This window comes from Podarcis raffonei, chromosome 2, assembly GCF_027172205.1.
Source record: "Podarcis raffonei isolate rPodRaf1 chromosome 2, rPodRaf1.pri, whole genome shotgun sequence".
Classification (NCBI taxonomy): domain Eukaryota; kingdom Metazoa; phylum Chordata; class Lepidosauria; order Squamata; family Lacertidae; genus Podarcis; species Podarcis raffonei.
The window spans coordinates 6,893,544-6,951,754 of NC_070603.1; the positions used below are offsets into that span (position 1 = coordinate 6,893,544).

The following is a 58,211-nucleotide window of genomic DNA, read 5'->3' on the forward strand; positions in this document are numbered from 1 at the left end:
TTCAGCGAATCTTCCCTTATTTTATTATAAATTTATGTTAATCATCCTTATTCTCTCTGTCTTAACCATTACTAATAGTAACCATTTATTTTGAGCCCAACATCATTCTAACTGTCTTTAATTTTATAGTATTTCTTTAAATAATCCTTAAACTTCTTCCATTCCTCTTCCGCCGCTTCTCTTCCCTGGTCTCGGATTCTGCTCGTCATTTCTGCCAAACCCATGTAGTCCATCACCTTCATCTGCCATTCTTCCAGTGTGGGTAGATCCTGTGTCTTCCAGTACTTTGCAATAAGTATTCTAGCTGCTGTTGTAGCGTACATAAAAAAAATTGTATCTGTCTTTAACACCCCCTGGCCGACAATACCCAAGAGAAAGGCCTCTGGTTTCTTGGGGAAAGTATATTTAAATACCTTTTTCAGTTCATTATAAATCATTTCCCAGAATGCCTTAATCTTCGGGCACGTCCACCAGAGGTGGAAAAAAGTACCTTCCTTTTCTTTACATTTCCAACATTTATTATCAGGCAAATGGTAGATCTTTGCAAGCTTGACTGGGGTTATGTACCACCTATAAATCATTTTCATTATATTTTCTCTTAAGGCGTTACACGCCGTAAACTTCAACCCGGTGGTCCACAACTTTTCCCAATCAGCGAACATAATGTTATGACCAATGTCCTGAGCCCATTTAATCATACTTGATTTTACCATTTCATCTTGTGTATTCCATTTCAGCAGCAGATCATACATTTTTGACAAATTCTTAGTACTGGATTCTAACAGTTCAGTCTCTAATTTTGATTTTTCCACCTGGAAGCCTATTTTACTGTCTAATTTAAACACTTCATTTATTTGATGATAATGTAACCAATCTCTCACCTTCCCTGAATTTGATTTTTTTTTTTTTAAATCCACTTTTTTTCTACCTGTTCAAAACTCGATTGCAAAAAGAGATTTCTTTAGGAGGAGAGTAATCATTGACCCGTGGGATGCAGGTGGCACTGTGGGTTAAACCACAGAGCCTAGGACTTGCCGGTCAGAAGGTCGGCGGTTCAAATCCCCACAACGGGGTGAGCTCCCATTGCTCCGTCCCTGCTCCTGCCCACCTAGCAGTTCGAAAGCACATCAAAGTGCAAGTAGATAAATAGGTACTGCTTCGGTGGGAAGGTAAATGGCATTTCCGTGCGCTGCTCTGGTTCACCAGAAGGGGCTTAGTCATGCTGGCCACGCTGTATGCCGGCTCCCTCGGCCAATAAAGCGAGATGAGCGCCACAACCCCAGAGTCGGCCACGACTGGACCTAATGGTCAGGGGTCCCTTTACCTTTACCTTTAACCATCGACCCTAGCCTCTGAGAAGTAGAACAGAAAAGGCAATGATTGCACTACCAGGAGGTAGTTTTACACTACTTACATTAGTCCTTTGCATGTACCTGTACCATACTTTGCTACACTATATGTGCCCACTTCCAGAACTGTTCCCCCCCCCCTTCTGGAAATTGTGGAAATATAAATATAAGTTTGTTCTGGATCATCTGAGAACAAAACTACAAAAAACAATTTTGTGTGCCCTGTGAGAATAATATTCACTCTTTTAGATTCAGACAAGAGTATCAGTGTCATATACACTGAAAAATTATATCTTGCTTTCCATGGAAAATTATTGCACTGGGACATTATTTGATGTTTATGAAATTATTATTATTATTATTATTATTACTATTATTATTATTAGGGGGAGAGCAAGTATTACCAAATCTTGTTTCCAGAATGATACAGTTTTATGTGTTCAGAATCCAATCACTATGATATATATGGACTTTGTGCAGACTGCTGTGTATATCATTTGGTACATTTTTGTACAGGTTACATCACAACCCCAGAATAAATGTTGATGAGATTTTGGGATCACAACGGCACCTTCATTCACTCTCCCCTTTTGCTCTTAAAAATGGGGCTCTCTGCATTATACATGCTTGGGGGCAAGACCTGCATTCAAGGCCTTAGTTTGCCCTTCCGCACCACATGTTAAGAAGGATGCTGATCAGGTGTGGTCTCACCTGCGGCCCTCCAGCTGTTGCTGCAGCTGTTGTCCTGCCGTACTGATGGGCCAGGCTGACGGGAGTTGGAGATCTAATTTGTTTCCCTGCGCCAAACTCCGGTTCACTGAAGCTGTCATGTGCACCTGCACAATGGCTGCCTGAAATGTACACACCTTAGCTTAACTGTGGCTTCCATTTTCAAATCGGATGGAAGCTGGTTTGAGGGGAGAGCACCTTGAACAGGGGCATTTCTTAAGAAGCTACAGGACACCTATTGATTGTGGCTAATATGATGTCTACTCAGCTTCAAAATCCAGCCATGGGAGGGCGCTGGAGCCACTGTAAGTGGTAATGTGTACACATTATTCGGCTGCCCCAAAGGACGGGGCTGGAATTAATAGACTTACGTTACAGAAGGGTAGGTTTCAGCTGAACATTAAAAGAACCTTCTTTACTGTTTATAGTAGGTTGACATTGGAACCAATTAGCAGGGTTGGTATTCTCCTGCTTGTTGGAGGTTTTCAAGCAGAAGATGGACAGCCACCTAGATCTTGGTTTCCTGTATCAAGCAGGGGGTTGATCTAGATGGCTTACAAGGAACCCCACTGCAGCTCTACAGTTCTATGGCAGTGACAGCCAGTAAGATCCTTGCTAATGACCCATCTAGTCCAGCATCCTGGGCTCACAGTGGCCAATCAGAGGCCTGTCCTGTGGGAAGCCCAAAAGCAGAACCAGAGTGAGACAACACCCCCTTCACACACACAAACACTTGTGTTTCCCACCAACTAGCATACAGAGTCATGCCATCTCTGACAGTGGTGGGAGAACACAGCCACTGTGCAAGCATTCACACCAGTGACCGGGTTACGGTGACAATAGTGATGGGCTTTTTCACAAGAAATATAAACAAACAAACAAGCCAACAAAAGTCCAGGCATGCCAGCAAAATATTAGAATATGTATTGGCTAGCACCATCTAGTGGGAAAGGAATGGCAGACAGTTTTTGTAAGGATTAGATCTAGAATAATTTGGAAAGGAAGCATTCTTCTTTGCTGCCAAAAGGTTGGATTTGAATTTACTTTCTCTCCTGCCCCCCCCCCATCATTTTCAGTTATGGATATTTGTGGCTGGGCTTTCTGGGGGAGGGGAAAATAAAATGTAAAGTATTGGCTTGGAGAAGAAGTCTCCATTTAATTTCCTTGAAATCCATCAACAACAAAAATGTGAGAGTGATGGGCAAACACCTACAGCTTGTTTTGGAATGGGTCTGCTAAAAGCAAATAGTACTGAAGAATGCTCAATGCACATTTGAACACAAGCTATTTTTGTTTGACATCATGCCAAATCAAGTGCCAAGGAGCCCCCAGTGAGAAACTCAGGAGACAATGGGTCTTAGAGACTTTGCTCCAGCTGAAGCTGAACATAACATCAAGGTCTTCCTGCTGCAATAGCTTCCCCCTTTCCTCAAATTTGCTAAGGCAGGGGGGCAGCAGTGCAGAGATCTCGTTGCAACTGTAGGTCCATCTGTGTCCATTGACAATGGGAAATATGGGGACTACATTTCAAACAGGTAGATTGAAAGATCTGTTGATAGAATAAACCTATTTACTGCCATTTCCATTAAAAGAATAAGGACTGTTTACAACAGATAGGAAAATGCAACACATGACAACAAAAAGAACAACAGTGAACTAAAACCTACAAAAGAAAATATAAAAAACCAAAATATAATAGAAAAAAACTGACAGATTACTGGGTGCAGATGGCACCCACCTGAGAGTTCCCAAAGAACTCAGTTGCAAAATTGCTGATCTAACAAAAATGCCTTTCTCAGGTGAGCCTCCATACCTGAAGACCAGAAAGTGTCCAAGGTAGCACCCATTTTTTAAAGGATCTGGGGTATGTCCTGGAAATTGCAGGCCAATCAGCTGTACGTCTGCCTCAGAAAAACTGGTGGGAAGTATTGTTAAAATAACAATGTATAAAGAAGAACAAGCCTAGCTAAAGCAGAACCAGCATGGCTTCTGCGAAGGAAAGTTGTGCCTTGTGAACCTATAAAAGTTCTTTGAGAATGGCACCAAGTAGATAAAGAGGTGGTCTGGTTGACATAATGCGCTTCAGGGATGTCTGAGCTGAACTCTGAGCTCTGTCTTAGGAAGGAGGGGCATGAAATCTGAATTTTACCACATTGCTAGGCTCGATCCATTTCCATTTGCACGAGAGGGGAAAAGGTGCTTGAGCTTCTTGTTTCTAATAATGGGTTGCTGTGCTATTTAATATACATACTCACCAGGGAGGAAGAATAAAGACTTTGCGTCCTAGAGATGGATTGTGCTATATGGGTTTCATATCCCGCAGTGTCACTCACCTGGTGGTTAAGTTTCTGTCAATGGAATAAAGATTAAAACAATTTTCAATTCTCTCTCTTCCAGTCACTCACCCCCAATACACCTCAATCCTCTGGACCAGATTTAGGGGGGGCGCTGCAAGGTGGAGGGGCTAATAAAAAATGGCTTCTCTCCTTGTTCTGCTGATAGACATCTTACCAGCTGAGTGAGACCACTGGGTATTATCCAGTGTTCTTTAAAGGTATCCCTTGAAACTGAACTTCTAGCATGTCATTTCTTCTGCATTGTTCAAGAATCTGTAGTCTCCTACGGAAAACTGCAAAAATCACAGGTTGGGATAAAGAGTAGAAGCAAGGGTGTTTGTCTTATTTGTTCCACTTGTTTGCCTCTCACATGCATGTAATAACTACATAATTCTATACCTTGCCAGGAAACAGAACAAGTTGTGAAATTTCTTTTTCTGGTTGTTCTTAGTGACTGGAGCAGCATACCTGAAAGGTGGTTTACACCTGAGGGCATCTTCTGATGCAGGATGTTGACAGATATGTGCAGTCCCTCAACAGTGTTGATTTTATAGTATGTGCTGACTGCTTTCACACATGAGTCTGTCAGCTGTAATAATGCTCAGATTAGCATCTGTTGCATCAGTGAGAGAAGAGGTGGTTTTTGGCTTCTGGCTATTCCATAGTGGTAAGAAGCTTAGTTTTAAAAATAATAATAATAATAAGGTGGAAAGCAAAGATGAAAAGTGAACCCCATGTGTAAGAAGTAGAGCTACATTTCTAACATCAAAGAAATACATGCTTCTGGTTCTACAGGTTTTAATTCCCAACACCTTTGACAGATTCTGAGCAGAGCAGACATACTTGATGGAACTCCACTGGCTGCTCTGCTCGGCCTCCTCCTCTGAACACAAGAATATCCCTGTCAGATTAGACCAATGGACCATGTAGTCCAGCATCCTGTCCCACAGTGGCCAACCAGATGCCTACGAGAAGCCTATAAGCAAAGTATGAGTGCAACAATGCTCTTGCCCACTGCTATTTTTCTAGAAAAACAGGTGCCAAAACTCACCATGAAACCTCCCTCGTCCTCTTAGAATGGCAATGGAGCCTACCTGGGAGGTGTTGGAACTGAGTTCCAGCTGATGAAAAGGCCCTGCTCTTGCCACTAGTGATTCCCAGCAACTAATATTCAGAGGCAGACCGTCTCTGTCACTGGAGGAAGTACGCAGCCATAACGGCAAGCAGCTATTAAGAGACTTATCCTCTGTGAATTGGCCTAATTCCCTTTTAAAGGCACCCAATTCGGTGACTATTACTCCTTCTTGTCTGATATTCACATCTAGAAAGAAACAGTTTGATTAGAGCAGATATAAATAGTGACCATCTTACTGTTTTCTGAAGTGTTTCTCTGAGCACCTGGCCAAGGATGAAGTGATGCGGGGGACTAGCCACTCCCCAGATCCTGACATACAATTGGAACCATACAAATGGAACTATAGGTAAAGGTAAAGGGACCCCTGACCATTAGGTCCAGTCATGGCCGACTTTGGGGTTGTGGTGCTCATCTCGCTCTATAGGCCAAGGGAGCCGGCGTACAGCTTCCGGGTCATGTGGCCAGCATGACTAAGCCGCTTCTGGCGAATGAGAGCAGCGCATGGAAACGCTGTTTACCTTCCCGCCAGAGCGGTACCTATTTATCTACTTGCACTGGCATACTTTTGAACTGCTAGGTTAGCAGGAGCTGGGACCGAGCAACGGGAGCTCACCCCGTTGCGGGGATTCGAACCACCGACCTTCTAATCGGCAAGTCCTAGGCTCTGTGTTTAACCCAAGCGCCACCCGCGTCCCTTAATTGGAAACATAGTATGCCACAAAAAGAGGAGTCCCATCAGAGAGGACAGAGCTTGAAGGTTATTCATTTATCTTCCCCCCCCCCAAAAAAAAATAACCCCAAGTGATTTGCAAAATTGACTTAAAACCAAATTCAATGATCGAATAGAAATAAAGACACACCCATACATACAAGAGACAGATCTAATATATCCCCTTCCACTAAAAGAGGCCATATTCACTTAAAAACTTCTAAATTAAGTGCTGAAGGCCTGGGTTAAAAGAAAAGTTATGGCAGGTAAGCAGGACCAGCTCAGCTGTTAGGCAAGGTGAGATTCCTTGGCGGCACCGCTGCTGCCTCCTCCAGCAGCACAGAAACATCAACACTGGTGTTGATTTGGAGTGAGATCTCACCCAAAATCAGTACAATATTGTCACAGTTCAGTGCTGATGGCGGTGGTAGATGAGGCAGGGTGTGTGGCAGCAGCAGAGTGGGCAGGGGAGGCAGCGGCAGATATGGTGGTGGCAGGAGCAGCCGCAATGGCAGGGCAGGGCAGCACTTCCCATCTCACCTCAAGCAGCAAAACAGGATGCACCGACCCTGCAGATAAGGTGGGGGAGGCTTAATGAAATGTTGAAACTCCACTTCTTGACTTCTGACATTTGAAGCATGCCCTCTCTGCAATTTTCTTAAAAACTGTTCCAGTGATGAGCATGCCACAAAAATAAGGGTGATGGTGGCCATTCACTCACCCAAATAATTTGAGCGCTAGTAGAATTTCACCTAAAATGTTGCTTTTCACCTAAAGCAAAAGTTAGAATTACTGTATTTTTTGCTCTGTAAGACTCTATAAGAAATGTGTGTGTGTCTTATGGAGCGAATGCAGGCTGCGCAGCTATCCCAGAAGCCAGAACAGGAAGAGGGATTGCTGCTTTCACTGCGCAGCGATCCCTCTTGCTGTTCTGGCTTCTGAGATTCAGAATATTTTTTTTCTTAGAATCATAGAATCATAAAATCATAGAGTTGGAAAAGACCACAAGGGCCATCGAGTCCAACCCCCTGCCAAGCAGGAAACACCTTGTTTTCCTCCTCCAAAAACTAGGCGCTTCTTGTGGTCTGGTGCGTCTTATAGAGCAAAAAATTTGAGGATCGCTCCGCAGGTGACTCATTCAAAAATTTGGAAGAAAGCCCTCAAGTACTGGCAAATTTGCTCAGGGGAAATGGTTGCACATCTGCATCTCAAAGTGAATCAATCCAATCGACTTGAGCAAGAAAGCCAAGCCATGGCTTGCAAGGAAAGGCTGGATGTTGCATTCTGCTCTGGTCATCAGTCAGATCCTGAGTGGAAGCAGAACCCGCCCACAATGTCACCTAGCAATAATATTGGGTGCAACATCACAACAGCAACCAACATCCTCACTTCCATCCAACTCACTTCTAGCAGCAGCTTGGAGCTCTCCTGCTCACAAAGGCTTCATCATCAATGCCACGTGAAAGAGCAGCTCTGAGAGCAAGGGTGTACATACATAGTTGCCCTCTCCATGAATGGGCATAAATGGGCAAGCCCACACTTAGAGGAGTTCTATGTGTATGCGAGGTTCTAGATGAGGGTACTTATTTCTAGTTACATCCCAATTTATTAGAAGAGTCAGGGGGATATTTACTGATTACATATATTTCCCACCTTCCACCCATCATGTGGCAGGCAAGCAAGCCTCAATAAGAAGTAATGACTTACTGGCAGTTTTTTGTACGTTTATTTACAAAAAAACCAAACCCACATGCAGAGCATGGCTTCTTGCCTGCTCACATTGACAATAGTTGGTCAGTCTGAATCTTCACCCCTCCCACAGCAGGAAGGACGCCAATCTCCTGCCTTTCCCCTCTTGCCTTTCTGTTGTCCTCTGATCTTATCCAGTCTCCTTGAATGGGGCCTGAGAGGCTAGCCTCCACCCTCCCCACTTCCACTTGACACAGTCTCAGACCTCTGCTTATCTGCTGATTGCCTAGCAATGCTCTGGACGCATTCCAACTCTTCCTCTTCTTGAGAGCTAAAAGGGTCTTCCCCGGGAAGGGGAGTCAAGCTGCCCTTTCTCGACTCTGTCAGCCAGCTCTCATCTGCAGAGTCAGTTGCTTGTTCACTAACTTCAGTCTTTGAGTCTGACTCTTCCCCTGCACTCCGGGGGCCCACATTCCTGACATCATTGGAAGATGCTGCATGTGGGATACTTAGGTGGTTTCCCATCCAGGCACACACCAGACCCCCAGACCAGCTTAGCTTCAGTAAGGTGGCAGCCCCAATTGCCTTCAAATGTGATTGTAATTCATTTTTATCACATTTCTAACCCACCATTCCCCAGGGTAGTTCCCTTAGTTCTCTCCCTTATATGTTGCTTATGGCAACCCTGTGATGGTCAGTTAGGCTGAAAGACAGTGACTCAAACATCTTGGTTAATTTGTATTTGGGTGGTAGCAACTCTAACAGAATGGCATTGCTAACAGAACAGGCCATGCTACCTGTTAATATTACAACTGAGAGGCGTCTAAATGTAAATAAGCAATTGGCATCACATAATTTTTATGCTCTTATTAAATTGGGAGCCACGAGATGTAGCCCTTATAGCAAGCCACCTAGCAAGGCTGTTCCAGCAAGTTAGTATTGGAATTACCAAACCTAGAATAAATTTGCTAAACTATAATTAATTCAGAGAGTTCCTAAAATGCATAATTTCTTGTGCAGCAGCTTTGCAAACGAAGCATTTTAAATAGATCCCCCTTAGCATTTCGCTGGGGAATTTATGTTTACTTTGCTGTTTTGCAATGGTGTTTTAACTGCTGGCAGGCAAAAACCAAACCCAAAGGAAGGCCTCATATTACTTTTTTTCTGAATTAACCAAGCCCATATATTGCAAACAGATATAAAGCAGAAGCTTGAGAGTGTCATATTAGAGGGGACCCTTTCTTGCTTTTCTGCTGCACCGACATTGTCTTACACGGCTTGGGCATGAGCCGACAACTGTACATGGCAAACTCCATCCATGGAAGAAGAAGGTTCTCTTCTGCCTCTGACATATGTGGTCTAAGCAGATGTAGACTGAGTGCATCTTCTATATCCCAGCCTGGTGGAAGAAGTGGAATTGGTGGCTATAGCACCAGGAGTCTCTCAACCATAGGTGGAATCAGAAGAATTTCTTGCGTTGGAGGCTACCAGATTGGGGGCTATGGAGGTCTTGGTGTTGGACATCACATTACCTATGGTGGTCAGAGCTATTGTGGCATTCCAAGAAGCTACGTTGAGCTCAGAAATTATGCTGGCAGTGGTCAAAATGACCATTTCCATGAAGTCAGCATCAACGAACGCCTCCTAAAACCACTCTGTATAGGAGTTGACCCTGAGATCCAGAAAATACGCACTAAAGAGAAGGAACAGATGAAATCTCTCAACAACCAGTTTGCTTGCTTCATTGATCAGGTCAGAGTATGAATGACTAGTCATTCATTCAATCATTCACTCATTCACTCATGAAGTAGGAAGTGGCAAATGAGGTTTCTTTCTATGGGGCAGTAGTGGGTAGATGACCCAATGCAACATGTGGTGGGAGGATTCATTCCAAGAGCAGGTGCTTGGTATGTGTTCAGATATCACAAAGTTTGCACATGAGAGAAATGCTTTGGAAATTTTGATCTGAAGCAATTTTATGCCAGAGCTCTTTGAGGTATGGTGTGTGTATATGGGGAAGGGGACAGGGGTCTGTTATTTTGCTCACTTCAGTATTTATTAATTTTGATACAAAATGACTGCAAGATTCAGCTACGAATAGTGTAGTTGCATATTAGTTGTCAACTTTTATCATGTCAAATGTTGAATAAATGCCAAATATCCTGAATGCTAATGTACCATGTGCACCAAAGTGAACAAAGTCTAAAATAAAACTGACCATACTGCATTTTTAAAAGTAAATTGTGTTCATACTTTTTTTTTAAAAAAAATTTCTAAGTGTGGCAGCTGATACCTGTTAGAGAATCCTGAAGCAGAATTCTTGCAGTATTTTGCTGATGTTGGGTTGGTGCTATTGTTACAGTAGACTCTACCATTGTCAAATGTGGTGAAGCCATGAGTAATTTTGCTAATCGTGGAAAAGCTCTTTTCTTTTACCTCCAATTCCTCCAGATTGATTCCTTGAAATGGTCAGGACTGTCCCAGTTCACCATAATATGTAATCTGGTGGACACTTCAGGTATAGAAGTCAAAAGAAAATGTCCTTTGTGAATTATTTAGACAGTTGATGCAATTCCACACAATGATGGGCAGTTCAAAAGTGCAAGCATTAGATGATAGATAGATGATGATAGGTAGATAGATGATAGATAGATAGATATAGATGATAGATAGAGAGATAGATAGATAGATGATAGATAGATAGATGATAGATTAGATAGACAGATAGATAGATGATAGATAGATGATAGATTAGATAGATAGATAGATAGATAGATAGATAGATAGATAGATGATAGATAGATAGATAGATGATAGATGATAGATAGATAGATAGATAGATAGATAGATAGATAGATAGATGATAGATAGATAGATAGATATAGATAGATGATAGATGATAGATAGATAGATAGATAGATAGATAGATAGATGATAGATAGATGATAGATAGATAGATAGATAGATAGATAGATAGATGATAGATAGATAGATATAGATAGATGATAGATAGATGATAGATTAGATAGATAGATAGATAGATAGATAGATAGATAGATAGATAGATGATAGATAGATAGATAGATGATAGATAGATATAGATAGATGATAGATAGATGATAGATAGATGATAGATAGATAGATAGATGATAGATATAGATAGAATAATAAAGTGGCTACTAGGTAAAGGCATGATATGGGGAGTGAGTGTGGATTGGGGGGGGGATTCAGTTCAATTCACCCATAGGTAGATATTCACCCATGAAATTCACCCATGAAAAGTGAGTCTGCCTAATTTGCACTTTCCAAAATAAACAGCGAACCAAAACACAGCCACCCTTTGAAAGTTGTATTCCTTCAAATTTTGCAGTGCCATTCTCCAGCCATGTGTACAAAAAAGCACATTCTGGGTTAAGTATTGCATGTATTAGTGAAAATAGCATACAAAATGCATTGCATTGGGGAAAACCACTGCTGAAATGTGTAGCTTAGGCAAAATTGCATACAAAAATGTGCATATTAGGATACCTTTACACTAACACGCAGGTGGGTTTTCTTGAGGACTCCCCTCCAATGCAAACTGATTGCAGATATGGAGAATTGACTTAACATTGGAAAAAGGAGAAACAGAGAAGTTGAAATTGTAAGATTCACCCATCCTTTGGGCTGACAAAGTTGGACAGCTGAATATAATCTCCACACTGTTCTTATAGATTTTCAGCTGTAAGCCTTTGTACAACGTCACAACATGCAGCTATGCCACTGCAATTACTTTTCAAAGTACACATGCTGCGCACATCTATAAGAGCAATGTGGCAAATAATATGTGGGAGAGAGAGAAAAGGTAAAAAGAAAAGAGCTGTGTATAGGGGTAAATAGATGGGTGTCTATATTTAAAGACAGATGCAACACACTATTCTGACAATATTAAAGAAGGAGTGTCATCCTTTGACCCACAAGTCTTTCTGAGACTGTTGCACTAACTGCACCAATAATCATAGAACTGTAGATTTCGAAGAGACCATAAGGGTCGTCTGGTCCAACCTCAACTTGCAATGTAGGAAATAAAGCTAAAGAATCCCAACCTCTGTTGAAAAGCCTTCAGTGAAGGAGAGGCCACCATAAATAAATCTATTCATTTTCTGAGAAATCTGCAAAACTGGTGTGGGTGGGTGTATTGAAAGACAGATGGTGGGAGAATGGATGTTAGATAGACAGCTAGATCAGGCATAGGCAAACTCAGCCCTCCAGATGTTTTGGGACTACAACTCCCACCATCCTTAGCTAACAGGACCAGTGGTCAGGGATGATCGGAGTTGTAGTCCCAAAACATCTGGAGGGCCGAGTTTGCCTATGCCTGAGATAGATACAGCTTTTCTTAAGTGCTGCAGCTGAGGCTGAAATAGAATGACTTGCCAAAGGTAACCCATTCATAATCCATGACAATATAGGAACTGGAGTATTTTACCTCAACATGCTCTTGACAACACAACTATGACACTTGAATTTAGTGTCTTTCTTGTCTTTAATTAACGCTTATAAAGATATTCTTCTAAAGGTTCCTCTATTTCATACTTTTACATTTGATTTTATGTTGCTTTTAGGTTCTATGGGCAGACATTTTTTCAGTGGTGACCTTGCTGTGGAAGGGTGACTGCTGCATTTTGTCATGTACATCATTTTTATTTAGTATGCTTGCTGAAACAAAGCAATGTCTTTAGCAGGTGCCAAAATGGCAACAGTAGAGACACCTGCCTGCCATTCAACAGAGGGAGTTCCAAAAGTAAGGTGTCGCCACAGTTCTGACACCATGCAGAAGGGATCTCCTGACAGATGCCCTCTTCTGCAAGATGTCCTGCAAGAATACATTGATGTGCGATTAACTGTTACCCACAGTGCAATTTGGAAGACTAATGCAAAATAACTGTGTGTGGCTTATCCCTCTGCCCTACAATCCCTACTTCCATCCCCTTGCACTTCAGATTTTCCCTTCTTTGATTTCAGGTCCGATGTCTAGAGCAGAAGAACAAGGTGTTGGTAACCAAATGGAACGTCCTGCAAGAGCAGATGCCACCTGCTAGGACAGATCTCGATTCCCTCTTTGCAAGATGCATCTGCGGCCTTCGCAAGCAGCTGGACTTTTTGCAGAAGGAAAAGGAGCAAATGGAACCACAGCTGCAGAACATACAGCAGATCGTAGAGGAGCTTAAATGCAGGTAGGCATTGCCAATGCCCAGTCATATAATAATAATAATAATAATAATAATAATAATAATAATAATAATACCTTTATTGTCATCGTCCCTGAAGGACCAGGTGCGCAGCCTGGGAGTCATTTTGGACTCACAGCTGTCCATGGAGGCACAGGTCAAATCTGTGTCCAGGGCAGCTGTTTACCAGCTCCATCTGGTACGTAGGCTGAGACCCTATCTGCCTGCGGACTGTCTCGCCAGAGTGGTGCATGCTCTGGTTATCTCCCGCTTGGACTACTGCAATGCGCTCTACGTGGGGCTACCTTTGAAGGTGACTCGGAAACTACAACTAATCCAGAATGCAGCAGCTAGACTGGTGACTGGGGGCGGCCGCCGAGACCATATAACACCGGTCTTGAAAGACCTACATTGGCTCCCAGTACGTTTCCGAGCACAATTCAAAGTGTTGGTGCTGACCTTTAAAGCCCTAAACGGCCTCGGTCCAGTATACCTGAAGGAGCGTCTCCACCCCCATCATTCTGCCCGGACGCTGAGGTCCAGCGCCGAGGGCCTTCTGGCGGTTCCCTCATTGCGAGAAGCAAAGCTACAGGGAACCAGGCAGAGGGCCTTCTCGGTAGTGGCGCCCGCCCTGTGGAACGCCCTTCCAGCAGATGTCAAAGAGATAAACAACTACCTGACATTCAGAAGACATCTTAAGGCAGCCCTGTTCAGGGAAGTTTTTAACGTGTGATATTTTACTGTATTTTTGGTTTTTATGGAAGCCGCCCAGAGTGGCTGGGGAGGCCCAGCCAGATGGGCGGGGTATAAATAATAAATTATTATTATTATTATTATCGTATAGCCTGTGTACAATGAAATTAAATGAGCCTCCCCCCCCAAACACTCAATCTCTTATCGAACAACACACCACCTCGCAAGTCAATTTCGCTATGTTATTTTTCGTTCAACAGCCTAACAGGCCATGAATAGAAGCTATTTTTTAGCCTGTTGGTATGACTGATTATACTTCTATATCTCCTGCCTGAGGGTAGAAGATTAAAGAGGTGATGGCCGGGGTGTGAGTCATCCCTGAGAATTTTTCTCACTCTCCTAAGGCAACGATCCCTTGCGATGTCATCTAGTGGACTCAAGGGACAGACCCTGATATCATGTGCTGTGTTCACCACCCTCTGTAAAGACTTCCTGTCCGTGGCTGTCAGGCCAGCATACCACACTGTGATACAATATGAAAGGACACTTTCTATCGTGGATCGGTAAAAAAAAAAATCAGTTGTTGTTTAACATTATTCTTTCGCAAGACCCTGAGGAAATGGAGTCTCTGTTGGGCCTTTCTGACCACCTGAGTTATGTTGATTTTCCAAGTGAGGTCTTCACTAAGGTAAACTCCCAGGAATTTAAAGGAGGAGACACTCTCCACACAGCCCCCCCCCCTCGATATACAACGGGGCGGGTTCCCCTCTCTTCCTCTGGAAGTCCTTTGTCTTACTAATATTTAGGTGCAAGTTGTTCTCTAAGCACCATTTAGATACTTTTTGAACCTCCCCCCTGTACACTGTTTCATCTCCGCCTGCAATTAGGCCCATTATGGTGGTATCATCTGCAAACTCAATAATTACTGTGGATGGATCAGATGATATGCAGTCATATGTGTACAATGAGTACAGGTAGGGACTTAACATACATACCTGTGGGATGCCAGTGCTAAGCTTCAGGGAGGTAGATGTAACACACCCAATCCTCACTGTTTGCGTCCGATCCCTCAAAAAGGCTTTAATCCAGTCACAGCTTTTTAATAAGAATGTCCAGGAGGATGGTATTAAAAGCCAAGCTATAATCAATAAATAACATTATGATATAATTCCCCGGTCTCTCCAGATTACTCACTGCCAGGTGAAAGGCTGTAGCTATGGCATCATCTGTGGACCTGGTTCTCCTATGTGCTGATGAAGTTCCATTGTGCCAAAGGAGCCACTTTAGTTTAAGTGTACTTAAGCTTACTTGCAGAAGAGAAAGAACAATCTATTTGTCTTTTATATATTTTCTTATATTGGATCAGCATAGATGCAGAAATAGGGATGCTGTGTAAATTTGATCCTTGTGAACTCTGCGCTGAACTGTTTTCTCTAAATCCGTGCGATTTAAAATTGTTGTAAGTTGTTAACATGTCCGTTGTACTTAACAAGTACGATGGAAAAGTCCCATAGCAGTGACTGTGATGATAAGAAGGGGTTAAGATCAGAACTATGATATTGGGAATAAACAACAGAGAAAACGCAGGAACAAAAACAAAATATTTTCTCCGGATCAGCCAGAACATGTGAAGTCCCATTAAATTATTTAATTCAGAATATATAATTGGCTTTTTTCAGGGTGGGGGGGACATGATGTGGCATGATTTTATATGTTATTAATTGGAATGTTGTTAATGAAAAATTAATAAAAATTATTATAAAAATAAAATTGCTGTATGTTGGTCTAGCTGCTAGAAGGGGTAGGATGGAAGGATGAGAGAGAGAGAAATCTCTACATAAATAAAAAATAAAATAAAATGCATCCTACTCTTTACAGATATAAATATGTAGACAGGGTGTTCCCTTGTAAGCATAGCAATTTACAATATTTCATTATTGCAAGTGCATTAAACTAATGGGAAGTGTTCACCTAACTAACCCTGTCAGCGTAGACCCCCCAAAAAATGCCTTGGGGGGTGTAAAAAGAATCCCTAGAACAGGAGGAGGGGAGGGGGATTGTTCCACCTGACAAGCGGCAATGTGTGCACAGATGGAAAATTTTTGACACAATGTTGAATTCCACCCATTGTATTTTTTCAACATGCGCAAAGTACCAAGGGTTGGCACATGTAAGGTAAAGGTAAAGGGACCCCTGACCATTAGGTCCAGTCGTGGCCGACTCTGGAGTTGCGGCGGTCATCTCGCTTTATTGGCCGAGGGAGCCGGGGTACAGCTTCCGGGTCTTGTGGCCAGCATGACTAAGCTGCTTCTGGCAAACCAGAGCAGCGCATGGAAATGCCATTTACCTTCCCGCCGGAGCGGTACCTATTTATCTACTTGCACTTTGACGTGCTTTCGAACTGCTAGGTTAGCAGGAGCAGGGACCGAGCAATGGGAGCTCACCCCGTCGCGGGGATTCGAACCGCCGGCCTTCTGATCTGCAAATCCTAGGCTCTGTGGTTTAACCCACAGCGCCACCCCCATGTAGACAGAAGCAAATGCACAATGTGTTTAAAACTTACAATATCCGTTGTGCTGAATTTTGTATAAGAGTCCATTTTTTGAGAGAAGCTTTTTTTAAAAAAAAAACACCCCCCAAAAACCTTGACGATTAGTTAACCTCAGAATACAATAGGATGTATTGATGGGTAAACAAATGTAATGTCGAATGGAAACGGACGCAGACTGATCTGCCCACCCTCATAGAGAAGTAGCCTAATGACGTCAGCGTGGGGTTGCCTTGCAGACATTCATGCCTGTGTGTTTGTTAAAAGAAGATGCTGTAGGACCATATTCTAAGGTTACCAGATTTTTTTCAATTAATCCGGCAACACTTTTCAACTTCAGTTGAATTCAATGGATTCTGTCAGGGGACTGATTTGTAAATCCAGGGACTGTCCCCAGGAAACAGGGACACCTGGTAACCTTACCATATGCTGAGTCCTTGGCTCCTGGGGGGAAAAGTGGGCAGGTGAATAAAAAGACAGACTGTGTATTAGATCAAGAAATCACAGGCTGTCCTCTCACTTGCTTGTATTTAGAGTTGCAGCACATATATTAGTGCTCTTTTAAGTTATATTGAGATCAGGAGCCCTTTTCAGGCATTTGGACTGGGAGGAGGAGAGTGTTTGCATGAATGTGCCAGCCCCACCCATTCCCTGTCTCCCTTTGGAGAGAACTCTGCCATGGGGAGAACTCCTGCACTCATGGAACTTTTGTGCATTTCAGAAATCAGGCTTCCACTTGGTTTGGTTTAGCTTTTGTGCGCTTGTCTCATGAAGTTCTATTTTGATATTTGAGCTACATAGATTAAAAATAAATAAATTAAAAAATAAGGATTCTAAAGCATGTAGGAGGGACGTGGGTGGCACTGTGGGTTAAACCACAGAGCCTAGGACTTGCTGATCAGAAGGCCGGTGGTTCGAATCCCCATGACGGGGTGAGCTCCCGTTGCTCGGTCCCTGCTCCTGCCAACCTAGCAGTTCGGAAGCACGTCAAAGTGCAAGTAGATAAAGAGGTACCGCTCCGGCGGGAAGGTAAACGGCGTTTCCGTGCTCTGCTCTGGCTCGCCAGAAGCGGCTTAGTCATGCTGGCCACATGACCCAGAAGCTGTACATCGGCTCCCTTGGCCAATAAAGCGAGATTAGCGCCACAAACCCAGAGTCGGCCACGACTGGACCAAATGGTCAGGGGTCCCTTTACCTTTACCTTTACCTGAAAGCATGTAGGAGACTCCACGAGGACAGGAGCTTTCCCCACTGCACACACAAACATCTTGGGACATGTGGGGTGGTGGAGTTAGCACACTCACACATACTTTCCCCTTTCCCCATGGCTATCCTTTCGCTTGCTCCCTCCCCATCTATTGCAGTGAGCAAGACCCCAGACATGTCATGCACATAGGATGCAGCTGTCTGCCCCTGTTGTTGTTTAGTCGTTTAGTCATGTCCAACTCTTCATGACCCCATGGACCAGAGCACACCAGGCACTCCTGTCTTCCACTGCCTCCCACAGCTTGGTCAAACTCATGCTGGTAGCTTCGAGAACACTGTCCAGCCATCTCGTCCTCTGTCGCCCCTTCTCCTTCTGTCCTCCATCTTTCCCAACATCAGGGTCTTTTCCAGGGAGTCTTCTCTTCTCATGAGGTGGCCAAAGTATTGGAGCCTCAGCTTCAGGATCTGTCCTTCCAGTGAGCACACAGAGCTGATTTCCTTCAGAATGGATAGGTTTGATCTTCTTAAAGGTAAAGGGACCCCTGACCATTAGGTCCAGTCATGACCGACTCTGGGGTTGCGGCGCTCATCTCGCTTTATTGGCCGAGAGAGCCAGTGTACAGCTTCCGGGTCATGTGGCCAGCATGACTAAGCCGCTTCTGGTGAACCAGAGCAGCGTACAAAACCACTGTTTACCTTCCCGCCAGAGTGGTACCTATTTATCTGCTTGCACTTGAAGTGCTTTCAAACTGCTAGGTTGTCAGGAGCAGGGACCAAGCAACGGGAGCTCACCCCGTCGCCGGGATTCGAACCACAGACCTTTTGAACGGCAAGTCCTAGGCTCTGTGGTTTAACCACAGCGCCACCCATGTCCCTTGATCTTCTTACTTCCATGTAATTTAGTCTGTGCACATCAGAAGATTTGCAAGTCTTTGGGGTTCCAGTGTTGAGCACCCAAGTCATGGCATACCCTCTTTCTCTGCTGTCTCCAAACAGGTACGAGGAGGAAATCAACCGGCGCACGGCTGTAGAGAATGATTTTGTTCTGCTTAAGAAGGTCAGAAATTCAGGTTGCTGTAGGGCGATTTATGCTGGCATTTCATAAAAGAGAGTGTGCATACTTTTAACCTCAGCTGATGCTCAAAGATGGTGCAGGCAGAGGTACATCAAAATCTGTATTTGCATTCATCTGTGCTCATGCAGCAAGCAAATTCTCTTTTCTTTTCATAGGAGAAAAACACATCCTTTCCCTCTGCCTGCCTTAGAGGAATAATCAAAATCATAAATGGGTTAGAACCTCCACTTCATCCATAAGCCTGCACTGATTTATTTTTCAAAAATTCTCCCTTGGCTAGGGGTACCACGGTGTGATTCAATGAATTTGTGGGTGCTTCCAGAGTGATTCACTATTTTCAGGTGGGATTCAGCCACACATTGGCAAATTCTGGTTGCACAGTTAAACAGTCAACATTGTCTAATCTCCCTGAAAACGTATCAGGATAAATGCTTAATAAACAGGCTTTCTGGAAACACTGTATGTTAAGTTTTGAGTCTCAACCATGCATTGCATTTCTTTCTTTCTTTCTTTCTTTCTTTCTTTCTTTCTTTCTTTCTTTCTTTCTTTCTTTCTTTCCCTCTCTCTCTCTCTCTCTCTCTCTCTCTCTCTCTCTCTCTCTCTCTCTCTCTCCTCTTTCTCTCTCTCTCTCTGATGTAGCCAAAGCTCATAAGGTGTGTGTTGGAGGTGGGGATAGTTTTGATGTACAAACTTCCCCACTTATTTCCAGGATAATTTTGAACTGAACTCAGAACTGTATGAAGTTCAAACATTACCTCATAATTGACCCAACCCAACCCCAGTCTTCCTCTTTCCTGCAGATACTGTCTGATCTTTTCTGCTGACATTGTCTCAATGGTGGCAGGAGCAATAATGACTGCTGCTTGTGCCTTCAGGGGGCAGTAACAGCATCCCTGGATATGAGAACCTCTGGGACTCATCATTTAACCATTACAATTCTCAGGAGTCATGGGATCTTGGGGCAAATCTCCAGGATACATGACTTCCCCCCAATAATATTGTGGGCAGTAGATTCCTCTGCACAGCACCCTTAACAGGAGCTCATGAGCATTAAATGTGTGCATTGGATGTGTAGTTTAAGTACATGGCATGGATCTGCTGGTGTTTCATTTCTCAGTAAATGAATCAGCTGCTCTGCATTTTGTTTAGACAGCTGAGGTCACAGAGCTACTGAGAAGCTTAGGGCATCTCTGAACCTTGTTAAAAGCACAGTCCAACTCAGAAATCTGAGAAAGCCACTTCCGCGATAAACAAGGAGGTGGGGTTGCGGGCGGCACGCCCCTTCCCCACATTCACGGGGGCTGGCTCCAGCCCCCGCAATACCTAAGGGAATCCCCACCCATGTCATACCCTGGGCCAGCCAATCGGCTGGCTCCGGGGGCGGGGCCTCGGCTATTTAAACCTGCTGCAGCTGAGGCTCCTCCTCTTTTCCTCCGCTGCTGCAGCCGACCCGGTTTTCCCGCCTATCCCACCCTGTTAGGATAGGTTCTCTGACGGTGCTATGAACTACGGTTGGTCGCTGTCAAGGGGCCTGGTAGGAATTTTCCCCAATGGCAGATTGGCTCCAGCCATTTGGTTTTCGCCTACCTCGCAGCAAACCGTCACAACTCTTCGGTATTGGTGGTTAGGCATTGGTAGGGGTACTGTCCTATTGTTATGCAAATGAAGGGGGGAAGGAGCGCCATCACCTTCCCCCAAACAAGGGTAGTCCGGTAAAGGATTCCGGGGGGCGTGGCCTTGTCCTAAGCCTAAGGGGGTGTGGGCCCAGGCACGTCCCCATGCGGTGCCTCAGCAGGACACCTCCCTCTGGTGATTAACCCTTCCGGCCTCTAGCCGGTTAGTAGCTAGGACCAATGCCTAAGCCAATACCGTTCAATTCCTATAATCAATAAAGTTGTGGCCTAATTTGACCCATTAACCTGAATTCTTGTGTCATGTGTATTTATTTCATCGGGGGGAGGCGGGAACTCGCCACGCAACCTTCCCTGAACCACCCCAATTCACCTTGGAAATCAGGGTAGATATACAGCCCATGCACACCCCAAGAGATACCAATGAATATCAATAACTTCTTTGACTGTGTTTGAGCCAAAAGCATCTGAAGGTTTCCTGTCTTCACTTTGCAGGATGTAGATTGTGCTTTCTTGAACAAGGTGGAGCTGGAAGCCAAGGTGGACACAATGAAGAGGGAGGCTGAATTCCTGAGGTGTGTACATAAGGAGGTAAGAAATCCTAAATGACATCAGTATTACTATTTTTTTAACTGTTCGGGAATGTGAAGAATGGAGAACACTTACTGGATATTCAAACTTTAGGAGGTTGCTTTGCTGGAAAATCAGATTCAGTGTCAGGCTTCAGTCATGGTGCAGATGGATAACAATCGAGATCTGGACATGAATGCCATCCTCCAGAATGTTGAATCCTGGTATCAGAGCATTGCACGAAGGAGCAAAGAAGAAGTGAATACTTTGTACCGAAGCAGAGTGAGTATCCATACTGACGTCTTGTACGGAACAAACTTTTTCAGCAGGGGTCCACTGTCCCTCAGACCTTGTGGGGGGCTGGACTATATTTTTTTTGGGGGGGGAATGAACGAATTCCTATACCCCACAAATAACCCAGAGATGCATTTTAAATAAAAGGACACATTCTACTCACGTAAAAACACACTGATTCCCGGACCGTCTGCGGGCCGGATTTAGAAGGCGATTGGGCCGGATCCAGACCCCAGGCCTTAGTTTGTCTACCCATGGGTTATAACAACCATACAAGACTAGAATGTGTGACAAGAAGGAACTTTACTGGAATTGTTCAACTCTTACAATGACTTCTGTTAAGGTCAGCCAGAAGCCGGGATCCTGGTAGCTTCACTGCTCTCAGAAGTTTGGAGATGGTGGTGGCACTCTGGGAGAGGACATGTTCTGTGGCAGCCCCTAAGTTGTGGAACTGATGCCCCAAAGAGGTGCAATTGGCACCTTCAGTTTGTAGCTTCTTCTTTCCCTTGGTCTTTGGCAGCTAACATATATGTTGATGGCTGGAGTCCAACAACACGGGGAAGGACACCAAGTTTATAATACATGGTTTAGTGAATGGAACTACTCAGAAATGGAAACACTCTTCCTGACAGTTCCTGAGGTCCACAATGCACACCAGTGGCATCGGTGATGGCATTGCTTCCTGAAAAACAGCATTACTGTGCTGTGTGTGTGTGAAATGGATCTTTAGGTATTAGATGTGACGTGTCTGTGGAAAGCAATTTAATGGCATAATGTTTGTACATCATAGTTACTTATTTTATGAGCATTTAGTACCAGGAACTCCAGGACCAAAGATGCCAAATTAGCAATGATCTGAAGATCAACAAGCGAGAGATTGCAGAGCTCAACCGGATGGTACAGAGACTGCAGTGTGAACTGGAAAAAACCAAGAAGCAGGTAAACATGGGAAAACATCTGCTGTCTGGGGCGGGGGATGGGGGGATTTGCCACAGCAACCTCTTGTTACCAGCAGGAAGCTATCTCAGGTGTCTTATACACACATTTCCTTTTGTACAAAAATGTTTCAATGGAGTAAAATCAGGACAAATGAAGATTTTTGTTTTTTAAGAGTCATATCTGAATAGTTGGGCATGGTTTAAAGTCAGCTGCTTGCCCCCAATTCAGAGGATGTAATACATGGATGTGTGTGGTATCAGCTTTATCTTGGTTTGCTACTGATGTCCAGCAACTCAGTAATATATGCAAAACTCATTGCATTGCTTTATAACCGCAGATGCAGCCCTCTAGGCCTCTATATCTGACACTTGGAAATCTGCCCAGGCCACACCAGCCTTACTTTGCACTCTCCCGGAGTGTTTTTGCCTAGCTGGACTGGGTGTTGCCTGGGGTTGGTGGGGGGTCTTCTTCTGGGCATGCAAAGAATGCAAGACAGTATTAACCTAATTCCCACTACCGTTGAGTAAACATGGCATGCTGGCTTCCATGGTTCATTCAAATTTAGGTATGTGGAACAGGAGGCACCCCAGATGTCATTGAACTCCAACTCCCACCATCTCTAGCCAACATGGCAATTGTCAGGGTTGATGGAAGTTGTAGACCAGCAAGATCCAAAGGTCCACAGCTTCTTACTTCCTTCACTAGAGATACACTGATTTTTTTAGCATGTGCATCCCGATATCTTGAAAATTCAAAGTTCTCAGATGAATCTGATGACGACAAGTGGAAATTTGATTTTGAAGGATGAATGTCAGTTTTCAATGAGCCAGTGCCTGAGTGCAAGTAGAATCTCTTCCTTTACCAATTGGCAGGTTGCATGTCTACAGTTGGCCATTTGTGATTCTGAGCAGCGTGGTGACTGCAGCCTTAAGGATGCACAAGAGAAATATGACGATCTATACAGTTCCTTGCACCGATCTAAAGATGAGTTGGTATGCATGCTACGCAACTATCAGGAACTTCTGAATGACAAGCTGGCACTGGATATTGAAATAGCTACCTACAAGTCACTGCTGGAGGGAGAAGAAAACAGGTATTCCTTGACTATTTTCCTACAGGATATAGAAAAGTTACTGTCACTGTCTAAGCTGTCTAGTTCAATTGAATCCAGGACCAGTTAAAACATGCATAACTGGAACTGCACCACTAATGATGGTGGGCAGGGTAATTACAATATATACCTATATACCTGCATAAGAAAGCAAGTATATTAGGGAGAAGGCTAGCCTAAAACCTTTATCTCAGACATGCTAGTTTCCTGTGTGCAGGATTTTTTACAAGCCATTCCACCCCATCCTGGAATCAACCTCTACTAGTAGAATCTGCACATGGTTTCACTACGCCTTTCTTTGCTATTGCAGTTGCATATCCTTTATTTGGCTAAAATCCTAGATGCAGGGAATATCCACAGAACCACACATATTTGGCCATATCCCTCAATAATAATCTTCTCTCAGGGAAACCCATCACCAGGCAGTGTCCCCTGTATAAACTTTGGCACATTTTTAGGTGCACATGTCAGATTTATCAAGCATAGATCTTGAATGCAGAAGCGGCTCAAGACATGTTGCTACCTGAGGCAAGGAGAAGAAGAAGAAGTTTCCCCTTCCAGTTTCATGTACCAAATCCAACTGGACTGGCAACTGAATCTCACTTCAACACAGGTGATGCAATAGCATCCTCCAATATACCGGAGGAAGCAGGCTAAATTGTGGGACCAGGAGAGGTGATGGAGCAACAGAAGGGAATGGCTGGGTGCTCAAGAGGAATAGCCAGGGACTGCTACTGCTACCTTTGAGTGTATGAATGAAACAAACAGGAGATAGAAAGCCTGTATCATATACAGGTACACTCTAAAGATGGCCTGCAGCTCCCTGTTCAGTGTATGTTGGGTGGCTTTTTCAAGTATAACATGGCAGTGGCCCACACAGGGCTTTAAAAAATAATTATTATTATTTTGATGAAGTAATAATAATAAATAAATAAGAATACAATGTGTACCCCACCCATGAGACCATTCCATTGTAACTATCCAACCTCCCAAAATTTCAACACCTCTTGCGATGGTTTGACCCCTTTGACAGTACAAGATCTACAAACACCTTCCATATCTCCTCAAAATCACTTCTCCTGCATATTCCCCATCTTGCCTTAATAGCACGTGCCAATTTATCATTAATAGCTATATCCCACACCTCTTTATACCATTCTTCCATTTTGTATTCACCTTGCCCCTTCCACTTCCTAGCTATAATAACTTGTGCAGCTGTCAATACATTTGTGAGCAAGTCCTTCATAGACTGCAAACCTTCCACCCCATTGTAAATCGATAATAATGCTACCTCTGGACTTTTGGTCAGCTTTAACCCAGTGATTTCTGTTATCTCCTTAAACACCCTTTGCCATAGCTGTCAAGTGTCCCTTATTTGAAGGGACAGTCCCTTAATCCAGCGCCATGCCCCGCTGCTGTCCCTTATTGATGGATGTCCCTTAAATGTCCCTTAAATGATGTCCCTTAAATTTCAAAGGAAGCAGCTCCTCTTCCTCCCTCCCTGCCGGCCAGGGAGGAGGGAGGCTCCAACTGTGTTGCTTGGCTGTGTTGCTCACCCAGTAAGAAGTCTAAGAACGACTGGGGGGTGGAGCTTGCATGCCTTGTGTTTGGCTAGTTAATGCAAGCTGAGGGGTTTTTTGAATGCTGGACGCCATTTTGTTGCACGTGCTGCTGCAAACTTTGCAGTGCAAAGCCAGGCCGGGAGCCATCTTAAGTTGAGGCTGCATAGGCCTTGTGGTGCATGTGATTCAGATTCTATTCAGTTGAACCTCTGGTTACAAAGTTGGTTGGACAGTGTTCTCGAAGCTACCAGCATGAGTTTGACCAGACTGCAGCAGGACAGGAAGACTGGAGTGCCTGGAACAGGTGAGGCTGCAGGTCCCTTATTTTGGCTGCTGGTCGCTTATTTTCAAGGCTGCTGGTCCCTTATTTTCAAATCTGTAAGTTGACAGCTATGCCCTTTGCCCCAAAAATTGTGCATATTTACACCCCCACCACATGTGAACCTAATACTGAACATAATACTGAATATTCCTTGTTTATTGGATTTAATCAGACTGGTGTTGAATACCATCTCCACATCTCCAAACTAACTTATAATAATTTTCTTCTAACCTTATAGACAACATTCTCAAAGCGTGTTTTCCCTATATTTTCCCCAGCTTTGACTATTTTTCTGCCCACACAGGGCTCTTAAATGTGGCAAAACTGACTGTGCTGTGTTATTGTTTGTTCCTTGTTTCTCTTTGTTTACTGTTTCATGCATCCTGTTCTATTTGCTGTTGCATTTTTGTTTACCACTTTGGTCATTTTCTTCAGGGAAAAGTAGTTTATATATTTTGTAAGTGGAGAGGATGATGGATAAATGGGAAAGATAAATAGTTATCAGAATATAACCCCACCTCTATTAAAAAATGCAGTTTCTCACATGATCTATATTACATCTCTTTCCCAAACAGGATATTTTCAGGGAACCTTGCAAGTGTAGGTAAGTAATGTCAAAGTTTACCTGTTGGAATTCCAAAGATTGCTCTCTTTATGGGAACATAAGAAGTGGCTTTGCCATGTGCAACGGAATGAGGTGGAAATAAGGTGTTAAGTGTCCTAAAGTGGCAGAAGGCTGAACCACTTTAGCCTGCCAAAACAAACACCAGCACCAACATTATTTGCAAGCAGAAAGCTAGAACAGCAGGGAGGAGACAGGTATTTGATTTTTAATTCAAAACTTGTGATTTGCAATGGTCTATTCCGTTCACTGCTCTGGTTTGCCAGAAGCGGCTTAGTCATGCTGGCCATATGACCCGGAAGCTGTCTGTAGACAAACGCCGGCTCCCTTGGCCAGTAAAGCGAGATGAGCACCGCAACCCTGGAGTCATCCACGACTGGACCTAACTGTCAGGAGTCCTTTACCTTTACTATTTTATTCCATCACCACATTATGCTGCATGTACATAGGTTGCCATATGTCCTCTTTTTCCAGGACATGTCCTGTTTTTCCAGGGTAGAGTCATCATAGTGATCCATAGTTAAAAGTAAAAGGTAAAGGTAAAGGGACCCCTGACCATTAGGTCCAGTTGCGGATGACTCTGGGGTTGCGGCGCTCATCTCGCTTTATTGGCCGAGGGAGCCGACGTCTGTCTGCAGACAGCTTCCGGGTCATGTGGCCAGCATGACTAAGTTGCTTCTGGCAAACCAGAGCAGCACACGGAAACACCGTTTACCTTCCCGCCAGAGCGGTACCTATTTATCTACTTGCACTGACGTGCTTTTGAACAGCTAGGTTGGCAGGAGCTGGGACCGAGCAACGGGAGCTCACCCTGTCACGAGGATTCGAACTGTTGACCTTCTGATCGGCAAGCCCTAGGCTCTGTGGTTCAACCCACAGTGCCATCCGCATTCTATAGATAAAAGTAGAAGCCAGCAAACGTGTCCTCTTTTTTCTCTCTTCAAAATATGGCAACCTTATCTCTGCCACAGTGCCATTCTCTACCTCAAACTGACAGCATCTCTCTAAGATTAAGGTAAAGCCCTTCCTAGCCCTTGAGATACCAGAATTTGCATCGGTGGGACGTAATGCATGCAAAACTCAACTGCAAAGTGGTGTGAGGCCTCCCCAAATATATATTAGATCTCTGGGGAAGTTCCAGTATTGCTGTACCCAGCTAACCAAGAATGCTGTTGTCATGCTATTGTAACCATCACTGTGATTACCATTGCAGCAGTGCTTCCTAACCCAGGCAAAGTAGCTGATGACTGTGGCCATGAACCAGCATATGCCTCTCTAAGCAGAGGGCTCAGCGGCAGAAGTGGGAAACATACCGGTAGTCCTGGTGGCCCAGGGAAGAGACAGAAGTCGAACCTTGGAGATGCAGAGTGCCATGTTGCCGGATACACATCAAGAAATGTACCTAACACTGTGGGTAGGCTGTACATCCCTGGAAGTGAAGATTTCAGCCCAGACGGTGGGTACCACATCACCAGTGGTGGTGGCAACACCAACTCCAGAGCAGCTCAGAGACCCAGAGGTGCTACCTGTGCAACTGGTGGTTGTACCACTGCCATTGTGGCAGGTAGATGTGTTGGTGGCTACTCCAGTGTTGGTAACTCAGCTGGTGCATGCTGTCACGCACATTCATGCAACCATGGTATGAAAATATCATCATGCTTCAGCAAAAGCAGCAGAATGTGAACACTCAGTTCCCAAGGCTAGGACCAAATTACGTAAGAAGAAGAAAAGAAAGAGGCTTCCAATAAGAAATGCATCTTATAAACCACGAGACAAGAATGTTGTTGTTGTTGTTGTTGTTGTTGTTGTTGTTTTTAACTTCCATAGAAATTTCCATGTGCACAGTGGCTCCTTCCTCCTGCAGTAACTCCTGTAATGGAGCCTATGTTGGTCCCATTTCACAGATGAGGAGCTGAGGCTGAGAGATAGTCCAAGAGGTAGTCCAGAACAAATTAAGATGTTTGGATTGTGGGTTTAAAATAACTGCTTGACCTTGATTAGAAGTTCTATGATGTTGCAGAAAGGCTGCCGTGTGTGAGCTGAGTTCCTGAGTTCAACAGGAACAAAAAATGCTTCACAGGGAATCACATCAATAACCCACCTAGCCCAGGGCTGGCAGCAGTGCTCCAAGGCCACCTTTCCTGGCCTTGTTATTCAAAGTCCCCAAGCTCCATTAGGAATTCCCATGTGTGTGTGGAGATCTCTGCAGTGAATGGCAACATCTTATAAAACCCAGGATGGCCAGATGTTACTCTTCTGGCCTTGAAAACCCCTTAAGGTTTTGCAAACATTCTGTGTTTTGAAGAGTCATGTGAGTATCCACAATGAATGCTTGCAAAGTCCTGGCTTATGCGCTTCCTCGTCCCTCCCTTGCTGGCCCTTCAACCTTTTGCAACCAAAGTGGGAGCAAAACACTGTTAAACAGTTGAAAAATAGGACTCGGCTTACTTCTGGACTTGTCAGCCAGTAGAAATTGAACTTCAGGGCATGCTCAAAAGCATGGGACAGAGGTACCATCTTGAATAGAATATGGGAGGGGCAGGTAAGCCCCACCCTGCATAATTGACCACAAGACATGGTACACGCACACCATTTGAATGGCAATGCCCATCAACTTTGTGGGGACTGAAGGAACCTCGGTCTCTAGCAGTTGGGATCAGTAGATTGGTAGTTTTCTAAAATGTGTGACCCACCCCCCTGGAGGATTGATCCAGACCCTCTGGATTTGCAGCTACACAAAATGAGCAAACTCAGTTTTCAGGAAAAGAGAGAAGTTTATTGAATACTAAATTAGTTGTGGTCCTTCTCTAGGAGTCTATCCACCGTCTTTTAACACATGCCTGCAACGGCATGGGAACTGTTTCGCTAGGCTTCCGTTCCTCGCAGTTTGAGAGTTTGTGTAAAAATGGATGGCATGTGAATGGGAGAGTGTGATGCCAATCACATAGCAGAGAGGGAGCTAAACCAACCAAAAGAGCAAAGGTGGGAGGATTGTGTGTGAAGGGGCTGTGCCAGCACAATAAGCACCTCCTTGCTGTTGTTTCATTGTTGCATTGCATTGCATTGTTAGGCTTTTGGTGTCCTTTTCAGTGTTGGGTTAAAAAGAATGTTTTCAGCCATCATATGTGGAAATGTGGGAAATGAATATACAATATACAATATACAATATTTAGTTCACCTTTTATTTCATATCTGAAGTTGTTTCTGTGCACAAAATGCATTCTGTCTTAAATCTCCAGTGTGTGTAACAGGCCGAATTTTCCTTTGTGAGCACCTGTAATTTGCAAATGCAACACTCCGCCATCAGCTGTTTTTGGTTACAAGAGCCAACTCTTTTCTGCTGTATCTACAATAAATTGTATGAAGAAACGATACTGATCGTGTGTGTGTGTGTGTGTGTGTGTGTGTGTGTGTGTGTGTGTGTGTTATTGTTTATCTCTATTAAGGATGGGTAACTCTAGAGATGGAAGACAGATTTGCAGCAACTCTATCTAAATTTCTCATCATCAAAAAGTAATGGGGCAGTCATGTCCAGAGCAAAATGGTACAGATGTCTCAAAATATTCCATGTTGTTCTCCTGCTAGCAGGGCCAGATCAATATATATTGGCACCGAGGTGAACCTCAAAATGGTGCCCCCTCTCCACTAGGTAAAGGGTAAGTGAAGATCTACATTGGAAACAAGGAGGTCATAAATGTTTCCATTGGGATCTGCTGCCCCATGGAACCTGCTGCCCAAGGCAATTGCCTCACTTTGCCGCATGTGTGGGTCAGCTTTTCCTGCCAGACAAGATGACAACATGTTTCATATTATAACTCAGCATCAAAAGCAAAGTTTGTGCCTTTTCCTTTCCCGTCTCTTGTCCTCAATTTAATTCCAAGTCCACACCCAGTACAGCAAGCTATTTTAACATCCCAAAGATAAAGCGGGGGGGGGGGGTTGTCTTGTAATAACTTATGTGTCACTTTAGGACCTTAGGGCTTGTTGTGACTGCAGATACAGAGCCTCCTGCCCCCCCCCAGCAAATTTAATTAATCTCATGTGAAAAGAGCTACAAGAAACCGGATACAGATAGGTAGCCGTGTTGGTCTGCCATAGTCAAAACAAAAAAAATTTTTTTTTACAGCAAACCTTTTTTTCTACAGCAAACCTTTTTAGAACTAAAATACCCAGCAGATGAAGTTAGACAACAGATCAACAGAGCCAGACAGATACCCAGAGAGAACTTGCTGCAAGACAGACCCAAAAAAGAAAATAACAGAACACCTCTAGTCATCACATACAGCTCCCAAGTTAAAACAGTACAACACATCATCAGAGATCTACAACCTCTCCTGGACAATGATAGTTCTCTTTCTCAAGCTCTGGGAGGAAGACCTTTCATTGCCTACAGACAGCCACCCAAGCTTAAACAACTCCTAACCCACAATAATACTACAACCAGACGTAACACGGACACTGGCACCAGAGCCTGCAATAAACCCAGATGCCAACTTTGCCACATACACCCGGACAACACCATTACTGGCCCCAACAACATCACACACACCATCTCGGGACTATTTAATTGCTCATCGTCTAACATTGTATATGCCATCAAATGCCAACAGTGTCCTTCAGCTCTCTATATTGGACAAACAGGCCAAACCTTACGCCAAAGAATAAACGGACATAAATCGGACATCAAGAATCACAAGACAGAGAAACCAGTAGGAGAACACTTCAATCTCCCAGGACATTCTATACAAGATCTCAAAGTAGCTGTTTTACTACAAAGGAATTTCAGAAATAGACTGGAAAGAGAAGCTGCTGAATTGCAACTCATTACCAAACTTAAAACCATGGAGAGACCTGGTCTGAACAAAGACATTGGATTCTTATCTCATTATACATGACAAAGCCATTTTTCACCTTCTCACCCCTTGCTTTTTCCTGTAAGACCTATTGCAGTCGTCAAGAGTCGTCAACAGGCTCATCACAGCTATCTGCCAATCACCCATTCCCACCACCCTTCTGAGTAATACCCCTCCCCACCTTCTCACTATATAGAAGGATCTGGCAACTTCTGTTTCAGTGTATCTGAAGAAGTGTGCATGCACACGAAAGCTCATACCAAGAACTAACTTAGTTGGTCTTTAAGGTGCTACTGGAAAGAAACCGGAGGAATTGTTTTCATCTCTTCTGTGCTAGGCACCAAAACAAAGGAAGAGAACACTTAGGAGGGAGAGGATAATGCCCTCTTTTCAGTTCCTTTATTGCTTCGGGGATTCATTCTGCCCTGCATTCCATGCCTCGTGAATTGGTTTTTTTATGCAGTTAATTTATATGCCGCTGCATAGATCATATCAGAAATTTGGGAGCGGTTTACAAAACCCAATAAAAACGAATCAACATAAACAATAAAATGCAAATTCCACATTCTTATGGTTTAACTATGATTTGCAAAATAAATTCCACATTTGGGACATGCAAAGTTTGCCCTAGTCTTTTAGTTGTTACAGTTTCTTTGCTTCTGCCCCCATTCCTAATGCACAGTAACAAAGTAGTCTTGATCACATAGATATGATCACATCAGTATTTCTTGTTGTGCAGAATACACTCTTGAATGTTGGTACCCCACCCCCTCAAGTTGTATGTACAATTTATCAAGTTTGTCATTTTACATTCTTTTATCAGTGCACACAGGTGTATGTACTAGCAGTCCACTGAACCACATCCCATTTCTTTTGGCAACTATTTATTTAGCAAAAAAAATTATATGTCACGAGCATTGAGAACGTCAGGGGAGACAGTGGCTCCTTACTCATGTTGCTCACCAACCCTGTCATCAGCTCAGCTCTGGCCTTACTCCTCTTTAAAAAAACCAAAACCCAAAAGCCCTCCACCTCCAGTCCCCAACTGAACATTTCACAGAAAGAGTCAAAGATGAACAGCTACTCTCACCACACCCACTCAACACAATCAGCTATGAGGAATGAGACCATGAGCTGCCTCCTGGCCCACACATCTTGTTTCCATCTTACTTGCCCAGCCAACAACCGCCAGATCTTCTCATTCCCACCAACCCACCTCAAGCCTTATAGTGCTGGCACAAATTCAACCATTCAGTCCCTTCCTTGGCCCTCCTGCTCCACATTACACAGTCCTCAGAAGCTGCCACTGATGCTACCCATAATGCCAGTGTAGGTCTAACCCAGTGTTTCCCAAACTTGGGTCTCCAGCTGTTTTTGGACTACAACTCCCATCATCCCTAGCTAGCAGGACCAGTTGTCAGGGATGATGGGATTGTTGTCCAAAAACAGCTAGAGAACCAAGTTTGGGGGAATCTGATCTAACCCCAAGCTCGGGCCCATGCTCAGGCTGCTGTCTTCTCATCAACCTCTACCCCACCCTCACCATTAACGTCTCTACTTTATTCAAATGGAGTTGGCCTGAGCCTGTACCTGGCACCTCAACCTCCCCCACTTGGTTAGAAGCCCCTGTGCCTGCTCCATAGCTGTCAACTTTTCCTTTTCCCCCCAGGGAAATTCCCTTATTCCGAATAGGATTCCTTGCAAGAAAAGGGAAAAGTTGACAGCTATGGCCTGCTCATGCAAGCACCCTCTGTCTTTCCTAACTAAGGTGTTAGGTCAGGGCTAAGTTAGAGCTTTGCGCTCCCTTCTCTGCCTCCTCTCACTACAGCAGTGCCCATTGGGTATAGACCTCTGTCTCAGCTTTGTACCTATTGTCTACAGCCTCTGTCAATCAAGTCTACCCAGTTCACAGTGTCCCATTGAGACACATATCCTATTGAGAGAAAATTACCGTGGTGGTGAGCAACATAAAAATCAGCCATAAAACTGCAACCATAAAACAAATAGAGAATACACCACAAATCAGTCATTCAGATTAATACATGAACACAACTGGATCACCCTCTGGGAAAGTCTGGGGGAGCAAGTGAATTCGAAGTGGATACCTAAGCACCAACACTGTAGATGCCTGCCTTGGAGTAGTTTAACAATCAATCCTCTACCCAGGAAACTCTGGGAATTCCAGTTGCTATGGGGAGAATAAGCAGTTCCTAACATCTCTCAGCACCCTTAACAAATTATAGTTCCCAGGATTCTTTGGAGAAAGCCATGGCTGCTTATATGGTATAATACTGCTTAAAATGTACAATGCAGATAAGGCCTAAGTCAAACAAAGAAAGCTGGTTATACCTGCGTTCCTTCTACTTAAATAAATAAGTGGCACAAAGCTGTGCATAATGGAACTTTCACAGAAGAACAGATTGCTGCTTTAGTCGCATTGTGACACTCATTTTTGTCCCACTGAAATCAACAGAGCTTAGAAAGTAAAACTGGGCCATAAGAATCCATCTTTTCCCTAATCCACAATTCTATGTGCATTTCTGTTGAGCACTTGACACATCTGTGCATTTATTAAGTCTCCATTTATTCAAATAGGAATGGTAAATCACATTTTAATTTATCCTTTGTATAAACAAAGTTTATAAACAAAGGGACGCGGGTGGCGCTGTGGGTAAAAGCCTCAGTGCCTAGGGCTTGCCGATCGAAAGGTCGGCGGTTCGAATCCCCGCGGCGGGGTGCGCTCCCGCTGCTCGGTCCCAGCGCCTGCCAACCTAGCAGTTCGAAAGCACCCCCAGGTGCAAGTAGATAAATAGGGACCGCTTACCAGCGGGAAGGTAAACGGCGTTTCCGTGTGCGGCTCTAGCTCGCCAGAGCAGTGATGTCACGCCGGCCACGTGACCCAGAAGTGTCTGCGGACAGCGCTGGCCCCCGGCCTCTTGAGTGAGATGGGCGTACAACCCTAGAGTCTGTCAAGACTGGCCCGTACGGGCAGGGGTACCTTTACCTTTTATAAACAAAGTTTGAGGATAGCTATTTTTTGTGTGTGGTATGATGGATGGCAAAGAAGCAGCAAACATGAGTTCCATCTGTTGCTCAAAGAAAAAAGGGACAGTAACAAGAAAATTAAGATCCTAAAAGCACAGCCTTGACTTGCAACTCTGCAGAACGTTATCGGCTGTGGTCAACGAAAGAGGAAGACTCCCTTAAATAATTTTCTGTCTAAAGTGTAATTAATGCATTTGAGGGAAATGATTCTCAAATGTAATATCCTACAAGCCAAGCTTGCAAACAAAGCAATTCCTTTAAAAATTCTCATTATTTCTTAGGTTTGCATTCACTATTATGTTCTGTACATCGAAGGGCATTCCTGGGCCTGAGGCAGGCCAAACCCATGCATGCTCCAAAATTAAAGTGTTAGACCAATCAAGGCCAACTCCTCAGCTGTATATAAGAGTTGGCTTTGAGGTATTGTGCCAGAGGATTGCTCTCTCCACTTTGCTTCTTCTGCACCTGCTTTCTTGGAACTAGCCTATCCCAGCTTGTTGCAATGACTCAACACATGTCTGCTGCAAGGACCTTCATGGGAGGAAGGGGATTCAGTTCGGCGTCTGCTGTGTGTGGACTAGGCGGGCACAGGACATATGTCGCCTCTGTGCGCCATCCAGTCAGAAATGGATATGGGGTCCGTGGCTTCAGCAGCCAAAGCCTTTCTAACCTGGGCGGAAGCAGAAGAATTTCTTATGGTGGCTATGGTGCTGGATGTTTTGGTGGCTATGGCGGCATGGGGTTTGGTGGCAGGGTGGGCCATTACGGCCCCAGAATTTATGACTCTGTTGGAAGTTGCGGGCCTTTCCCAGGATATTCTAACTTCAGGGGGGATGGCATCCATGGAGTCAGGATCAACGAGAAGCTCCTGAAGCCTTTACATCTGGGAGTTGATCCACAGGAACATGTCGTACGAAATCATGAGAGGGAAGAGATGAAGAACCTCAACAACCAGTTTGCTGGCTTCATTGATAAGGTGAGAAGGCAAATGTTTTTGACTTAACTCGAAATAAGAAGCCCAATCAGGCCCATGACATGGGTACTTTTAGTACCCATGGCTCTGCATCATCATGCAAGCAACCAATGGGATCAAATTGCGTGCACATGGCGGCACATGGGATTATGGACATTTGTAGAGGCTGAAATGAATTATAAAAGAGAGTTATCTCAAGTGATTAGACAAATTCATGAAGGATAAAGTTTTCACTAGCAACTGACAGTCGCTATGTTATATATTCTGCCTCCAGAATCAAGAGGAAAAAACAATGGGGCAATGCTATAATGCTCATATTCTACTTCTGTACCAGAGCTGGTCAAATAGCTCTTTGGACAAATCCAACAGGGTTCCTTTATTCTTTAAATGCAATACACACAAAAAGCAATTTAAATGCCTGTTCTGAAAGTAGGTTTTCTCTTTGGTTTGTTTTCTGATTGACTTAATTTTGGTATCATTTGGGTGTTTCTTTGTTTTGAAACAGGTACGAACCCTAGAGCAGCAGAACAAGGTTCTTGAAACAAAGTGGAACCTCCTGCAAGAGCATGTCACACCAGCAAAGAAAAACCTTGAACCGTTCTATGAAAGTTTCCTCTGCAACATGAAGAAGGAGCTAGACTGTTTACTAAATGAAAGGCAACATCTGGCAAGTGAAGAGGCTGCCATCCAGCAACTGGTAGAAGAACTGAAGTGCAAGTAATTTGTATTTTAAGCATTTATTATTATTATTATTATTATTATTATTATTATTATTATTAAATATGGGAGGGACATCTTTGAACATCTGAACAGGGCTCTTGTGCACCTTACTATATGGGGTACAGAAAGGTGCTTTTGAGTTGCACACAGCTCTCCCTTCATGTTTCAACAGATATGAAGAGGAATTCAAAAGGCGTACAACAGCAGAAAATGAATTTGTACTACTCAAAAAGGTAAGGTGTTCAGATTGGTGTTCAGATTCAGTGGTTTTCATATGGAGCATAGAGTCTCACTGCAAATTAAGTCCTTCATTTATTTACATAAGAGTCCTGGGGGCAACACTGAGCCCCTGCCAGCAATTCAACCTTTGACTTGCACTTTCCCATTTGTGATTCAAGGACCCACCACCTGCTTGAGGATAAGAAAGACACATGGACACAGTATATTAGGTTAATGGGCTATAAAAAGGCCACAACTTTATTGATTGCAGCATGTGAGAGGTATTGGCTTAGGCATTGGATAAAACAACAGAGCGTGACTCCACCCCCTCGGGGAGGGGTGAGTCTATCAAGGGTTAACCACCAGTGGGAGGAGCCTGTTGATGCAAATACAACTGAAAGCTCCCCCTGATGTCAACGGGGGGTCGTGCCATGGCTCTAGCCACCAGCAAGGGCATCGGACAGGATCCACGACCGCTGGATTCCTTTACCGGAATACCCATAAAATGGAGGGGTAGGCGATGGCCACACCCTGCCCTCCAACACACAAACCATATTCCAATGTCTAACCGCCAATACCCAAAAGTTGTGACGATTTGCTATGAGGTAGGCGAAAAACCAAGTGGTCGGTGCCAATTTGCCAGTTGGATAAAAATTCCTACCAACCACAGGTCCATAGTAATGTCAAGAACCAAACAATGAACCAAGGGAGGGTGGGTGGGTGATCTGACGAGAAGCAGCAGCACAATGGCTGAGAAATGCTGCCGGGCCACGTTTGAGGGGCTAAACCCCGCCCCAAGCCTCCAGCCGATTGGCTGGCCACCTGGGGGGCGTGGCATGGCAGCCAGAGCAGTTGGAAATGGCTCCTGCTCACAACTCCTCCCCTCCCTGAGGAGGAGAGGCTTTCCCACGTGGCAGGCATCCCTCTGAGCAGGAAATCTCTCACGTCATTCCAGGAGTGTCAGCTGGGTCCTGCAACCATGGATGACAAGGGCCGTGGGTGCCATGCAGCACGCATGGCCCTGACACTGAAATTTGTGGGTGTTTGACCTCTTCATGGGGAATTTTGTGGGTGCTTGGGCACACAGAGCCCCAGGGAGTTGGCACCTATGTGTCACCCTTGGAATGCTATCTGCCAGATGAGTCTCAGCACCTTGCAGATACCTTTTGACCTGGCCAGAGTTATTCCCTGAGGAAGTCAGGGCCAAAAGCCAGGAAATGGAAAATTGTTCCAGAAGCCTAAGCTGCCTCTCCACACAAATCTCTTTGGGTTGGATCCAGACAAGAGCAAACAGAACTCTTCATACAATAGTGCTTCTGACTTTTCTACCACCCCAACCTCCTGCACCCCCAGAAAAATCTGTTCTCAAGGGTTAGGGCACCCTGCAAGGGATTGGGTATGGGTTAGGGGGTTGCAGCAGGATGAAAAAATCAGAGCAATTTGTAGGGAAACCCTTGCAAAAGCTTTTTTGCTCATGTAAGAACCTTTGGATCCAAGTCTTTGGTCAGATGGAGCCATCAGGCCTAGCTTCTCTATGTTGCTAAGCAATGGCCCCTGAGTCTAGATTAGGGTCTCTCTGAGACTATATTTCTGCAAATTTTAAAAACTCTTTAAAATGCTGTTTACTTTCTGCCTGTCTGTTCAGATACTGACAAAGGCTCTGTTTGTTTGCCATGAAAGATGGTCAGATAATCAATGGTATGTGTCAGGTACTGTCAATTGCTTTTACTGTTAGTGCTTACCAGTTATAGGCAGTGACCATTTTATGTGCATTGATTGACACGCAGCTGGGCACATGACCTGGAATTGGCCTGAAAAGCAGGTGGGGTAGAATGGGGGGGGGGCAGGGCAAACCTAAGTGTGCTTCACCGACATGTGTGGGGGTCAGGAATGGAACCCCTGTGCAAAATGGTCACCACTTGTACTGCATTCTGTTTATTCTGGATTGCCAAGCATCAAATACCTGTTGAATATTCATGAACCCTGAGAACATTCACCATGAACAAGGTGGGTGTGTATTTATTCCCACTCTAATTCTTGGGTTTGTCATTTCTTGAAGGCTTATGTGTATTTCAGTCATAAAAGAGAGCATCTTTGTTTATCTTCTTGCTTCATGGACTTGCAGTTGGGCATATGCAGTTGTCTGTTCTGAATATTTAGTTACTTGTTCTGAACATTTCCATCCTGCAGCTGGCCTTGTCATTATTATCTCAGCAATTGTTCATGTTTAATTAGCAGTTCCATCTTCTTTAGGATGTAGACTCTCTCGCACTACGCAAGACAGAACTGGAGGGGAAAGTGGATTTGCTGAGACGGGAATTTGAATTCCGCAGATGTGTTTATTTGGAGGTAAGTATGATTCAGTCTTGGATACAGAGACTCATGGACTGAATGTGTAAACATAATTTGTAGCCCTTTATGCCATGAAGACAGGCCTGAGGTTTGTTTGAAGTAATGACCTCGGTCTTCTAGAGGGAGAATGAGAGTGCATTCTCCTCAGTGAATTACTACTCACAGTGGAAAGGTAGTATCCCATGGAAATGGTGAATAGTTGTCTCAGAGGTGATTGATATGTGCAGACAAAATAGAAACTAAGTGAGTACCCTTTAGATCAGGGATGGGGAACCTGTGACCTCTGTTATCCACAAAGGAATGTTTTTGAGATAAGGATAATTGGTCATAAATCAGTGGCAGGGAGGAAAGGAGTCTACCAGCTGCGGGAACAGAAGCTTTTGGATCAACTATTTGCAGTCTGAATTCAGACTTCTTCCTAGACTGGAAAAATGGCAAAGACGGTTTGTTTACTGGAATCCAAATTACAGGACGAAGTGATGCAGTGACTTTTGGAAACTGTGAGATAACCACTTCTCCCAAGGCATGACAGGAATCATCAAGAGTTATAGGAATGAAAGATATAACACCATATATGGATGGGAAAACATCACATACAGGAAAGAATAAGGATTACAGTTAAAGTTCCTGACTTGAAATTTTATAAATTACCTAATGTACCAACACAAATGAAATCACAAGATTGTAGCTATTATATAAAGGATTATTATATCTGAATGTAATGGGAATTATTAAGATTTTGGAATGCAGAAAAAATATAGAAAAACAACACTATAAAATCTAGCATGCAGTTTGATTAAATTGTATAATTTTACATTTGAATAATTATATTAACTGGATAAAATTGGAACAGTGGTACCTCTGGTTGTGAATGGGATCTGTTCCCAAGGCCCGTTCATAACGTGAAAAGCCCGCAACCTGAAGCACCATATCTGTACAAGTGTGCTGCGCGATTTGGTATTTGTGAGCATGTGCGAAGCACGATTTAGCGCTACTGCACATGCATGAGCAGCAAAACCCGGAAGTAACCCTTTCCGGTACTTCCGGGTCACCACGGGATGCAACCTGAATAAACGTAACATGAAGCAAACATAACATGAGGTATGACTGTATTGTTATAATGAGGCTGCTATTGGAACGATATTAGAAAATCAATAAAAACACATTTTAAAAATAAAAACCCCCAATACTACTACCACTACCTTTGAGTCCAATGCAGAGTGCTTTTACAATTCATATCTGTTGAGCCTATATTCATTAGGTCAGAGCTTCTAGAATAGTGGGTGTCATCTGCCAATCTACTTTAACCCTTTCGCTTTTTAGAAACTAAACCTAGAGGTGTGATATTCCTTAATTTCTCGTTCACATGCAGCCTTTTTGTGAATTGCAGGAATTAGCACAGTTGGATGGCCATGTCTGTGACACAAATATCCTCTTGCAAATGGACAACAATCGAGGCTTGGATGTTGACTGCATCATCAGAAATGTTGAGGCCTGGTATCAGAGCATCGCCCAGAGGAGCAAAGAAGAAGTCAATGCTTTGTATGAAAACAGGGTAAGCCAGTGTAGCCTTATTAGACTATACCAATTGGTGGGGTCTGTGTTGCTCCCGGGAGGGAGAAAGGAAGTGAAATGACACCAAGATTGATTCAGAGAAAGAGTTTATTCTGCTCTCCGGATAGCAGAAGGCACTTGCGTGGTCAGTTCACAGCAAGTCCAAAGAAATGAGAAATTTCATGCAGTATATATATCCTCCAGGCACCCTCTCCCCACTTCCCCAGGAATCCAACCACATCAGCTTATACACGTAAGTTGACATCCATGACCATAAACAGATATTCCTGTTCCGGTACTCTTGACCATAAAAGGTTGTTCCTGTTCCTATACTCTTATCTTGGGGCAGGAGGTCACCAACTCTAAGAGCACTCCTGGCACCGTTCCTGGGTCTCTTGTCAGACCTGTCAAGGTCTGTGCGTCTTTGTGGTCAGGATGTAAGATAAGACCCAGACGTGCCATCCCTTTCTCCACTCAGAACTGGCAAGGCCATCCATTGCCGTCACGGACTGATAAAGGAGAGGGCTTTGAGCACTTGTTTATACAGCTGGCTTTCTGTTTATACATTGGCTCAAGAGCTCAAGTTAATGCATTTTAGAAATGATCCCTTGGAGAAGGAAAATGGGGATTTTGGGTCCTGTTTCAGACTGACTGCACAGAAACCCATTCCTTCACCAGAACAGAGGTGCATTGCACTGAACTGGGAGAGCAGGCAGCTTTTGAGACCACACATTTACTGTCATGATAAAGGGAAAACTACTGGATGCAAGTCTAGGAATGCTTCCAAAATTCTGCCCATCTAAACTGATGATATTCCAAATTAGGTTGAACATGTTTCTGAAGTGGAACCAATGCATTACAGAAGTTCATTGTTCTAGCTTTTATTTCTGAAATCTGTACAGGGTCCTATATATGGCTGGGTCAAAGAACCTTTTTGCTTTTTGCCTTAACCAGTGTGAAAGAGGGCGTGTGCACATCAGCAAGACACTATACTTAGTACTATTTTTCTAGAAAAGAGGTGTTAGAACTCACCATGAACATAACCCTCGTCCTCTTTGAATGGCAATGGTGCCCACCTGAGAGTTGCCGGAACTCAGTTCCGGTGAGTTCCAAAGCCCTGACTGTACTCAAGATTTCATCAAGATTGCTTTTTTTGTCACAATTTTTCAGTGTGCATATATTGATAATGTAGAGGGATTAAAAGGTGGTAATGAACCAAAAGTACTGCAAGTGTACTCCAGTTTTGAAAATGTGGGAGCCCTCCATCCCACTTAAAAAAGCAACCTTAACCTTTCCTCAAAGTTATTTTCATTCTCATTCTAAGTGATTCTTTTTTTTGGGGGGGAGCAAGCTGGTAACCAGTGTACAGTGGTACCTCGGGTTAAGTACTTAATTCGTTCTGGAGGTCTGGTCTTAACCTGAAACTGTTCTTAACCTGAAGCACCACTTTAGCTAATGGGGCCTCCTGCTGCCGCCGCACTGCTGCTGCACAATTTCTGTTCTTATCCTGAAGCAAAGTTCTTAACCCGAGGTAATATTTCTGGGTTAGCGGAGTCTGTAACCTGAAGCATATGTTACCTGAAGCGTATGTAACCCGAGGTACCACTGTAGATGTGATTGGTTTTGGGCAGTATTGTGTGATTTCATTGTTTTATAAACATGGACGGACATGGTTGGTCTCCAAAGTCTCTCACAGTCCTCAACAGTTTCACTACAATATTTTCTGGGAATATTTGTTAGTTATAATTTATATTTTCTCCAATTATTATTATATGTCTTGTTTCTATACTGTTCTTATATTTGAGATGTATATATGTTTTGTTATAAGTGTGGAATTCAATTTATTTTTAAGGAAGGTAAATAGCTAATAACAATCTACATATATGCAGATCCCCTTCACCAGAAACTTTTGGTAGACCCTACTAAAACTCAAGCATCCTTTCACCCAAGGAGGAGCTTTCAGATTTCACTTGGTGACAATTCTCTTATTAACAGCCTTCTCTTTTCTGGGTACCAGTTTCAAGAGCTCCAGCAGCAAAGAGGGAAATACTCAGACAATCTGAAGATAAATCAGCACGAGATTGCAGATCTGACCAGGCTGGTCAATAAGTTGCAGTCTGAGAACGATGCTATTAAAAAGCAGGTAGGAGAGAATTTGTCACTTGCTATGTCTTTATTTGGGAGCAAATGGTCAGCCATACCATATATACAAGTGACACCAGACTAAACCAAAACACCTTACTATTTTTTGAGAACTTCAGCGCTGAAGAACGTTTTCCCCTTGAAGATCTTTCTGAGCACAGAAACTTTGGGTGGGGTTGGGGGAGAATGCTAGCTTCTTTGGTCAGTTTGACCTGCTTTTCTTTCCTCTCTTCTGAGCTGCCCTTAGTAACACTGTAGCAAAATCTGACTGGTGATTTTATTTGCCATTGTTTCGATATCAGTATCAATATCAGAAGCAGAGCAAATGGTGGAGCAAAGCTTCTGCCCTGGATGAAGTGGGGTGGGTGTCAGGAAGGCCAGCATTGTGTGGTTGCACCATCAGGAATGCCACCACCAATCCAGTGTTCTCACCAGTGCAACCATATGATTTTGACCTCACTGCTGCCCCATCCTAGCCCCGCGCCGGTAAACAGCTCTGATACTAGTGTCAGGAGGTCAGTTCCATCCCACCACAGGTGCTGCTACTGATAGCTAACAATTTAAAACAGGCCTCCAAGATGGCTTCCAAAATAAGTAATCTAAGTCATTTGCAGAGTGGGGAAAATTCAGCCCTTTCTTCTTCTTTTGTCTTGGCCACTATGCTCCCACATCTTTGAACTGCCTGGATTTAAGTGGGTGGCTTCTTTCATGGTTTTGATCCTTTCCCTCCAATCAGAACTTAACATTTTTGTTTATGGTTCTAAATTGAATGGAAGAAAAATGAGAAACGGAGAGAAACAGAAATTAGCTGATTCACCGATCCCTAGTCACCACATAATCTTACGGAATTTCCTCTTAAATCAGTTCAGATTTTTGTTTTGCTTTGTTTGACAGGTTGATATTTTGCAATCAGCCATTTGTGATGTTGAGCACCGTGGAGATGGTGCTCTTAAAGATGCTCGGGATAAGCATATTGAGCTGCAGACAGCCCTCCAGAAGGCCAAGGATGACCTAGCTGGCTTGCTGAGGGACTACCATGAACTCCTGAACACCAAGTTGGCTCTGGATATTGAGATTGCTACATATAAGACACTCCTGGAAGGGGAGGAGTACAGGTAACTGCGAATTATACAAAAATATATGGGCACACATGCAAACATGCTAAACATAGTTAGTTAAACGCACCGAGATTTATTTTAGCATCCTTTATTTATTTTTGATTTGACTCTGATTTCATTAAAGAGCAACTTTGCTACAAGCAAAATTCAGCAGCAGCCCTCAAGATGTGTGGTTGAGTCATTGTTGCAGTCTTGGATAGCAAGGAAGAGAGGTGAGGAGTTGATGAAGTTGATGTGGTGCAAGCATGCTAGTGGAGCCAATCCAGTGCTCCTGCTGGCACATTTGCACTGTACTGACCTCACAGCTTCCACCCTGTCTTCATCCTAGTATGCAGCAGTGACTCAGCTAGAGGACTGTCAGGTTAATGGCATTGCCCCACCATGCCATCTGCTCCTGGCTCAGCCATGAAGACATGGAGCTGGTAACATTTTTGCCTGCAAGTGAAGGCCAACTAGGGAAGTGTCCACACAGATCTCTGTTAGCAACTCATTCCAAATTGCGAATGAGAAAGACTCTGCTCCTGGCCAGCAGCTGGATCCAGCCTGATCTGAAGCATAGGAGCCAAGTCCTTGGGGCCAGCCCTTCCCCGAAATTGATGGGCATTGCCGTTCAAATGGTGTCCATGTACCCCATCATGTGATCAATTATGTGGGGAGGGGCTTACTTGTCCCCTCCCATGATATTTTATTCAAATTGGCAACCCTGATTTGAAGCTGTGCTGATGACTTTTGTAGATCCTCTGGCTACAGCCTGATGCCAGGCTGCCCTTCTTGGAACATGGGACTTATCCACAGAAGACAAACCTATGAATAAAGCAAGCCCAAGGCATTTTGCTGTCTGAAGTGAAGAGCAATTCCCCCGCATTCCACATTTAGAAGACCAGCAACTGACCCTTACCCTTACCTCAACACTCATCCCGAGACAGTGCGTCTGAGGGCAGGAGACTTAATTAGGGACCAAGGGGACTCCTATACTCTAGCACCTCAATGCTGTTTCAACACACTTTCACTAACAGTCCTAGAGAAAACACACACCTTAGTACAGTGGTACAGTGGTACCTCGGGTTAAGAACTTAATTCATTCTGGAGGTCCTTTCTTAACCAGAAACTGTTCCTAACCTTAAGTACCACTTTAGCTAATGGGGCCTCCTGCTGCCACCATGTCGCCGCCACGCGATTTCTGTTCTCATCCTGAAGCAAAGTTCTTAACCCAAGGTACTATTTCTGGGTTAGCGGAGTCTGTAACCTGAAGCGCCTGTAACCTGAAGCGCCTGTAACCTGAAGTGTCTGTAACCTGAGGTACCACTGTACCTCAATTTAAGAACAGTCCGGTTTAAGAACTATTCGGTTTACAAACTCTGCAAAACCGGAAATAGTGTCCTGGTTTGAGAACTTTACCTTTCTCTAAGAATGGAATCCGAACAGTGGAAGGGCACCAGCGGCAGGAGGCCTCATTAGGGAAAGCGTGCTTCGGTTTAAGAACAGTTTTGGTTTAAGAACGAACTTCCGGAACAGATTAAGTTTGTAAACTGAGGTACCACTGTATAGTTCTCCATTGGCTGTTGGTTGGGTAAGTCAACTCACAACAAGATGATGTCACATAATGCATTTTCCATCATCAGATGTTATGCAGGGGCAGGAATAGGAGGCATGGTGCAGGCTTTGCCTAAGCAAATTGGGCTTCCACTTGTGCAATGGGGTTTCCTTCCCCCTCCTCCCTCCATGCCCCCTCACATGCCCCCAAATGGGCTTGGTGTGGTTGGGAGAGGCCCCACCCCCAGAACAGTGCATGGGAGAAGTAAAGGTGTGATCGTTCTGCCTGGCAAGCTACAATGCTTGTGTTAATGGGACATTCACCATCGTGCAACACTGAATTCCATCCATGGTGTTGCCAGTTTTGGAGATGGCCATGCCGTTCCGAGCGCAAACATTTCTGTGAAACACAGGCATCAAAACAGGAAACCATGATGGGGCAATCTGATAAATTAAGGGCTAGCATGACCTTAGATAAGCAATAAGTGATTTTAATTAAGATTGAACTTGTCTGATAATATAGAAACTAGTACTTTCTAAATAAGATATTGACACGCTATGTGCTCTCCATTGAAATGAATCATAGAATCATAGAGTTGGAAGAGACCACAAGGGCCATCGAGTCCAACCCCCTGCCAAGCAGGAAACACCATCAGAGCACTCCTGACATATGGTTGTCAAGCCTCTGCTTAAAGACCTCCAAAGAAGGAGACTCCACCACACTCCTTCGCAGCAAATTCCACTATCGAACAGCTCTTACTGTCAGGAAGTTCTTCCTAATGTTTAGGTGGAATCTTCTTTCTTGTAGTTTGGATCCATTGCTCCGTGTCCGCTTCTCTGGAGCAGCAGAAAACAACCTTTCTCCCTCCTCTATGTGACATCCTTTTATATATTTGAACATGGCTATCATATCACCCCTTAACCTCCTCTTCTCCAGGCTAAACATGCCCAGCTCCCTTAGCCGTTCCTCATAAGGCATTGTTTCCAGGCCTTTGACCATTTTGGTTGCCCTCCTCTGGACACGTTCCAGTTTGTCAGTGTCCTTCTTGAACTGTGGTGCCCAGAACTGGACACAGTACTCCAGGTGAGGTCTGACCAGAGCAGAAATGAAGAGATGTTGTAGGTGCGAATTCCACCCTGCATTTGCAAAGGGCATGTGCAGCAGAATTGCCTGGGTGGATTCTGCTTCAAATCCATAATCAAGGTAAACTAACAGCAATTATGCATTTTCTTTTTTCCGCAACAGGATAGTCAGAGGAAATCTTGTTGCTATAGGTGAGTAAAACCAATGAGGTTGTGCTGGGCTTGGGCAATCTACTACATGATCTTGTTGTTGCCTTTTTCATGTCTGCTGCCTTTATAACTTTTCTGCATCCTTAACAATTGGAGACCGGAGTGGTGTGTGTGTGTGTGTGTGTGTGTGTGTGTGTGTGTGTAACTTCACTCCTCCAGGTTCCTTCTTTGTGATCCTGCTTAGATCTGCTGCACCCAAGCCATCTTTATGCTTCACTGGCTAGACTTCCCAGATGATCATTTGGCATTCCCCAAATAATTTCTATCAATCAACCAGACTATTCCCTTGATTGTCCCGAGGAATCTCGATATGGTGCACTCTTTGGCAGAAGTGATTCATTGGGTTGGGCAGAGCTGTAACAGTAGCTTTCCAGAAGGCGGGCCATTATTGCTTCCTGGGAGGGAGAGGGGATGGGCTGAAGTGACAGTGAGGTCAGTGTAGTGCATCTGAATTTGTTCTGCCAGTGTGTTTGCACTGCACCAACCTCCCTACCACCTTCCCTCTGCCAGTAAGCAGCAACAGCCCACCTGCTGGAAAGATAGCCCACCTGATTAACCACTTTTGCTCTTTGGTCAATTCCCAGTCTGCAACAATGAGGGCACAGTTCTGTTAGCACACTGATGGATCATAGAGTTAGAACTGATTCTTACATTAACTTTGTCCAATATTCAAAACCAAATTTTTTTTCCTTCCAGTAGCACCTTAAAGACCAACTAAGTTAGTTCTAACTTAGTTGGTCTTTAAGGTGCTACTGGAAGGAAAAAAATTTTTGTTTTGACTATGGCAGACCAACACGGCTACCTATCTGTAATTTGTCCAATATTGGCCACTTAGATAGCTAAGGAATGATTGTGCCAACACTGAAGATGTCATGTCTCTTTGTTAAACTCCCACCTGAGTCGGAGGTAATCTGAACTGTGTTTAGAAAACTATTGATTTCCAGGTCATTGCACTCATCTGGTTCAAACTGACCTACTCCAAAAGAAATCCACTTCATTCAGTCATTGCTATTCATTCACACACAGAGAGAGAAAGAAAGAATGCTAGGGAGATTTCCAACGCAGTTTTCACCTCATGGCAACTCAGCAACAACAAAGCTGCAACGATAAGGTGATAATCAGGTCTCTTTCTGGCTGGGTCAGTTCCAATCTCACTTCTGAATGTTTCCTCCTTGCAGATGTTTTCAAGCCACCCTACACAGAGGGCTCTTCTGGATTTACTTCTTCAGGTGCACATGGTCCTACAGGTGGTGGATACGGTGGAGGACACAGTGAAGGACATCGTGGAGGTTATAGTGCAGGAGGCCATGGGAGCTACAAAAGGAGCTCCAGAAGTGTTGGAAACCACCCAAGGACTGTAGATAGTCATGTAGATGCAGGACATGCCTCTGCAGATGCAGAACTCTACTCAGGAACACAATACAGCTCCCAGAATGTGTCTCAATCTGCTTGTAAACCAAGTTCTCCTGTAGGCGTTGACAGTCCCACAACAGGAGGAAGAGCTGGCATAGGGGTAGACTGTGGCCCAGGTGCAGGGTTTAGCTCAGGAAGCGCACAAGCATCAGCCAGCAAGGGGCATGCCACTGGGAGTATAGGAGGAGGTTGCCCAGATGGAGGCTACCTGTCTGGGGGTTATGGACCACCTGGTGTCATCCCATTTGGAGCTGGATTTGGACCTAGGATTGCAGGTGGCCTGGGGGTTGTGGGTTGCCAGCCTGGGGTAGGTGGCCCATCTATAGGAGGTTTTGGCTTTGGGGGGGAACCCTGTGTAGGAGTAGGTGCCCCTGTTGGTGTGTGTATTCCTAGAGCCATAGGTGCTCCTGTAGGTGTGTGTTGCCCTGGAGCCATAGGTGCTCCTGTAGGTGTGTGTTATCCTGGACCAGTAGGTGCCCATGTTGGAGTGTGTTATCCTGGAGCAGTAGGTCCTTTCAGAAATACTGCAATTTAGCATGATTCATATAAACTCCTCATTTTTTGAATCAAGTCATTTTCAATCTGCAAGCACTACCTGAAGCAGTGATCAGGGCCCCTGCCAGTGCTATAGGATTTCGTGACACATGAAATCTTTTGTAACAACATTCCTCTTTTCCTTGGGCCATTCTGTAGTTGCACTCTAATGAATCCACTTCTTCCTTAAAGTTAGGTGTCTGCTGCTGCGGCACATATACTTCCCCCACCTTTTCTTCCTTTTTTATTTTTGACACTGACATCTTTATGAAACACACCCTCAATAAAATCAATCATATATATTTTTTGTTTTATTCGAAAGTACAGGTGAAACTCGAAAAATTAGAGTATCGTGGAAAAGTTAATTTATTTCAGTAATTCAACTTAAAAGGTGAAACTAATATATGAGATAGACTCATGACATGCAAAGCGAGATATGTCAAGCCTTTATTTGTTATAATTGTGATGATCATGGAGTACAGCTGATGAAAACCCCAAATTAACAATCTCAGAAAATTAGAATATTAAATGAAATCAGCAAAACAAGGACTGCAAATAGAGCAATATTGGACCTCTAAGAAATAGAAGCACGCATATGTACTCAGTACATATGTACTCGCTTTGCATGTCATGAGTCTATCTCATATATTAGTTTCACCTTTTAAGTGGAATTACTGAAGTAAATAAACTTTTCCACGATATTCTAATTTTTCGAGTTTCACCTGCACCTCTTTAAAAAGGCTTTGTGCATTGGTTCATTTTTTGAAGTCTCTCTTTGTGATGTAGACAACTTTAAATGACTCTTATCACACCTTCACTTCTGCACCGTTCTGACTAATACAAGGATATGTATAGCTCCCCCCTCCTAGTGCATTGTTTCCTCCCTATGTTTGGACTACAATGTCCTTCTCTTACTCTGGTAATGTAAACGGTACAACATCACTGTCAGACTCTTTTGCAATACAAAGCAAAAATATTTCAAGCAGAAAACAGCTTCAGAAATCCAAATGCACAAAATCTACAAGTATTCATATAGTATTTCTAACTGATTTGTAGTACAAAATGGATAGGGTGCGGAAAATAGAATTTATTGGGAAAGACTGCAATGGTGAGGGAAAGTGGGTGAGGGACAACTGGAGATCAATAGTAGAGATAGTATGTAAGGACAGAGCAAAGGGATCAGTGTCCATCAAGAAAGATGAACCAAGAATAAGAAGCTCAGCATCTTGACCACTCAAAGCACTAACACCACTTCCCCTCCAAACACACACATATTCTAAGGGCTTTTGAATGCTGAACCATAAATGGAGAATTTCCCCCATCACCATGAGGACTAGAGATGTGCTCCTCAAAAAAAGAGATGGAAAACTTGGCTTGCTTTATTTTCAAGATTCAGTTTGTGGCACCACATTCTTCCCCTGTCAGGTTAATTCTGTATTACATGGCATGACAAGTGACCACAGAAATGTTTAGATGCCCTATAAGTAGTAATTATGGTCATTCATAGCAAATGATGGGTTTTCCTCAAAAGTTGCGTTTCATAACATCACAAGAACACTCCACTTAAGTGAAGGTCATTGTGTAAGACCGAAAGGCCTTCTTCATGTATCATTTTTTGCCATCATTGAAAATGCATTAGATTACACAAGCTCTGTACTTGAGGTTGGGGTTCTTCCCAAGTGTTCTTTTCAGGTTCTGTGCCTACAATATTTGTGGTTGGTGGTTATTTCTCATCTCAGTGCGTAAAATTGTTGCAGCATGGCATTCGGCTTTTCAGCATTGCCAGAAATCCCTATGTCTCTGTTGTTCTCTACAATAAAATGCATGGATAACCAAATGGTTGCTTGTGATCTTTTACTAATGACGTGTCATGGAATCAAATACTGGAAGAAAACATGGGCTTAGCTAGATATTTTTCATTTTGCTTCCTTCTTTGCAGCAGTTGCCTCTGCTCAAAGGATAAGATGATCTTGGTTGGATAGAGAGATACAAGACAGAGGTCCTCAAATTGTGGTCTGTGGAAGAAGAAGAAGAAGAAGAAGAAGAAGAAGAAGAAGAAGAAGAAGAAGGGGAGGAGGAGGAGGAGGAGTTTGGATTTGATATCCCACTTTATCACTACCCGAAGGAGTCTCAAAACAGCTAACAATCTCCTTTCCCTTCCTCCCCCACAACAAACACTCTGTGACGTGAGTGGGGCTGAGAGACTTCAAAGAAGCGTGACTAGCCCAAGGTCACCCAGCAGCTGCATGTGGAGGAGCGGAGACGCGAACCTGGTTCCCCAGATTACGAGACTACCACTCTTAACCACTACACCACACTGGCTCTCTTAACCACTACACCACCACATTGTTCCACCATTGGAACAATGGTGGTCCACAACCTCCATTAAGGCATTCCATGAAAAGTTTCAGAGCATTAAAAAAAAGCAACCCACCTGTACTTGCCACTGTACTTGATTTATTTCATTTTTTTATGATGGAGATTGAGGTGGTTTTGTCCAGGGCTGGATTACTGGGGCAGAGGGGTCAGGGGAAGCCAGATCTGGGAGCCATGGCTTTCATAAGCAGGTATAACAGTCTGGTAATGGGCTATATTTGATTTGTAGTACCATAAAAGTTTATTAACTGGTTTGCTGAGAGCACCAGCAATGTTCAAGTGGTCTGTGAGGGAAGAAAAATATAAGAATCACTGTCCTGGGATGCCTAAAGATGCTTGTGGTGGGATAATGGCGTATCCAAAGCTGCTTTAATAATAATAATAATAATAATAATAATAATAATAATAATAATAATAATTTATTTATACCCCGCCCTCCCCAGCCAAGACCGGGTTCAGGGCGGCTGAGTTTCCAGTCTTAAAGTTCGGTTCTCCACATTTCCACGGAAGTTTGCAAATTATTTGTTATAAAAACTCCTCAGCATTTTAGTGCAAATTTCTCCTAGTATACATGTTTGTATGCAATTTTGCCATTATCTATCTATCATCTATCTATCTATCTATCTATCTATATCTATCTATCTATCTATCTATTATCTATCATCTATCTATCTATCTATCATCTATCTATCTATCTATCTATCTATCTATCTATCTATCTATCTATCTATCCCCCTCTCGAATTGTACAGACATTGTTTTCAAAACTCACTGAATATCCCTCCTGTAAAAGGCACGGTACAGATAGCAGGCAATGTTTTATCTCAGGGAGAACATAAACCTTCAATTCAGCCTGTAAGAAAGAGACAAACATGTTAGAAACATGGGTTATACGTCCCTGTGAACCTGTAGCAAATTTAACTGTTTTCTCAGTTGAAACAGCCTTGCAGTTCCACATTTGTCCATCAGGTGGCGCTGTGACCAGATGGGCATTCGCAGCCGAGTCAACAACCCAATGTAGGACTCTCCCCCCTCCGGAGTTGTCCTTCTTTGTTGCCTTAGCAACTGACTTCCTGCTGCCCCCGACCTTGGGGCTCTCGCTGCAGGTGTTCTCCAGAACCGCCATCGACGCAGTCAGCTGATAAGCTTTCCCACGCCTGCTCCCTCTGCAGGCCCAGTTGCCATGGAAACCCGGCTGGTTCCCATGGGAAGCGACCTTGGAAACATCCTGCCCTGGCTCCCTTGCTTTCTGTGGGCAGCTGCGACGCAGGTGTTTAGCCGAGGCACAAACAAAACATCGCCTAGTGGAAAACTTTGCAAACTTGCCTTTGGTCTTCTCTGCCCCCCCAACCTCTCCAGCAGCACTCCTCCTCGAGGCCTTTTTGCTGTTGGGAAAATGGCTTTTGGCTTCTGCTGTGGTTTCTCTGCAAACCCCCTCCAGCTCCTGCCAAACAGCCTGGGCACTCTCAAGACTCTTGGAATGGCCTGCAACTCCATTCTCTGGTGCAAAGCTCTTCTCTTCTCTCAGCTGTTCTCCAGCACGCAGCTCACGTATTGGGGCATTCTGGCAGCCCTCCAACACAGTCCCAGCCCCCTCTGGGCCTTCTGGGCGTCCCTCAGCCCCTCTTGGACTTCCAGCCCCCTCTGGGCTCGGTGCTTCCTCAGAGCAATTCTCAGCCCCCTCTGGCCTGGCTCCCACTGCTTTCTTCAGTGCCTGCCTTCTCCCGGCCCAGGGCTTGCTCCCGTCCATCTTATCAAGAGGGATTGACGACCTCTGGCTGTCTGCCATCTCTCCCCCGGGGTCCGGCCTACTTACGATACAGTAGCACCTCCCGGTCCGGCAGATCAGATCCTCCCAGCGAACTCCTGGCTGGCACCAGCTACTCCTTAGCTGGCCTTTGGCTGCTGGCCTCTTACACGCACGAACGTTGCTTATCTTTATTGCTGATCTCCATAACCTGTTGAGGGTCAATTTCGTCCGGGGGGTCCGGCACACTTCCTTTGCGCTCTGGTCTTCCCCCCTGGGACCTTTGACTCAGCAGAGCTTGTAAAACACAGCGGAACAGAAGCTTGAACGTTCTTCGTGCGAAGGCAATAACTCAGGCTGAAACGCAGCAGTCTCCTTATCTTAAAGTCTTTATTCCTTAGCAAAACACAACATCTATAAATCTCCTGGCGACAGAGCGGACATGTCGCTTGCTCTCTCAACGGAGCTAACACGCACACTGTGTGTGTCTTTCTCTCTCTCTCTCAGAGATACTGACCACTCCCACTTCCGTGTTCTAAACACACCTCTCGGAATGTGAGGCGTCATCACTCAGAACTCTTAACCCTGTAAGTTCTGAGCCTCTCCTAACATATCTATCTATCATCTATCTATATCTATCTATCTATCTATCTATCTATCTATCTATCTATCTATCTATCTATCATCTATCATCTATCTATCTATCATCATCTATCTATCTCTCATCGCAAAGAAACTGCTCCATTATAATGGATTTTTATATTATTTTCACTAATATTTGCATTTGCATTTACAGTGGTACCTTGGTTGGCATATATCTTGGTTTGCATATGTTTTGGATTACAAACACGTCAAATGTGGAAGTGTGTGTCCCGGTTTGCAACCTTTTTTTGGATTACAACCCATTTTTTTTTCAAACACCTTTTTTTGGAGGCCCCATTGGCGAAAGCGCGCCTTGGGTTACAACCTGTTTTGGTTTACAAACGGACCTCCAGAACAGATTATGGTTGTAAACCAAGGTACCACTGTATATGCTATGTTTCACTTGCCCAAGGGATGGATGCATCTGTCAGTACTTGTTGCTCCCAACTTCTCATCTTTGCAATCTTAAATTCTATTTTCCATATTCCTATAACAGTCTGGGGTTGTTGTTTTTAAATCCTCATGAATATTTGTCAGTATTTTAGTGTGCATTTCTAATATATACATTTATGTATGTAATTTTGCTTAATGTACACTCTTTTGCTTGCAATCTCTTCCTGTGTAATGTATTTTTGTATGTTATTTTCACTAACCCGCTTTCCCCCTAATAAGCACGTTTCCAAATGGATGTTTTAATGATCCCACATCACACAGTTTAAGTGATAAAAGTGTGACCTTTATTCTAACGCATAACTGTCATCTCATGTCATCTTTATAAGATGGGCACAAAGCTGCTGATTTTATAAATTTGGTCTCAGAATGTTCACTTCAACTGAGTGCAGTTGCAACTCCTGACCTTATTTATTTATTTATTTATTTATTTATTTATTTATTTATTTTAAAAATACACACTGCTTGGTTCTTAAAATAAACCTAACACAATCCTCTATGTGGTTTACAGCAATATATAATATCATTGATGTTTTGTCTAAAGGACATAAACTTTGGATAATTATTTGCTCCGTCCACTGACAGCCCATGATTAAAGTTATGGTTGTGAAAGTCAAGGTGTTCAGATTTCATACCATAGCTATTACAAAATAAAACCAGACCCACCTATTTGTGTAGTGACTCAAAACTTACTACATTAAGAGCCAATATATGATACTCCAGCCTGTACACAGGAAATTTTGGTCACCCTCTTTGCAGAAGTGGCTTGCGGAGCAGGGGTGGTGGGGACAGAGCCCCTAGGCTAGCTTCCTGGCAGGTGGGCCAGTGTTGCTTTCCAGGAGGGAGAGGAGAAAGGGTGAATTGGCAAAAGGGTCAGCATGGTGCAAACACACTAGTGGAGCCATTTGGCATTCCTGCTGGTGCATTTGCACCCTGCCAACATCCCCTTCACCCTGTACCTTCCCATCTGTTTGCAAAGGGAAAAAAACGAGGAAAGGATCCACAACCAATACTCTTCTCATGGATCTATGGATCAAATTGCAAATATTTTTAAAAGCATGTCTTAGGCTCCTATGTGCAGGTGTTACTGCAGCTGGCCTATTCACCCCAAAAGCTGCTCACCTGAGCTGTGGTCATCTGGGTATCCCCCTCTCTGGCCACTTTCTAATGTTCCAATGAATGAGCTGTTCACAGGAGCAGCATTTGCAAAAATATGCCAGTTGCAGCAACTTGCTAGCATCTCTAGAAGTACGAGATGTGAGGAGTCAGCTGTGGTTTTTCAGTGGCAAGAGAAATGCTCTCAGTGTGGGTTCAAAATCGCTGTGTGTTGTTACTCATATGCCCCACACAAAGCTGACTGAGCATAGCCATTCTAAACAGATGCTTGCACTGAATACTGAAATTCTTGTCTCAGAAGGCCTACTGTTTACAAAAAATGGGAGCTGGGAATTCTCTGGCTCTCACTTCTGGGCCTACAAAGACATGATGGAGGCAGCTACATATTCATATGCCTGCCCTGTTCATTTGTAAAGCAGGAATGAGGATCTATATTCTAGTCAGGTACAACATTATACCCTCCAGATGTTGTTGAGCTACAACTCTCATCTTCCTTTACTGATTGAGGCTGATGGGAGTTGAACGATGGCTCCCTGTCCTTGGGCGAGGTACTTGCATTCTTTGCTTGGCATGAGGTTTTAATCAAAACCCATCAGTTTAAAACCATAAGTGGTTATCCCTTGAGTTCCTTTCCACAATCTCCCTAAAACTCAGATAGGAATCTGGAAATATTTGTTAGCTTGGGAATCAGATGCTAAGCCTGTACTCTTAGAACTTCAAGTACGGGAAACGCTGACTGCTTAAAGAAAATAGGTATATAATAAGTACTCTGAATGCATTTCCCAGTTGAAATAAGGGAGAGGCTTTTTAAACATTTGAGCGAACATCTGATAACCTAAGAAGGTTGCTAGAGATTACATCCAGAACAATGTTTTTCCTGTTAAACAAGGGTGGTTCTGTTTATTCAGTGCTCCTGATCTAATTTATGAACACCAGAACTGAAATGAATTTGATCCCAAAATCGTTTTCTGATCTTCAAAACTGATATTTAACTTTGAGATTGCATTTCAGTATTGATAGCATTCTTTCTCATCCTAACATTTGACAGTATCTGAGAGGTGATATGCAGTAGCATTTCACATTTAACAATATTTGACTGCTTCTGAGATTTCATATTTGACTCCTGCCAAAAATCAAAAGATAATTTTTTAAAATGTGAACAACTCTTATGGCGGAAATCATGTATTTATTCACTTATTCTCAGTCCTACAAAATGGAATGGGACTTGCATCTGGGCAGATGTGTATAGGATTGCCTGCAAATTATTCAGCTCTCACATCCAAAATTTGAATCATCAGTATGAAATGCTGTATTCGAATGCTTCAGTCCATAGAAGTACTGGTGAAAGGGAGTAGGTGGGAGATGACTTCCATCCTCCTTCCTCTCCCTGGCAGCCCCCTCACCACCACCAAAAGCATTTAAGAGGAGTCCTGCTGGATTCAGACAAAGGCCCATCTAGTCCAGCATCTTATTTCTCAAAGTGGTCAAGCAATGGGAAGTCCACAACCAAGACATGAATGCAATTGCCTTCTTGCCATTATTGTTCCCCAGTGACTGGTATTCATTCGATGCTGCCTGTGATCCTGGAGGTGATATGTAGCCATCATGTGTAGTAGCCAGGGATAGTCTTATCCTCCTATAATTCATCTAATCAAGTCACCAAATTGGTAGCCATCTCTACAACTTGTGGTTGCAAGTTCCATAATTTAATTAGATTGTTGTTGTTGTTTAGTCGTTTAGTCGTGTCCACCTCTTCGTGACCCCATGGACCAGAGCACGCCAGGCACCTCTGTCCTCCACTGCCTCCCGCAGTTTGGTCAAACTCATGCTGGTAACCTCGAAAACACTATCCAACCATCTCGTCCTCTGTCGCCCCCTTCTCCTTGTGCCCTCCATCTTTCCCAACATCAGGGTCTTCTCCAGGGAGTCTTCTCTTCTCATGAGGTGGCCAAAGTACTGGAGCCTCAGCTTCAGGACCTGTCCTTCCAGTGAGCACTCAGGGCTGATTTCCTTCAGAATGGAGAGGTTTGATCTTCTTGCAGTCCATGGGACTCTCAAGAGTCTCCTCCAGCACCATAATTCAAAAGCATCAATTCTTCGGCGATCAGCCTTCTTTACGGTCCAGCTCTCACTTCCATACATCACTACTGGGAAAACCATAGCTTTAACTATACGGACCTTTGTTGTCAAGGTGACGTCTCTACTTCTCAAGATGCTGTCTAGGCCTGCCATTGCCCTTCTCCCAAGAAGCAGGCGTCTTTTAATTTCGTGACTGCTGTCACCATCTGCAATGATCAAATTTAATTAGATACTGTGTGAAGAACTACTTCCTTTTGTTTGTCGTGAATCTCCTATTATTCCACTACATTGGAGTAAATTCTCCTCCAGATTCCTTCTGTACATTCTATTTTTTAAAAAAATATATTTTCCTGCTCTCTTCCAACTTGTTCTACTTGGTTAGACTGGTTTCGAAAACTTGATCCTTGTAATTTACTGTCAAGATCTTTAGTTTATTTTGCAATTACTACCCAGTGAAGGATGGTCCTGATTTTCAAGTGGTTCCTTCACGGTGATTGGCAACATTATCTTCAAAGCTGGAATAACATTAAGTCTCTCCTGAGCAGGAACCCCACCAAATTGGTACTTGTGCCTATGTATCTGAGGGCTATTTCCCAGTTGCATGTTCGTGTTTTCTCAAATATCATGTTTTGAATACACCCACAAGTCACTCCCAGGTCTAAAAGCACAACATGGAAATTGCTTGGTGCCACAGGCGGCCACCTAAGATGTTAGGAATGAGGATGTGTTGCAAAAGGCTCTGTAGAGAGGGCAGAGAAGGTGGGAAATTCTATGACAAGAGTAGAACTGATAGCACTGTGCAGAGGTGGGGAAGATTTTGCCCCCCAGTTGTTGTTAGACTCCAGCTCCCAACTCTTGTCAATCTCAGCCAGGGTCAGCAACATCTGGAGGGCCATAGTTTCCCCAGCATTGGTGGAGAGAAAAATCTATATCTGCCCAGACTGCCCAGATAGTGTTGACCCAGGAGAGAGCCTTTTCAGAAGTGGTTCTCCATCTGTGGAATGCTCTCCTTGGTGAGAGGCATCTGCCTCTGTCAATTCTGCATTTCATGAGGAATTTAAAATCATTCCTGTTTACCCAGGCATTTGATGGCTGAAGGGTACTGTTCCTGAGAGCCAGTGTGGTGTAGTGGTTAAGAGCGGTAGTCTCGTAATCTGGGGAACCGGGTTCACGTCTCCGCTCCTCCACATGCAGCTGCTGGGTGACCTTGGGCCAGTCACACTTCTCTGAAGTCTCTCAGCCCCACTCACCTCACAGAGTGTTTGTTGTGGGGGAGGAAGGGAAAGGAGAATGTTAGCTGCTTTTGAGACTCCTGAAGGGGAGTGAAAGGTGGGATATCGAATCCAAACTCTTTTTCTTCTTCTTCCTGGCAACCTTGAGATCACTGGATGAGAGAATGTTTTGAACTGTTTGTAGAATGTCTTATATATTTTTTCAAAACTGTGACTATTTTTTAAATTTTAAAACTGTTTTCAGAATGCTTCTTTTTAAAAAGGGTTTTTATTGCAGATGTGCTTGCTGTTCTGGGCATCTTTGGGAGGAACGGCAGGATATAAATTCAAATAAAATTATTCTTGATGTGTAGAGAATGCCTTTTGATACGTTGTCCACCTCTGAAGTGAAACTGGTGACTGTTCCTCAGATTTGACTCGGCCCCAGACACACTGACCAGATGTCTGGAAGCTGTGGCTGGATGGTTACGTGGGAGCCGGTTGAAGTTAAATCCTTCGAAGACAGAGGTCCTCTGGCTGGGACAGGACGATATGGGATTGGGGGGGCAACTCCCATCTCTTGCGGGGGTGCAATTAGTGCCAGCACTGTCCGTTAAGAGTTTGGGTGTAATCTTCGATACCTCCCTCTCTATGGAGGTGCAGATTACAGCTAAAACAAAGGCGGCATTTTTAATCTCCGCCAAGCTAAGCAGTTGGCCCCTTATCTCTCTCGCCCTGACCTAGCCACTGTGATCCACACGACAGTCACCTCCAGACTGGATTATTGTAACTCGCTCTACGTGGGGTTGCCCTTGAGACTGACCCAGAAACTCCAGCGGGTGCAGAATGCCGCAGCGAGACTCCTTATGGGGTCTTCGCTGCGAGATCACATTCATCCGGTACTATACCAGCTGCACTGGCTCCCGGTGGAGTACAGGATCAGGTTTAAGGTGCTGGTTTTAACCTTTAAAGCCCTATACGACCTAGGACCCTCGTACCTACGGGACTGCCTCTCCTGGTATGCCCCACAGAGGAACCTACGGTCTGCAAATAAAAACATCCTGAAGGTCCCAGGCCTCAGAGAGGTTAGGCTGGCCTCGACCAGAGTCAGG

General features: G+C 44.0%; 2 protein-coding genes across 2 annotated transcripts; both read left to right on the top strand.

Annotated features, from left to right (window-relative positions):
- The first annotated feature begins 8,713 nt into the window (after positions 1-8,713).
- Positions 8,714-23,294, top strand: LOC128409638 (keratin, type II cytoskeletal 72-like). Its single transcript, XM_053380203.1, has 9 exons — positions 8,714-8,776; positions 9,346-9,484; positions 9,572-9,699; positions 12,952-13,163; positions 18,601-18,661; positions 20,806-20,901; positions 20,995-21,162; positions 21,988-22,113; positions 22,986-23,294. Exons 1-9 carry the CDS (start codon positions 8,714-8,716, stop codon positions 23,292-23,294), a joined length of 1,302 nt encoding a protein of 433 aa, XP_053236178.1.
- Positions 23,295-27,090: 3,796 nt separating this feature from the next.
- Positions 27,091-48,313, top strand: LOC128409639 (keratin, type II cytoskeletal 8-like). Its single transcript, XM_053380204.1, has 11 exons — positions 27,091-27,369; positions 34,210-34,247; positions 34,481-34,604; positions 35,107-35,318; positions 35,494-35,554; positions 37,794-37,889; positions 39,283-39,447; positions 41,464-41,589; positions 42,483-42,703; positions 46,655-47,252; positions 48,266-48,313. Exons 1-11 carry the CDS (start codon positions 27,091-27,093, stop codon positions 48,311-48,313), a joined length of 1,968 nt encoding a protein of 655 aa, XP_053236179.1.
- Positions 48,314-58,211: the final 9,898 nt, after the last annotated feature.

Excerpts from the sequence above, each read along its gene's own strand:
- LOC128409638 (XM_053380203.1), top strand. The coding sequence starts at position 8,714 with ATGGCATTGCTAACAGAACAGGCCATGCTACCTGTTAATATTACAACT. Across the intron at positions 9,700-12,951 it reads TTGCTTGCTTCATTGATCAG|GTCCGATGTCTAGAGCAGAA; the intron begins GTCAGAGTATGA and ends CTTTGATTTCAG. Across the intron at positions 13,164-18,600 it reads GTAGAGGAGCTTAAATGCAG|GTACGAGGAGGAAATCAACC; the intron begins GTAGGCATTGCC and ends GTCTCCAAACAG.
- LOC128409639 (XM_053380204.1), top strand. The coding sequence starts at position 27,091 with ATGCAGAGTGCCATGTTGCCGGATACACATCAAGAAATGTACCTAACA. Across the intron at positions 34,248-34,480 it reads TCGCCTCTGTGCGCCATCCA|GATCAACGAGAAGCTCCTGA; the intron begins GTCAGAAATGGA and ends CCATGGAGTCAG. Across the intron at positions 42,704-46,654 it reads CTGGAAGGGGAGGAGTACAG|GTCTCTTTCTGGCTGGGTCA; the intron begins GTAACTGCGAAT and ends GGTGATAATCAG.